Genomic DNA, 69,176 nt, shown 5'->3' on the forward strand with positions numbered 1-69,176 from the left:
GAGATGAACCAATGTAAGTGGGACGGTGTGACGAATACTAACACTAATTTAGACGATATTTTTTACTTTGAGATGACGAATTCATGAACGCATCCGAGTTTTACGTCAGACTGATAATCCAGAGATCGAGTTCTCAGAAAAGATCCAAAAGAGGAGTCATTCATGAGCAGACATGGGCAGTTTGCTGGTTTTGTTTCCTCTGCTATTGCCGATGGATGAGGATTTGCCTTGTTCTTTGTCGACTAAAATAACCCATGATTGTCTCATTATCCATGAAATCATCAAATGATACAGAAGTGAAACGAACATAAGTTTGATTTGTCTTAATCATTGACAACTCTTTTTCTTGGCCATGCTTGCCTCATCTCTAATTATCAATCAAAGCAGTTTTTAAATAATTATCAATCTTATTCTCACTTTAAGCTGGATTTGGGAGGTATATTAATGCATTTAGAATAGCTTTCTCAGTTAGGGAAATTATTTTTAATTCCTATTAACATTACAAAAGTAATATAAGTGTCCAAGAACTAAAGAATTGGGCACTAGAAGACCTTTAAATGTTATTGTTATTCAATAGGAATAGGTTGATGATATACTTAATCATGTAACACAAAAATTAAAAATAATTTTATGTTATATAATATAACATGCACAAAAGCGTGTTTTGGTGACACTCACGCACGGTTTTTGGCCGTTGAGTTTGGGGGAGGTATGACTTGCCCCTTCTGTTTTTTAAGGCCCTGTTAGATCCCCTGGTTGGAAATTTATATCCCTAGGATATACATTTCCAAGAAAGGTTCAATAAAAAATCCTATTAGTGCCTTACTAGCAAATTATAAGAAATTTACTTTAATATGGATAGAGAATATGAATTTTAGTAGAAAAGTCATTTTGTGTATTCATTTCACTCACCCTGTAGTATTTTCTCTCTCTGAAAAAATATTAATTTTCGCATTCGGTACCATCCATATAGTTTCTAAATATTTCGATATTATTATTGAACCTACCAAGAGAGAAAATAGAGAGGTAGAGGAGATGGAGGAGAAGGGGGAAGGGAGGAGAGAGAGAAAGCACTATTACCTGTATTGAGGATGGGAAGAAACAACATTGAGAGGAAGAGATAGCCTCATGATAAAACAACATCTTAGCGTTTGAAGAGGAAGACCAATGTCACAACATTGATGGGAGAACCCATATGGATAGGAAGACTAACGTGACGGAAAACTTTGAATGGAAAATGATTCAATTTTCCTTGTAATAATTTCCATGCATAAATATGTTTCCAGGAAATATGGTGCACTAATGATCTCATGAAACACATTTCTACTTGGAAACGTTTTTCTAACATTTCTTGGAAAAGGCACTAACATGGCCTTAAGAGTCGTCCCCTCTGAAACTTGTCTCAGGCTTTGTTTTCAAACTCGAAAGATTAAGTTAACAAGCGTAATTTTACTATTTATTCCAATAAATTTTTTTAAAAAAAAGGTCAGATATCAATTATCTGCATTTTTTTATGGCAAGTCAAAAAGAAAAAAAGGTCCAAAAGGTTTTCATCATAAATTCTGATAATTAAAGGAAATGTTAAAATGTAATTGGTTTAGGAAAATAATGGAAAATGTTAGTCATGAGGATATTGGAAGAAATCTAAAAAATAATGCAGCCTTTCTATAAAGAAATATGGGTCATGACTGTCTGACTCTAATGTTTTTCTTTTTCGATTTTGAACTTGCAAGGAAAAACTTCTGCTGTAATATGTACATGAATGGTTGCTCCACCGGCCTGAGGCTAATTACGAAGCTACAGTTTCATTGGAATTAGTGTTCAGACCGCCGGACGAAGAATTTCTTCTGCCTTCCTTCCTCATAACAAAGAACATAAGATTTATTAGAAGCAGAACTGATTTCAGGCCTCCACTTTTGATCACTTTTCAGACCTTTCGCAGCAGCTCGAGTCTTCAAATTCAGGAGCAGCGGATCCGTCAATAGGAAAGACGGGATGGGTCGGATCTACCAACGGTTTTTCACGTTCTACGCTGACGACTCGAGTCAATCTCAGATAAGTTTTTTAGCTCTCAGAGTCGGTTTCTGACCAGATTCATTTCTCATACAGAATTCCCATGGCTTACGACAACACAGAAACTGAGGCAGGAAGTGCCCTGGACTGACTGCATGCTGTGAATTTTCCCACCCCCTTTGTAGTTCGTCTTGCCTTGGACTTTCAGGCAGACTTCCGCTAAGCTTATAATGGAGGCTGCCTCGCTTCTCTACTGGGTTTCGAAAAGACAAGTTTCCTTTTACTTATAAAATATAGGAGAAAATCAATTCAGTTGTAGTGGGTTTTATCTAATCAATCTAAGGTGACTTGTTCGCCGAATTCTTATGGAAAAATGGCAACCCAGTATCATGATTAGGATTCGTATTCAAAAGCGTCATGAATCGTAACAGATAACAGCAAATCTTTTCCCGTGGAAGATGACGAAAGGAGATAAATTAAGCTCAGCCTCCTAGTCAAGAAACATGGAACTTCGGCGGCATTTTTCTTTTTTCTTGTTCCATACTTGGACTCTGAAGATAAGTTGTTGAAATTCAGAAGGGGCAATGATAACAGATCTGATCAGGAATACTCTTGAGATAGACGACAGTTTCGAGTCAAGAACGTTATAAACTGGGGCATCAAACAGATTGGGATGCTTTCACACTGTTGACCCTTCAGTTCCGATGATGAGTGGAAGTAGGGGGCGAGCGCACTAAGTGAAGGCTGATCAATTCTGCACATGTAGAAGACGAGATGCATGGAATTTGTTTACTGCTACCTCGTATGAATCAAGATTTAGTAATTAAAAAAGAATTAGAACTAGTGAATCCTTTCCAAAACTATTCTTTGAACCTTAGCTTAAGGTTTTAACAATTTAATTGAGCAACTACTGCAACAAACCAGAACTTAAGAGATATTCAAGAGGACTTTAAGCATTCCTAAAGAGGAATTTTTTGCATAAAAATTAGATCAAACTAAGGAATGAAGGAAACTCGTGCACTTAACAGAAAAAGTGATTTCGGCCATTCAATATGAAGAAAAAAAACGAATTTTGAGGGGGTAATTAGGCTCAAGTAAAAACAACTTTGTGACTATCAAAAACTTGAATTTAATCCCTCACATTGTGAAACATAAGATGAAACTTATCTTATTTAAGGAGAGAATTTGCTGAATTGACTTTAACCTTTTGCTCATTTTCAAAACTAGACAAACCCTTTGTTGCTTGAAGGCTGAATTGAGTTTATTTTCTACTAAAATTTCATCATTTAATCAACTTTACTTTAAATTCTAGAATTCTAGCTCTAATACCATGTTGAATAAAGATAAGATGAAAAGGAAAACGTAAGAGCACAAGTTGATGAAAGAAACTTTAGGAGTTAAGAGAGCACGAGTTTGAGCTCCTCCTCTCTTTCTTATTTATGTAGGTGGGGCATGTATGCCCTAATATATATGAATAAAAACTAACACTTAAACTAAATACTAATTATATCTTATGCCACTCACTCTCATAATTACATAGAATACCACTCAAACTACTTCAACATCTTGTTAGAAAACCGTAATCTTAAATTCTAATCCAAAATTTACATCATGCTAGAATATTTGGATTCTGGATAAATACCTAGATCTATTCCAAATGATCACCTATTGTTGCGGAATTCTGCGGCAATCAATACAAACGGATAATTGGTTTGGTGATCTTCCTCAACTAAATCTGCTTAGTTCCTCAATGGGACTATTGTCTCTCTTCCAGACGGGAGAAGGAAAATTGTGTGTGATTTAATCTCTTGGAGACCATAACCATAATGTGTCTCCTTATCTAGGGTTCCCATAATTCCCAACAGTATCTACTCAATTGACCCATATTCATGGCCCATATTTCTTAATGGACTTAACAAAATTAGACCACTTAATTTCGGCCCAAACGTGAGTTTCCTAACAATCTCCCACTTGGGATACATATCATTCTTAAAACAATTATATCACAAATTCTTTAGGCACGCATTTGTATATTATTAATAATAGAACCATCTTATATATTAATAATGGAACCACCACGACTTTCATCACAATACAATTGTGACTAAACCACGATGATCACCATACTAATACACTCAATGACATAGATCAAATATGGATGAGTAGTATGGAAATTACATGCAATGTGAGCTCAGACATGCCTATTTCCAACTGGTCCTTCTTTAGTCTTTAGTGAGATCATTCCAATGTCCTTAATGCAATGCGAACATTACACATAGAAAAACACAAACAAATTCAGAAATAGAATAATAAGTAATAAATTTTGTTACGTAAAAAATCGAATAACTCAATGTCTAAAGCAAACATATAGTACAAAAATAACTCCCACTAAACCATGGTATACTCAGAAATAACGTACATATGAGCAATGTGCTCATGAAAGACCGTAGGCATTAAGCTCTTGGTTAATGGGTCTACTAGCATAGAGTCTGTCCATATATGTTCTATAGAAATCTGCCTATCCTGAACTCTCTCCTTAACAACTAGAATCTTGATGTCGATAAACTTTGACTTCATCGAGCTCTTGTTGTTGTTGGAATAAAGTACCACCGAGTTATTGTCATAGTAAATCTTTAATGGCATGTCAATGCCATCTACCACTTGCAACCCAGTGACAAAGTTTCGCAACCATACTCTGTGGTAGGACGCCTCAAAACAAGCAATAAACTCTGTAGCCATAGTAGAAGAAGCTATAGAGTCTGTTTAGCAAACTTCCATGAGATAGCTCCTTCACCCAACATAAAGATGTAGCCTGAAGTGGAGCGTCTACTATCTTGGCATCCAACGAAGTCGGAGTCAAAGAACTCAATGATCTCTGATAAGTGAGCATGTAGTCTTTTGTTCTTCTTAAATAACGTATCACGCATTTGGTTGCCTTCTAATGTTGCATACCCGGATCACTCAAATATCTGCCCAAAATTCCTATTATAAATGCTATGTCGGGACAAGTACAAATTTGGCGTACATTAGACTCCCTACTACTGATGCATAGGGAATTTTCTGCATCTCTTTTCTTTCAAGATCATTATTAGGGCACTGTTTAAAACTAAACTTGTCTCCTTTAGCGACGGGTGTGTTTCTTGGTTTACTATCTTTTATGCCAAATCTGCTCAAAACCTTATCGATATAGCTCTATTTTAATAACCTAAGGATACATCGAGAACATTCTCTAAGTATCTGAATACCTAATACAAAAGATGCATAACCAAGATCTTTCATCTCGAATTTTTTCATCAAAACATTTATTCTTTTTGTGCAGTAAGCCTATATCGCTACTAGCGAGCAGAATGTTATCGACATATAATATCAAGAAGATGTATTTACTCCCACTGAACTAATGATATACACAGTCATCAACAATATTCGCCTCAAAACTGTACGAGGTGATGACTTGATGGAACTTGTATTACCATTGACGGGAAGCCTGTTTTAGACCATATATGGATTTTTTCAATTTACAGACCATAGACTTTGAATCACCAGATACAAAGTTTTCTGGTTGTACCATATAAATCATCTCGTCAATGTCTCCATTGAAAAATGCAGTTTTGACATCCATATGATGTAGCTCTAGATCTAAGTGAGCCACTAGTGTCATTATTGTTCTAAAAGAGTCTTTCGAAGATACCAGAGAGAAAATCTCTTTATTGTTTATTCCTTCCCTTTGAGTAAAACCTTTAGCGACTAGACAGTCCTTATATCTCTCGACATTACCCTTTCAATCCATCTTGGTTTTAAATATCCTTTTACAACCAATGGACTTCATACCTGTAGGCAGCTCAATGTGATCCCAAACATCATTGTCATTCATAGAGTTCATCTCACCCTTCATGGCATCAATCCACTTTTGAGAGTTAGATCTGCGCAAGGCTTGACAGAAGTTCATTGGGTCATCTTCTGTCAATCCAACGTCATTCTCATATTCTTGGAGAAATATGATATAATCATCTGTCGCCTCTCCCTAGTGGATCTCCTTAATGACACTTTTTGAGGTTGTTGAGTTTGTTCTAAATGTGGTGCAAGAGGAAGAATCTCATTGTTGTCTTGATCTGGAACAATGTAGGAATAGGAGCCTGAACTATGTCTTGAACAACACTAGGTATGGAGACCTGATCACTGTCAATAACAAATTTTTCTTCAAAGACAACATTCTTTATGTTTTCTTCCCCTCCAAACTCAATATCCTCAAAGAATCTCGCATTTCCCGTTTCAAAGAAGGATCTTGATGTGGGATTGGAAAAATTATAGCCCCGAGAACATTCATTGTAACCAACGAAATAACGACTAACTGTCCTTGAGTCCAATTTTCTTTCATGTGGCCTACAAGGTCGTGCCTCAGCTGGACAGCCCCAAATGTGCAAGTGCCTAATGCTAGGCTTCTTGCCTGTTCAAAGCTTATATGGAGTTTTGGCAACTGCTTTGCTCGGTACCCTATTATGGATGTACACTACGATCTTTAAAGCTTCTCCCCAAAGTAATTCTGACAAAGAGGAATCACTGATCATACTCCTTATCATATCCTTAAGAGTTCAGTTTTGTCACTTTGCAACACCGTTCATGTTGGGTTTGCCCGACATAGTATATTGCGGAACAATTCCTCACTCTTTGAGGAAAATCGCGAAGGGTCCTGGACATTGTTCTCTTGATCCATCATACCTTCCAGTATTCATCACCACAGTCGGATTTGACAGCCTTTATTTTCTTTCAAATTTAAAGTTCAAATTCAGCTTTGAAAAACTTGAAGATGTTCAAGGATTGTGACTTCTCATGTATTAAAAATAGGTAATCGAATCTAGAGTAATCGTCTATGAATGTAATGAAGTACTGTTGTCCATTCCATGAAGTTGTAGGGAATGGACCACAGATACCTGTATGTATAAGTTGTAAGACATCTGTAGCTCTTTTGGCACCTAATTTTCTAACATTTGTTTGTTTCCCCTTCATGCACTCAACACAAACTTAGAAGTTTGTAGTATCTAGGGGTTCAAGAATTTCGTCTGACACAAGCCTTTGAATTCTCTATTTAGAGATATGTCCCACACATTTGTGTCATAATGTGGCGGAATGCTCACTTAATTTTTGCTTCCTACCATGTGAACTTATTTGTAGTATTTCTCTATAGGAACTAACAACATCAAGCATATACAAATTATCAATTAAGGGACCGGAACCAACAAAATTTGAATTTTGGTAGAGACTAACGTTATTATTTCCAAAAGAATAAGGAAAACACGATTTGTCCAAAATGGAAATAGAAATTAAAGTCCGCCTAAAAGACGGTGCAACAAATATCTCAAATAAATCCAAATAAAATCCAGTGTTTAATTGTAATATGAAAGTTCGTAAAGCCTCTACCACAACTTTATTATTGTCGCCCACAAAGATGAACTTTTCAGCATCACTTGGTGGTCGGCTCCACAGGCATTCCTACAAATACATACTTATGTGAATGGTAGCACCAGAATCCACCCACCAAGTATGTTTAGGTACAAAAGATAAATTAATTTCAGAACAAACTAAAGTTAGAGGCATACCCTTATTTACACATCAAGCCATGTACTTGGGACAATCCTTCTTCATATGTCCCCGCTTCTTGTAGAAGTAGCAGGTAAACTCCTTAGCCTGCTTCTTTTGTTTCTTATTCTGAGAAGATCCTTCCGTAGCATCCTTACCTCTCTTCTTTTTCTTGTTCTGAGAGGTTGAGGCCAGGTGAGCACTTTCAGTCTTATCCCGTTGTTGCCTCTCTTTCTCTTGCACACAGTGAAATATAAGCTTATTTAGGAACTATTTGTCCTTCTGAGTGTTAAGTGAGTTACCCAAAGTGTGTAGGAAGAGATATCAAAACCAAGTGCACGAGAAAGTCCTCAGACAGCTCCATCTTAAACGATTTGAGTTTTGATGCGAGATGAGACATCTTCATGATGCACTCCCTTATGTTCCTTTTGCCCTTATACTTCATCGAAACGAGTTTAGCTAAAAGGCTACTCTCCTCCGACTTTTCAATCTTGGCAAAATATTGCTCAATTTTCTCAAAGAACTTCTTGGCGCTCTTGCTCTCAGTAATAGAGCCCCGAAACGCCTCTGGAATGGAGCGTTTCATGATCATTAAGCACATTCGGTTAGAGCGCTCCCACTTCTCAATTTTAACCACATTGAGGTTTTTTGGAGTAGAAGTGGGTTGCTCCAACCGAAGTGCAAGATCCAAATCCATACAACCGAGGATAATTTCGACGGTATCTTTCCATGCCTTAAAGTTCGTCCCACTCAGCATTGGGATATTACTTATTTGGGCAGAAACATTCGTAACAGTAGCAACAGAAACTGTATATAGAACAAAATAAACAAGTATACTTGCATTAACTAACATGTCATATAAAGAAAAACAAGACATATACAAATAATCCAAATTGGGGACCCATCTCAAGATACCTAGTACAACATTAATTTCTAGTCTTTGGATAGAGAAATTAATTGTAAGTGGTACTGTCAGTGCAATGATCAAATACTGATAATCATTTCTGGTAAACAATAACCTTTCTTTGGACCGACTATTGTTCACATGAAAAGTTTTTATAATTGTCACACATTTATCATCACAGGCAAGTTGTTGATTTGGCCAAACTATGTCTTTCTTTCAGTCGAGCACATTTTGCATAAATAGTTCCGCACAAACATCTATTTTTAGTCAAATTAATCTACACTACAGAGGTTACTTTGGCAACATGTAGCTTCAATCAATTTTATTAAAATACTAGACCAATTGCATAAAAACAATAAAAATTTTCACAATTGAAAAATCAACTTAAATATGCACATTATACAACTATATGTGCATGCATAAATATTCATATTACTGAAATTTGCACAAAAAATAGATTTTATAATTTTTGCAATTTAATATATATAAACTTTTTTATCCAAAGAGAACACACGAAGTCAAACTAGCATACTAGTTATTTGCTCTAAACTGGTAAAATTTCATGCAGGTTCAAACCCTCACGGGCACAAAATTTGGATTTTGAGAACCAAGTCGGCTAGGTCTTCTCTAGCTGGCTTAGCCCGTCTGAGAAGACCCGAACCGCCCGATTCGACCCTTAACATCCGAGTCGTGCCAACCTGTCCGACTCATCTCATCCCCCACAAATCATCCCAACCGGTCTGAGTCGACTCGTTATTTAAATCAAACGGAACCTAAGTTTCAATAAAAAAAATCTTTATTCATCGACGTTGCAGTAAATGGGCACTGTAGTGCACCCAACGGGAGCTATGCAGTGAACGAGCACTGTAGCGCACCCTGCTGCAGTGAATGGGCACTACAGCGCACCCAATAGGTGCCGTAGTGAACGACTGACAGTGTATCCAACGGTCGTTGTAGCGTTCTTCCTCTGTCCCCCCCCTTCCCGTCGGACATCGCTGTAGCGTTTTCCAACGGATGCTACAGCGTGGCCTCCACCATCGGACGTCAGTCTTCGTCTTCAGACGGCGACACCGGCCGACGCACAACCCCGAGACAAGTTTCGTGGAAAAAGTCGATTGTTCTGCACAGTATCGGCGCTCTGTGCGTCGCTCCCCATGGAATTAGTCTAGAAATCCTAATAAACTAACAGTAATGTACTACTCTCATACCACTTGGTAGAAAACCGTAATCTTAAATTCTAATCCAAAATTTACATAATGCCAGAATATTAGGATTCGAGATAAATACTTGGATCCGTTTCAAATGATCGCCTACTATTGCGAAATTCCGCGGCAATCGATACGAACGGATGATTGGTTTTGTGATCTTCTTCAACTAAATCTCCTTAGTTCTTCAATGGGACCGTCGTCTCTTCCGAATGGTTGTGTGTGATTTAGTCTCTTGGGGACCATAACCATAATATGTCTCCTTATATAGGGTTCCTATAATTCCCTATGGTATATATTCAATTGACCCATATTCCTTAATAGGCTTAACAAAATTAAACTACTTAATTTCGGATCATTCCATTAAATAGTAAATATAATTGAATAATAGATATGTTGCCCAGATTAGAATAAGAAAAGTAAGTTTCCCAACACATCTACCTCTCTTTGTGCAACCTTAAAAATGTGTAAGAGGGAGGTCTTCTCCTACTCTTACACTTGTATGTAAAGCAAAACAAAAGGGAGAGGTCCATCGCTCACCTTGATTGCTTAATCATGTCCAAGCGAGATCCTGGTGAGGATATGTAGTGAGATCCAAGGCCTACTCCTTTCTCCCTACCATTCTCCTTTCATCCATAGGCAGGTTTAATAGGAAACTCGTCCTATTGAAACCCAGCCTAGTTGAGACGGGAATAGGTTTCCCCTAAAAAACCTACACAAGGTTGGGTACATAACAAAGTCAACACTAAAAGTTATACACAATTTGGAGTGTATTTTAATATAAAATTCACTTTAGAAAGGCACCATTTATTTTACTTCAAATGACAATATAAAAAGTTTTAAGAGTATATATTTTACACGATTTTATCAATCTTGTTTGTTTTCTAATTAAAATTGAATGGAGACCGCTTGTGAGGAGCATTGATTGGATGTGGTGTACGAATAGGTTGAGATAGAGCTGTTGTCCTTTCCCTTTTCCTTTTCTTCCAACCACTATTAGAAGTTTATTGAATGAAAACATTTCTTGCTGTAGACCTAAATCAAAACCTCTTTTAGAGTACTTAACTAAAGCCTGCGGATATATATGTGTCTAGTTTCAGATCTCAAATACTTTTTCACATGGTAATTTAAAGAAATGACACAAGAAAGGTCAACTCTCAGTTTTCCTGCTTCAAAGGCAAATCGGCCGATTATTGATGACTCTCTCCAACTTCTAATGAACCAGGAGATTTCTACTCATACAAGGGAGCACCATTCAAGATGAGAGGCAGGAGTAAGCCAAAGCCTTCTCCTCACTAAGTTCAGCTGCAGTTGCATCTAGTTTCTGCCTCGAGAATTCATCTATTGAGAGCCCTGCTTCATTTAAACAGATACCAAGGAAACCATTTGTTGGTTAGAGATGACATTTCCCTAATAGAAAACAGCACACAGGAAATTTACTGCAACATGACTTTAATATATTGTCAATGAACAGATGGTTTTATTCAGATAAAGCAAATTATAATCTCTGGTAATCCAAATAATGCATATAAAGCTGTTAAAACAGTACACTCGAAAAATAGATGCATAGTATGTGGGATAGATACTTCTGGAGATCATTTTTGGAGAAAATATGTTTATTGTAATCTATCTAGTACTTCTTGTAGAGACAGTACCAGTTCAAACACCAGCGACATCAACAATACACGGTGAAATGGTCCATTCAGTTTCATAGGAGGGTTCAGATACTAGCAACATAAACCATCCCTGATGAATGGGTCGGACACCAGTGATATCAACTGTTCGGTATGCCACTCTAAGCCAATATTTGGTGGTTTAAGGAACCATTTCCATCAGAGGTTTTTTGACAAGTAGATGAGTTTTTCCTCAACTATTATTGTCACCTTGAAGAACCAGCGCAACTCAATTCACATCAATTCAAACTTATGTAGACAACTTTCTGTCTATGACACAACCACTTATTTTTTTGAAATGACACAGCCATTTCTTACAAACACAGTTCAAATATAACCTACATAGAACTCTCAGGTATACATAGTCAACATTGTTAAATTACGTATGCAGGTGTATTTTGGTCATTTTGACATATCTGATATGGTATGTGCCTATGATTCAATTTGTATGAAAATCTAAGTTGCATAGAGAGAGATATGGAATGTTGTATATGAGGGGCATTTTAGTCCTTTCATCATATTTTCACTTTAAAAAGATTATAAAGAGGATTAGTCTCACCGTGCAGCCTCCACAGCTGCTTCTCTCTATTCTCATTCCCCCTTTACTTCTTCTCCTCTTCTACCTCAGAATTCCTCTAATTTCTTGTTTTTCATCAAACATCATCAATGAAAACAACAACATTATCATTGCTTTAATCCAACAGTATAGAGTTCATCTGCGTGGCCTCCTCTACTCTGCATCAACCTTACCAAATTCTCACTAAGTTTAACCATTTCCCAAGTTTCTTTCTCATCACTTCCATTCCATTCCATATCATTTAGGAAGTCTCAACTTGTACTACTATTCTTTTTCTCCTTCCACAAGAAGGGCTATTCAATTCTTAAAACCTGAACAGCGCATTGACCCAATAATTTGTTCACTTTAAATTTGTTCAATGAAGTTAAACTACCAGGTCAACAGAAAGTAATGAGCTATACGTCCAAGACATTATTCTCTTCAAAGGTCCAAGATTGAAAGACAATTTATTAAGCTGAGTGCATATTAGCAGTCAGGACCAACTGACTTTGCCAGGTTTCTTGGGGTTAATAAACATTTCATGTGAAGTTTCCAAATGCGATTCAACATGGTTCAATTGCATGGTAAAACAGAGCCCACAACACTGATTTCTCTTTCCAATTTCTACAAATATAATATATATTCACAACTCAACTAGAAATATGAACAATGGATTTTTGACAAGTGAACATCCATCAGAAATTGTTTTAACACACAATTATGATTTTGTATCTACAGGATAGAATAGAACCATAATTACCATACCAGTTTTTTTTTTTTTAAACTAATAGCCCACCAGATTAAATTGACAGATGTAAACTAAGCACCAAGAAGACAATACCTTGCACAATTTTCCATTCTCCAGTTGCACAAGTAACTGGGAAAGAGTATACAAGCCCAGCAGGTACATTGTATGATCCATCAGAGTAAACTCCCATGGAAACCCAAGTGCCCTACAGAGGGAACTAAAGAATTTTAACACAATGATGCATTTTAAATTACTTTAAAAAATGCAAAAGCAGATTCACAAGAGATCATATAATAACAGTAACCTCAGGGGTTCCAAGCACCCAGTCACGTATATGATCACATGCAGCACTGGCAGCAGATAATGCACTTGACAGCTTTCGGGCTTTAATGATTGCTGCACCACGTTGTTGGACAGCAGTGATGAATTCACTATTCAACCTGTTTAGTCAAATTTCTCTAATTTAAGTCAGACAAAAATATGTATGTATACATCCATGCATATATATAGATATATATATATATATATATATATATATATATATATATATATATATATATATAAATAAATATAGATAAGTTGACCTCGCTTTTGCTCTTACCAGGCATCATCAGCAACCAGCTCCCTAACTGGCTTCTCTCCAGCTGATGTTTTAACAGTCGCATGGTTGATATCAGGGTATTGAGTGGAAGAATGGTTTCCCCATATAATAACATTCTTAACATCACTAACTTGGACATTCAACCTCTCTGAAATCTGACCTAAAGCCCTGTTGTGATCAAGCCTTGTCAAGCAAGTAATGTTCTTCTCAGGAATGGATGGAGCAAACTCCTTCAGGATCAAGGCATTGGTATTTGCTGGGTTAGCCACAACCAGGACCTGAAGAAATTACACAAAGATCAACTGGCTTAGTTTTGCACAACACAGATACTGAAGATTGCATGCCAGACTTGAAGAACTACATGGCATGCAATTCAGTAGTAAAGATTGCTTTCATTTTTTAATATAGGCAACCAATTCGATACACTAAAATAAATAGAAGATAAATGTGAAATTACCTTGCAGTTTGGAGCTGCATGTTTTTCTAATGCAGAAGCTTGAGCCTTGTAGATTGAGACATTTTTTGACATAACGTCTTTCCTCTCCATGCCCTCTTTCCTGGGGAATCCACCAACCATAACAGCTACACTGACACCAGTGCAAGCCTCAACAACATCGGTTGTGGCAACAACACCTGAAATATGAGTACTCAACAACAGGTTCATCATTTATTTAAAGATTACAAATGGTACATTTAGCACATTGAATGTATGTGCACTTTATTGCTCTTGGCTAAACAAGTATGTACAACTTCTATTGAGATGTGCATGATATCTGGGAGCTCCCCAACCAACTCAAACTCAAAATACAGTGGCCATGCCCAACAAAATGAAAGCTCCGCTGAGTTGGATTGACTACATTACCAACTGAATGATGTAAGAAGAGTTTCATGTACCCATAAGCTTGAACTTTTCCAAATTGAAAAGAAATGGGAGAAAGTACCCTTCAAAAGCGGAAATGCAGCATCAAGCAATTCCATCTTCACCCCATTCAGAGCCTCTGCAGCTGGTGGGATGTCAAGCATGTGCAAAATTACTGGTTGGTCAGGTCCCAACATCACTCCTCTAGCAATCATTGGAACAAGAGCATAACCAATTTGGCCTGCAAACAGAAAAAAAAGAAGCTTTTGTTAAAATTTGATGGGAAAAAGGGTGGAAGATATGAGGTGAAACATTTCTGAGATCCAGAGACAAATTGGAGAGAAAATCTATCCCAAAATATCTCCACAATAAAACTGATTTCGTGTAGATCGTATAAAATTAAACAATATAGAAGAAAAATCCCCTTCAACATGATCCAACGCATTCATATCACTCACAATTCATATAAAGATGTCCAGGCCTTAGCTCCAGTATATAACCCCCGGTACTTAGATCAATACAACAAGAAAACAGACTGAAACCTTAAAGACTTATTTAGTCCTCTTAATGGTAAGAGAGAGAAAAACGGAATAAAAGCATGTGATACAACCAGAGCACAAAGCAGAAAAAAAAGAAACATAATGCTTGGCATACTTATTATAAAATACTTGACATAAATCTAATCACGTCGTCGAGCTTTGTCACAAGAAACGATCTAACGGTTTAGGTCAGCCTGTTATACACATAATACCAATCAAGCAGTTTGGCTTCAGCTTCTTGTTATATAAGCAAAATGGATAATCTAAAATGACAGGAAACATACATGAAAGAGTGAACAAAAGACTGAAACTGATGGCAAAGAAGATAACCAGCATTCTCACCCTACTTTTAAAATTTTTAAAAAGATAACCAGCAGATTTGAACGATGGATACTAAATAACCAATGCCTTAAGGCGCTTGAAAAGTAACACCTCAGAAGAGAAAAGGCCCTTATTAATTTTCTCTGTGGCCTTAACGAAAAATAGAAAACTAACAGCAAGCAAAGGAAACAAAATAATGTCAATCCAATTCCTTGCAGGTTAACTTGAGAACAAAACAAGAAAAATAAAAGTGACATAGGCAACGACAATAAAAAATGAACTAAAATTCGCACCCCAATCAAGCATAAAACGGAGATAAAGCCTTGGTAAGACAATTTTAAAAAAAATGCCTTGGTAAGAAAATAACTTCATTGATCAATAAAACAGTATGATCATTGCAATTTTGAATCTTCTAACATTCAGGCCAGATTGAAAATTCAACCCCGTATCGTATGTACAACATCAAACAATGGGCATCTAGGAAACTGTATAGATACATAGAGCTATCAACTACTTCCTTGAAGTTATAAGAAGCAGCAGATCAGTATAAATCAGCTCATGCTCTATTCATTATTGAAGAGTTTAACTATTGGGGAAAATTCCTCAAAGAAAAAATGACGGAAGAACTTCCAGCCCAAATACCATCAAAACCACAGGGCAAGTACTTCAGTTACATTGTTATATTGGATACTACATCCGCGTTCAGATAAAAAGTGTAATCCAAAGAGAGCCAAAAAACTGAAAAGCATCTACTATAAAAATATGGAGTAGCACACTTAGCAGATCAACCAAAAGCCAAGGTCAATTTGATTTGAATAAGATCTGGATAAAAACAGTCCAGACATTCACAAGTCATCATAAAGTAAATTCTTGATAGCAACACAACCTCTAGCATTGAAGGACAGACAGTAAGATACTGTAATGTAGTCATGGATCACGACATAACTCCACATAAAGTAACAACAATGAAGCATCTATTTTTCCAGGCAGTAAAGAGCAAAAAGTGAGGAAGCTGCTCCCATAAAAAAAAAAAAAAAAAACGCAAAATCCGTCGCCTGTAATCGGAAAACAACCAATCAAAACCACTTCATTGATCTGAAACCTTTTGAAACGGCGAGATTTAAAACGCTTGTGCTCCAAAAGATCCTCTCATAGGCATCAAAATCAGATTTTGAATACACAAAGAAGACATAGATAAGAAAACTAGCGAACAGAAAAATAACAAAGATCTCGTTTTCTCTCTATTATCCATCCGAGAAACCATTTCCAACAAAGTTAATCGGAAAAAAAGAGACTTGTAAGACAAGTAAAAGGAGCTTCCTCACAGACCTGCAGCACCGGTGACGAGGACTCTAATAGGATCCTTTGCCATTGTTAGAACAGAAAGGGAAAGCGAAAGACAATGGTCGACCAAGGGAGGAAAAGGATGGTGGAGGAAACAGACGACAAGCCGATGAAAACGAAGCACATAATAAAGAGCGACGAGAGAGAGGTCAGTGCTCTAAGGTACGCCGAAGTGCGTGATACGCTATACGCATGATATGCTTCGATGCTTCCACGTCAGCATTAAAATGTAAGCCAGAAAAAATAATTAAAAATAAATAAATACATCATTTTTCGACGAGTCCGGCCCTGCGATAAATGAGGGGCCGTCTCACGTGGCAGCTGACGTGACCCCGAAAATATCAGAGATTTGATAAATAAAAGGATCCGGCTTATTCACCGTTAACGGAGGGTTGATCTTCGTTATTTACCATTAGTTTTACTTAATTTTTTCACCCACGAAATATATCATTATTTTTGTCTCTTTTTTATTTTCCAAAAAAATAGTTTTGTTCTCCTTATTATTATAATTAAATTTAATTCAAAAAAAAAAAATCAATGGTGCCTGTTGACTCAAACCCAAACAACCTAAATTATTAGAAAAGGTCGAAAACCTTATGGTTCTGTTTGGAACCCCATGTAAAAGAAAAGAAAATAAAAAGTCGACCATTATTATTCACAAAAATAGTTAGTAAAAAAGACTCAAACACCTTATACTAAGTCATTTTTTTGTGACATTGGTTGCAACAATAGAATTTCATTTCAAAGGTCTCTGGACAATATCACATTAGGTTTCCATGTCTTAGTTGTTTAGATCTAGGTTGGTGAATTGTAACAAGTGTTACAAGTCATTGGAGTTTGACCACAAGCTTACCTAGATGATATTTTAAAAAATAAAATACAAAAGCTCAATATGTAACCAGTAGAAAGGAGGTGGATGTGTTGCATGCTGGCGTGAATACAAGGGCCCTTCCCTAGTGGCACATGAGGATTTTCTCCTTGTGCACATTATCTACTTGTACCTAGTTTGATCATCTGAATTTTGACCTTACCCTGAGTATGTGACCAAACAAGGGACTCTTAGGTCCCATAAATTACAAACCTAGAAAAGGAGTGAATATGTTTGTAATCTTTTGATGTCAATTTTAAATTTCTATTTAATTGAGCAAAGTGTTCTCTCATTTTTTAGTATTTTTTTTGTAATCTTAATTTTAAACTAAACATCAATACAATTGTAATTAATACTAAAATGAATACACAAGATTTATAGTGGTTCACAACCCAAATTAAAGTCACAACGTCAACTCTCAAGTGTTTGCACCTTGGAGTTGAATCTATTAGGCAAAAAGGTTAAACAAAACTTCATTAAAAAAAAAAAAAAACTCCAAGGCAAATATAACTTTGCCCACAAAAGAAAATGTTGCAATAACTAAACTATATAATCTTGCTTAGACCCTTTAAGGATTTACAATCGTAAAATAGGTTCAGACCTAGACCAACAACTAGGATTTTTGTTAGCCAACTAGACTTAAAAGTCAATACCCACACATGAAAATTTTAGTACCTCAACTACAATTGCAGAGGTTTATATAAGAAATTGAATTGAAGATTCGTGTTACCTTTACAAGGTTTGACCAATTAGAATGCAAAGGTTCTTTGCTTACATTTATGTTCAATATAATGTCTCTCAAATAGTCTAATTTCACAATGTAGCCACAAATAAACATATGTCCCTCATAAGCATCTTTCCAATTTTGACAACTACCCAATTAAATTCCCAAACAAAATGATTTCAAAATAAGGAACACTATTAGGAAAACTCAAAATAAATTTGAAAATGAAGCTCTTGTCAAATACACAAATTGAAAGTGAATGATAATTTTAATCCTCGTTCCAATTTGTTGAACCAAGTTAATTTCAAAGTAGGTGCAAAAGTGATCAACAAGGGTTAGGCATGTACACCAAATATTTTAAAGGGAATGACTTAGTGTGCTTAACTAATGCAAAGTTCAATTTAATGTGGAAGCAAATCAAATAATCTCTATGCATAATATGTTACTAAACAAACCAGATTTCAAAGTAATTTGCACAAATTCAAATACTAAGTAAAAAATCATATTTAAAAGTATAAAATAATATGCTAGCCAACATTTAAAATTTTAATGATTAAGTTCTTTCTCATCCAAAGCTACCCTAAAGATGACTTCAAAGTTTTGAATGATATGGATAGCTTTGTGGTCATTGTGGCATTCTCTCTCACTCATTTGAGACAAAAAATCGACTTATAGAACGAATTCATCATGTTCTAATATATATTTGGTAGGTTTTGAAATAGATTTTTTATCCTTATATAAATTTGGCCAAATCATTGATGAATAATGTAAATAAATACTTAAAATTATCGGTTTGAACTATTGATGATAATGATAGGTCACCTAAAGATTCTAGTGACCTCACATATGAGCTTCAAATGTTTTTCTCCCGTCGCTTTCTTGGTTGCCCATTTAAACAAAGGGTAGTATTCAAATTCTACAGCAACATTAGTTTGCTCTTGGATTTGTTTTAGCGTTCAACTGTTGATGGGCATGGGCATACTGTATTTTCCACTATACGTTTATGTTGTCTTTTGGTATCCAAATAGAAGAAGTGAGGATTCCAATTATGTTGTTGCTCCTATTTGTTGGCAATTGTGCCCAGGTATTTGAATATATATGTGAGTATTCAAATGTTGAGATTTGTTTTTCAACACTATTTTTGACATGTGATGTAAATTAATGAGTATCCGAATGTTGAACATTTTTCTTCATATGGGTAGCTTTCCAACTTTTTGTTTCTCTAACGTTAGGATAGTACCTTAGGACGAGTTAGATGTTGTTCTAAACCAAGTGGTTGGGCATTCAATGTATTTGAGTATTCAAACACTTTTTAGTATTCAAATGCATTTTAGTATTTGAATGGATTTGTATTGTTGCTTCATCCTTTTTCTTTTTGAAAGCCTTCACTATTCAAATTCTTTTTGTGATTTGAACTCTAGTGTTTCTTTGAGCAGTGAATTGTCTTAAAAAATGTCTTACTTTCATTTAATTTTCAAGGTTAGTTCTAACTATTTGTTATCATAAAACAATGAAATGAAGATCTCGATACACGCTTCTTCCAATAGGGACTAGGTTTAAGTGAACTCGATTTATGCAACCCAATTTATACCTACAATCTTTTTCTTCTTAGCCCTTGCTTTGCAAAGCTTCTCTAAGTTATGACTTTTTTTTTGTTATAAAAATATATATATTTCTTAGAAATTTTTGGAGTTTTGACATTCACGACAAATTAGCGCCACCTCATTAAAGTCACTACATATTTACCTTGAGTACTCTTGTTTCCAACCATTGTCAAAAAAGTTGCATAAGTGTTATTCAAAAAGGGCAATGCAACGCCATGGGCAAATAGGAAGTGCAAAATTGTGACAATGTGTTGCTACTCCAATCTATGGTAGCACCAACTTTCGTTTAAGGACAATTTTTACAACGTAAAATTTATATTACTATTATTTGGCAAGTAAATTTGGTCTTTGTTCATGTAATATTTATTGCAAGTTTATTTAGACTATTAAAATTATGTTAATTTGCAATTTGTTTAAAGGAAGAAATGCTCTAAAGGAAAATTCATTTCCCAACTCAATACAAAACATAAAAATGCTTGTTTACAAACAAATCAATTTGCTTGTGTCATGCAACTCTAACAATGCAATTATTTATAATAAAAAATTGTATGGTGATCAGTGGATAGATGAGTATATATTGGTTGCTATAATTGTTGACCAAGAGTCGACTCTCATCCATATTTTGATGATAATAAAATTTAATAGTGTTAATAATTATAAATTTTCTATTTTAGGTGCAATTCCTTTAAGAGATACAAAAATCAAGGTTTTACAAATAAATCGACAAATGCATCTCAAGACCTAAAGGCAAATCATGTGCCAAGTCATCTTGAAGAAACTCTCACAAGCAAACAAATGAAGACTTCAAGATTAGAGTTTAAGTGATATAGAAAAGTGTCAAGAACTCATCATATAAGGGGACGACACTAAAAACTCCAAATTTGAGGTACATAAGAGTACTTGGAACCTTATGACATATTTCCATCAAATCATGTTTTTTCGATACATAGCCATATTTTAAACTTGTTATAAGTCCTTAGGATCATTTTATGATGCTTAATAAGCCTAGTTTAGAAAACTAGCAATGACGTGATGATCATTATCTGGTATTGTTCGATCATACCCATACAAGAGTACTTGGAACCTTATCACATATTTCCATCAAATCATGTTTTTTCGATACATAGCCATATTTTAAACTTGTTATAAGTCCTTAGGATCATTTTATGATGCTTAATAAGCCTAGTTTAGAAAACTAGCAATGACATGACGATCATTATCTGGTATTGTTCGATCATACCCTATGCAAACTAGCAAAGTAGTATAAAGCATGATCGATCAACCAAGTAGATTGATCGATTCGACAGAACTATGCCAAAATGAGCTATAAATCATGATCGATAATCTTCAACGGGTTTATCGACCATACTTGTCTTGGCATTAAAAAATATATGGCATGATCCATCATACCTATGTATTGATTGATAAGATAAAACTATTATCAATATGGGACATACAACATGATCAATCATACCTACAATATTGATAGATCATACGTAGTTTTGCATACTTAAATGCATTATCATCATAGTTTAAAATCCAAAAATATTTTGTATTGTGCATCAAAGGTTAGAGTCTTGGATATCTTAAAAGGAGAAATGGTGTAAGCTTTTATTTCTTCGTGTTTTCCTTTTCTTATTGCATACGATGTTCTAGAACCTTTAATCTAGATAAAAGTGTTTGCTAGAGCTAGAATCTAACCACTTAATCTCTAGGGAGATTTGCATACGTATTCCTTAAAAGAGCACCAAAGTTGCTTTTATGTAATTTTCAACAACTGGAGTTTAATAGTGGAATTTCCTATACAAAGGTTTTTAGGCGATGAATGCCAATAAGGGGATCATCGATAACAAAATATCTTTGGGTTCAAATTTTTAGCGTGTGTATTTCACTTTATACTTGCTTTAATCACCCCCCCCCCCCTTTTGAGAAACCACCTCGGCCAACGATAGTTGTATATTGTGACTTTTTGGTGTTTGTAAACCAATTTAATTTTTTCAAACAAGTGGATGAGCAAAGCCTCTAGCAAACTAAAAGCTTTCTCTAGAACAATAAATCCAAGTTGAGACACTTCATGTAAATATTTGTGGCAAGTTCATTACAATTACTAAAATTATCCTAACTAGCAATTTGTTTAAGGGGAAAATTTTATAAAGGAAAATCCATATTCCAATTTCAGGGTAACTTTGTGCCAATCAATTTTTTTTCCCATTATTAGGGATATTTTTTTGCCTCATTCTTCTTGATTCCTTTTGCCTTAAAAAAAATCGAAATATATAGAAAAATGAGTTTCTTATTGCTCCAATAAGAATCTATGGGAAAAATAAACCAAAAAAAATACTAATATAGTTCTCCATCACTTACTTCTTACTTCTTACTTCAATCTTATTACGATTATTTATAAAAATATTTTATTTCTTACACAAGTACAATCACTATAACTAATTTTCCTATTATTTTTTGTGATAATACAAACGCAAGAAAAACCGATCAAGGGATTTTTTTTCCATTAGAAAAAAATTCAATTAGAAAATTGGACAAATGCAAAATGATTTTTACATCATTGTGTTTTCTTATTATGACACAAATGGTCCTTTAGGTTTGAACACAAAAAAACTAAGTTGATTGTTTGATTAATAAAGTCATGTTTCTCTTTTTTGGAGGTTAGTCGATTCTTTTTGTCAAACCCACCTTCAAGAGAAAAGAGTTAGAATATTTCTCAAATTTTTATCCTTGCATCATCATAATTTAAAGTCCAAAAATATTTTCTATTGTGCATCAAAGGTTGGAGTCTTGGATATCTCAAAGGAGAAATGGTGTAAGCTTTTATTTCTTTGTGTTTTCCTTTTCTTATTCCGTTGGTTGATCTAGAACCTATAATCTAGATAATTATTTTTACTAGAGTTAGAATCTAACCATAATCTCAAGGGAGATTTGCATACGCAATCCTTAAAAGAGAGCCGAAATCTCTTTTATGTAATTTTCAAAAAATATAGTTTAATAGTGGAATTTCTTATACAAATGTTCTTACCCGGTGAATACCAATAAGGGGAGCATCGATAATAAAATATCTTTGGGTTCATATTTGTACTCTGACACTATACTTGCTTTAATTTTTATTTTGAACATTAAGATTTTAATTTGAAATATCTCAATTGGTCCCCCTTTTGAGAAACCACCTCGGCCAACAATAGTAACACTCTATTTTTTCTCTTTTATTTTGTTGGTTTCAGATAGTGGTTTGGGGTAGTGAGGCCAGTACCGGTTATGTATATTGTGACTTCTTAGTGTTTGTAAACCAAATTAATTTTTTTAAACTATTGGATGAACAAAGCCTAGAAGCCAATTCTTCATTGATGGAAAACAAATTCTTGACTTAGTATTTTATTGCATATGAGCTAGTTGATTTACAGAGGAAACAAAGAAAGCAATGTGTGGTGTTAGTAATTTTATAAAGGTATTGACATTGGATTGGGACTTCTTGAACTTCATACTTGTTTAGCAACAGTATACAGCTAAATCAAAAGGTGTTTTTTTTTATAAAAGCAACGTTAAACCCCTATTTTGAAAATCCAATAGTTGCACTAAGCCTGCCCTGCCAACCTCCACCACAGTGGTATGATAAGTGTGAAATTAAACCAAAGAAATTTTGTATAGAAGCAAGAAGTAGAAATGTAAAACAAAGCTAACAAAATGAGAGAATATTAGCAATTACCAAATTCTTAAGAGCCATGGTTTAAAAATTATGACTTCTATTTCTCTTTTTTATATTGTCATTGAAGAGATCTGGTGATACTTATTTTACGAACCTCCAAGAATGGGAGTTTGTCTTTGATGTAACTTTTTTCCATTACGTTTAACTTAATAATTTTGGCTTCTTGCACTTCATTCTCGAAGCTTTTATTTGGTTTCCATATGGATATGGAAGCTGGTGATTTTTAGCATTGCATTTTATTACAACAATCATATAATTTAAGCTTTGTCTGGTCAATGTTAATCATCTGGGATTTCCTATACATTATTCTTAATAGCTGATTTATGTCTGATAGGATGTTGCAAAAAAAATTATGTCATTCATACTACAAGGAAAGCGTGCATTTTGTATTCAACCTCTAATGTATCTGTATATTGCATTAACCATCTTTTAGTGCCATCTATGAACTACACATTTCTGTCTATTTTCAAACATGGTTATTGTTGGGGTGATTGCAGGAATAAGAAGGCACACACAAGATTGCTGAAAGAGATACAAACTTGTAAATACCAAGAGTGATCAACTATAACTCCAACTAATCGTCCGAAACTGGTTAACCATCGAGTTGTGATGGCCACAAAATTGAGAGTTGGCATTAGTTACATTCTTGGATAAAGAAAAGAAAACTCATACAATTAGGAAAACAAGTTCCATTAAATTAGAAACTTGCAACTGGTTTATCAAAAAGACCAAGTTTGCGTCAAACCTATTAAAATTCATCTGAATTTGATTTAAAGCTAACATCTTGGCTTTAATAGCATCAAATTCAGTACCCAAACCATGCAATTTTTTTTGCAACAAGCAACTAATTTTGCTGTTTTCTCAACTCATTCTCATCCATAGTAAACGGATGATATGCATAGAAATACACTATAATACTCTGTAACAGTTTGATTTCCTCTTTTCAACCAAAAAAAGTCAATATATAGCTCATAAACATGAGAGGGATTACTCTCTTGTGCATATAAAGGTTCTATAGATAGCCATATAGTCCTTGTCATCTAATTCATCACATGATTTCGAAGAGTAGAATCAATACTATTGACAATCCAGGTCATTACTTGAATGTCCTCTGCCTCCCAATCATCATTTGGAGGCACTAGGGGATCTTTTCGAATAAACTTCAACTTCTTTCTACCCTTAAAGATATATTTTGACAGACTTAGCCCGATTAAAATAATTAAACCCTGTCAACTTTTTTGAAGTAATCATGATAATATCCTTTCCATCAAACCTAGAATCCTCTAGCCGAGGTATAAATTTCTCCTGTCTCAGCCATAGTACTGATATATGATCACACAATAACCAATTTAATCTTCCAGACAATTTTCAAATTTATCACTAAGGTGGGTCTCATTCATAAAATTAGGGTTAGTACAAAGAAATAAGATATGCACACTTTAACAATCCAATAATCAATGATTCACAAGTATTTCAACCAATATCATGCAAAAGTAGTAACAATTAGGGCTGAAATCATTAATTGGGTGATGATGCAGACATCCAACACTGGGTTAGGTGATGTAGATCTCAAAAAATCCAATTAGGAACCCAATTAGGGCAATCAAAGTGTACAAAATCCTTCAATAATTCATAAAGACCAATAACCCTAAGGTTATGGTAGAGAAAAAGAGAACAAAACTTAACTTTGATGAACCAAGATAAAAAACCTGTAGTTTTTCTCCTTCTAGCAGGTTCTCCTTTTAAAAAATGGCAAGAATCTGCAGTAGAATGCTCCCAACAACGATCTACTACTTTGATACCATGTAAAAATCAAAAGTTGGGAGAAGGAAGAGGAGAAAATTGACAGAGAAAAGGACAAAAGAGAATAAGAGATTTTTGAACAGTCTAAGTGGTGTCCTTGGGAACTATAGAAGAATTCCAAGACTCCTTAAATAAGTGTTTTGAGCGGCAAATTATAAAAATGCCCCTATGCACTTAATAAATCTTAATTTCCTTATATCTCCCTAACTACACATCCTATATATATGAAAATTTAACCATTGATATAATTTAATACGCAAAACAAGTTTACATAAAAAAAAAAAAACCATTGAAGTGGTAAAATGACCAAAATACGACTGGAGGGTAAAATGACTAAAATATCTTAGAGGAAAAAATAAGCAAAATACCCCTAAATGCCTTTTTCTAACAATCCAATTACAGGTTTGAAAATCTAAATGAATCTAATCAATGTGCACTAGTCATTTATGTAAAAACCTTTTAATGTGCTTGCCCACTGACTTTGAGATGCCTAGAGCCATTATTTTCTTTTGAAAATTTAAATGGAGTGAGTCTTACATATCACTGATCTATGAAGAGCACAACTTTTTTTTTTTTTTTTTTTTGGACTACCTTGATGGAACATCACACTCAATCACCTAATTTTTCTTTAAACGGAATTATAATGCAAACTCTATTACTTAGTTATTTTTTTTGTTTATTTTCTAATTACTCAATGATTATGATGATATTAAGAACACATTGTTGTGCATTGGATGTAAGTATATTCAAGTTTTCCGATCTTAGATTAATAGAAAATTCTTGAGTGCAGATTATGTATGTACAACGAAGGTGATGGATACATGTTCACAATCTTTCCCTTTTGGTAACTTTTTTATTCACAAAGCAAGACAAAGTTACCCAATGTCAAATCCATTAGAGATGTAGTTATTCTCAAACATGTGGTGGTTCAAGATAATTGTCTTTTTGTTTCCATTTGAGGCCTCATGATTTGCTCTTATTTTGTACCTTTTGGTAATTAATACTAAGAACAAAGTGTAATTTTTTTTTTTTTTTTTTGAACGGTGAAATACTTCTAGTTTAAAAGAATAAGCATAAAGCAGCGGGGTGACTATGGGTCGGGTTAGGGTCGTGTTTATGAAAACTTGAACCTGAACACCATCCTGGATCCCAAAATCGGGTTAGGGTCGTGTTTATAAAAAACATGAAACAGGGATTTTTGGGTCGCGTCGGATTCGGATCCGTAGAACTTGACCTGACAAAGATTTACAAGACTTACCAAAAATAAAACCGGGTCCCCTAATGAAGCATAACAAGAATAAAGGGGATGGAATCCCAACCTCACGATGGAAAAGATTTTCACGCTACACGAAGGGCCAAAAAAGTTACAAGGGATGGAATCCCAACCTCACGATGAAAAAAAACTGGCATCAGCATAGGCAGACGCGTCGAACCACACCATCGAAATTATTTTTTTTCTGTTTCTCTGGCACTCGTCGCTCTCTCGGTCTCCCTCTTCTCTCGTCTCTTCTTCTGAGATTTTTTTCTCCCTCTAGGTCTCTATCTCCCTTCTCCCTCTCGCTGCGAACATCTTCTCGGCCTCCCTCTCTCTCTCGCACTCGCTCTCTCTCTCGGCCTCCCGCTCGCTTTTCCCTGTCGCTGCTCTCTTTTCCCCTAAAAGATCTCTCGATTTCCTGCGATTTCCTTCGAATTCCCCCTTTCGATTTCGATTTTCGACATTTCGGTGTCGATTTCTTTGATTCTACTTCGATTTTCCCCAAATTTCCGAAGGTAAGCCTAAACCCTACTTTTTTTCAATTAATTTGGTGTTGTATTTTATTTAAATTTAATTTATGTATGCGTAATTTGTATTGATTGTTGCATAATTGTGGGATTTAGGGTTCAATTTCGTCTTGATAGGGTTTAAGTTCGGGTTTATATTAGGGTTTAGTGTATTTAGGGTATGGTTCATGGTATTTAAGGGTTTAAGGTTTAGGATTTTATAAAAAAATTTTAGGGTTCTGTGTTTTTCGGATGATAGGGTTTAGGGCTTGTAGTGTTTTTAAGGTCTAGGATAAAGGGTTTAGGTTCTGGAATTATGGTTTATGGTTCTTTTTAATTTTTTTAGGGTTCTCGGTTAGGGTTTAGAGTATGGGGTGATAGGGTTTAGGGTTTAGTCTAGTTCAAACAAGGCTGAGTCGCCTATACGGGCGTCCATTAGCCAACGAAACCCAACCCCCATCACTGATGAGGTACAGTTCATAGTGACTGTGAAGTCATATGGGGCTCTACCAGGGGTTTTCGGTGAATTTGGACTTGATGTGTGTGTTTTTGTATTGTTTAGTGCATCTGCAATGGAATTAGTTTAATTAATTTTGAAATGTTTTAGAATGTTGTTGAATATCATTGCCTTGCACGGATTTCTAGTTGGGTTCCTTGTCCTTTTTTATATATGTCAGTTTTTTCTGTTTCTGCTATCAATCTCTTTATCTTGGACTTATTTTCTTAACAGGCAAATCTCACACTTGCTGACTTGTATCTCTTTGGATTGTGGTATACGATTGGCATCTAATAATGGCGACAGCTTCGAGTAAGTCATTTGGCATTGGTGTTTACATTACATTTCAGGTTTATAGTGCTTCATTCCTTGACCTAGATTCTTATTTTTTATCATTTGGAAACTTTAGGGAAATGAGTTAATGATATCTCAGTGAATGTTATGGCAAATGTGATGATGCTCATATTAATGGGCCTAGTGGTGATGTGGTTGAGTAGAAATATCAGGACAGATATGATTGTCTGTTTTCACTATTTTGTGTCTTTATTTTTTTATTTTTTTCTAACTCACTATTCCTGTATAATTTACTAAGTTTCTTAATGAAAATATTTAGATGTAAGTCCTATTTTCTGCCTTATTTCAATAAACTAATTATCTTGGCAATGATTTTTTAAAACAGTTGTTTGTCCACTCTCTTGTGCTGAATTATGGATACATTCTTACTTTTCGTTTTTCTGAAATTTGTATGCCTGACCTTATTCTTTTTTACATGAAAACTGGCAGTAGCTTCTAGAAACAATTCTGACAGGAAATTATGCTAGAAACAGTATTTAGAAAGATATAAAATTGACCTTTTGTTTTTCTATTATTTTTTATGCATCTTGTCTTTGGTTCACTGAGCATGGGTATTGCAGTGGCATTTAAATCACGAGAGGACCATCGCAAGCAATTGGAATTGGAAGAAGCACGTAAAGCTGGTCTTGCACCAGCTGAAGTTGACGAAGATGGAAAAGAGATTAATCCTCATATCCCTCAGTATATGTCTTCTGCCCCTTGGTATCTCAATGCGGAGAGGCCGGTAACTGCTGTTGCTTCATATCTCTTTGTGCATTTGACTGCAAACTTCAAGGGTTCATGTGCTGATCATTGTATTTTCTCTGTTTTTTCTCTTAAAGAGTTTGAAACATCAAAGAAAATGGAAATCAGATCCAAATTACACAAAGGCATGGTATGATCGTGGTGCAAAAATTTATCAGGCTGACAAATACAGGAAGGGTGCTTGCGAAAAGTGAGTATTTATAAGATTATTTTTAAAAAATAAGGATTATGGATTCAAGTTTGAGAAAGTTTGGTGTATCTTTTTTCTAATTTAGAATAGCTTTTTGATCTATTGTCTGAGAGTCTATTGCTTTACCTACTTAGATTTTATCTATTGCCTTCTTAGACTTATATGAGGTGAACAAGGAACTTTAAAACCCTTGCCTACAGTCACAGTTGATTCTAACGAGCTCTGATACTTCCATGCACATATTTGTGTCTTTCACGGCCACAAAGTTTTACAAGTTGTTGCATCCCTTCGGTTATTGATAAACTCTGATAGATTCACTTTCTGTGGTCTTCATTTCAAATCATAACCTGGAATGTCTTGTATCTTGGGCCTTTGCATGACTAACCACATGGAGGAGTTAACTAGTGTTAGGTCTTGGGTTAAAGCCTCAATTGGGAAGGGGTGGAGTTGTGTATGTGCGTAATGAACATTTATAAAAAAATCTGGGATATAAAGAGTATTGAGTTTGGTGACTGTGGGCATATTGCCCTGTAGCTAGAAGAAAGGGAATGCTTTCTTTGAGTGGCTGTTAGTGAATTTCTTGTTTCATTTTTTTGTGGCCGATACCTCTTTACAAACCTAACTTGTTTGAAAACTGTCCCTATTGTGGTTTCTGCGAATTGTATTGGAAAAGTCTTTTCTGATGCATTGCATCTCCTTTTGTTCTTGCCCATTCTTTTATCTTTTGGAATAAATTTGTTATCCTTAGTTTTACTTTGTTATCATTTTTGTCTTAACAAGTGTTGTTTCCATGCCACAGCTGTGGGGCAATGACGCATGATACTAAGTCATGCATGGAAAGGCCGCGTAAGATAGGAGCCAAGTGGACCAATAAGCACATTGCACCCGATGAAAAGATAGAAACCTTTGAGTTGGATTATGATGGCAAACGTGATCGCTGGAATGGTTATGATGCAGCTGCATATGCTCGTGTAATTGAGAGATATGAAGTAAGAGATGAGGCCAGAAGGAAGTACTTGAAAGAACAACAACTGAAAAAATTGGAGGAAAAAAACAACAATCAAGATGGGGAAGGTGAAGTTAGTGATGTAGAGGATGATGAGGATGCATTGAAGGTAGATGAAGCTAAGGTTGATGAGAGTAAACAAATGGACTTTGCAAAAGTGGAAAAACGTGTGCGCACCACTGGTGGTGGAAGCACAGGAACAGTCAGGTATTTTTCTAGAATTTCATTCTCATGAATCTTTTCTTCTAAATCCCTTTCATCTTTCGTAAACTAACTTTTTTTATTTGCTTTAGTAAGATAACGTTTGCTTCTCAGATTAAGTTGTGGTACTGTTAGTGATTGAAACATGTTGTAATTTTCTCCAGAAACTTGCGAATTCGAGAAGATACAGCAAAATATTTGCTGAATCTTGATGTGAATTCTGCGCATTATGATCCAAAGACCCGGTCTATGCGTGAAGATCCTCTTCCAGATATGGATCCAAATGAGAAATTCTATGAAGTAAGTTCCTTGCAGGACTTTTATATTCTTTCTTTTGATAAATGGCCTTTTGTTGTTAATATGATGATTTTACTTCATTTTGATTTTCCATGTTTATTATTTATTATCTTTCAAAAAATACTTTTTATTTTAGTTATTTAAAATCGATTTTAACTGTTTATTGCCTCCTTATCAGAACTTTTTTCACTTCAGTTTTTATTGTCCATTAAAACGTGTTGATTTTCTTTTTGTTGACTTATCACTTCTTTTTCTCAGGGTGATAACCAGTACAGAGTTAGTGGGCAAGCACTGGAATTTAAACAACTCAATATCCATTCTTGGGAAGCATTTGAGAAGGGGCAAGACATTCACATGCAAGCAGCTCCTTCTCAAGCTGAACTTCTGTACAAGAATTATAAAGTTATCAAGGAAAAATTGAAGTCCAAAATGAAAGATACAATTATGGAGAAGTACGGGAATGCAGCTTCTGATGAACAACTTCCTAGAGAACTTCTCCTGGGGCAAAGTGAGAAAGAAGTCGAATATGATCGTGCTGGTAGAATCATTAAGGGACAGGTACTGTCTACAATCACTGGTCATTCTTTCTTTGCTTTCACTGGCTTTACTGTTTTATATGGAATTATTATTATTGTTGTTGTTGAGATGGTTGACTGATTGAGAATATGTGGAACAATTCTCAAGAATAATCTGAATATGAATGCCTGAGAAGAATCTGGATATGTCTTCACAGATAGCTCTCACTTGTAATTTACATATTGAGAGGAAATAGGGTCAGGAATCTGCATGTGAATGACACTGCAAAAAAAGGCACATAAGATCCAAATGAACACTTCTGTGGAGCCCTAAAGTAGATAAAGAGTTTGATAAATCCCTACTGGAAAGCACATTTTACTTTCTAGGGTGCAAAGTAGGTAAAATACTTTTAACTATGCTTTCTGCTAGAAAAAAATGGTAGGTTTTGTATTCTCACTGCTCTTTTCTTCCTACAGAATATAATATTCTTTATAATAATTTTATCAAATTCTTTATTTACCTTAGCATCACTGAACACATTCAGTCAATGACCACTCCCTTGTCTACATCTTTTCCAGTGTCCTTGCTCGACTTAGAAGTGTAAATTGTTTTTTCACTTTAAAAGTTTAAGCAACAATTCATACATGTTTTTGTTTTGATAGCCTCTGGGTTTTTCATTTTCCCCTCTTGTGTGCTATATGCCCCACTTGGAGAGTTCTATATTATTTACTCTTCTTAGTGGACTTACTTTACCAGTTTAGAAAAAAAGAAAAAAACGGAGAAATTGTTAGGTTTATTCAGGAGACAGGTGGATCCCCGACCTTCCTTGCTATCTTTGTGATGGAGAGGAGGGGATAGGAGGTGGATTCCCACCTTCCCAGTTCACTCTGCTCTGTTCCTCTCAATGCAGTGAGAGAGTGTTTGGCTAGGACTGGGAGTAACTGCCAACACCTTATTAATGGTTGTAGTCTCCAGCTTCCTTGTTTGTCTTTTCTTAGTGTTAATATGTAGCTCTTGTAGTTTTTGTTGACTTTAATGTCTGTAATTTCTATGTGCTACACTTATAAGTTTTTTTTTTTTTTAATGTGCTCTTCCTTTGGAAACTTCTCTTTAATAAGATCTCTTTCTCATTGTTACTAACAGAAATGGTAAATTCATTTCTCTAAAAGCAAAACAGATTATTACACTTGAATATTTTATAATTTGCAGATGTACAAAAATATCTTTGGTATTGTATACCCAAATCTTTATTTATTCAGTATTTCACTCATTTTACATTTTCAGGAGACTGCTCTTCCAAGGAGCAAGTTTGAAGAAGACGTTTATATAAATAATCATACAAGTGTTTGGGGGTCATGGTGGAAGGATCACCAATGGGGATATAAGTGCTGCAGACAAATGATTCGTAACAGCTACTGTACTGGTTCTGCTGGTATTGAGGCTGCTGAAGCGGCCACAGATTTGATGAAATCGAATTTAGCTCGCAAAGAAGCCATAGAAGGTAATGCAACATTATTTATCAGTTTATTGGATTATTTGCTCAGAAAAGAACTGTTTGACCTCACCTTGAATTATTTCTATGCCGATTGCTCTTATATTACTATTATTTGGGTACTGTTTAATTATTTGTTTAAAAATTCATCTAAATGGGCTCTAATGTAATTCATAGTACTATTAAGAAAAATCCTCTGGTTATTTATTTATTTATTTGTTTATGTCCATTAACACATATTCCATACAGAGACTTCTGCTCCCTTGGAAGATAAAAGGCCTGCAACTTGGGGAACAGATGTGCCTGAAGACTTGGTTCTGGACGAGAATTTACTTGCAGAGGCACTGAAGAAGGTAAAATAATTTCTTCTGTGTAATTCCCTCAAGAAGATGCTTGCAAAGCCTGGTTTTCAATACCCAACTGAGGAGTGCAATGATCTTTTTAGTGCTGGTTCTTTTCTTTGTTGGATTGAATTTTGAGATGTGAATTCCTATTGAATTTTCAGGAGGATGAGAGAAAGAGGGAAGAGAGAGATGAAAGAAAGAGGAAGTACAACGTGAAATGGAATGTTGAGGTACAGTTCTTAACATAGATAGTTGAGAAAGTGGTATTCTTTACTGCTGCTTGTGCCGCTTGTTTGAAATTTGATGACTGGTTGATTTGTGATATAATAATGTTTTTTCTGTGTGTAGGTGACTGCTGAGGATATGGAGGCCTACAGAATGAAGAGAGTCCATCACGATGACCCAATGAAAGAGTTTCTTCACTGAGCACTCACTGCCTGTGTGGCTGAGATCGGAACTCTCGATGTTTACTGTACATACCATGCCTTTGTCCACGCTAATCACTTGATAAGAGTTCGCCAAGAACTAGTGTTTTTGTACTGGAAATCAATTGTTAATGTTGTTGATTTCTTTGCTATGTTTGATTAGTAATATTTTTATAAGCAATAGCTGATTGAACTGGCTAGAGAGCGAATGCGCTAGATGATAGAAGTTGTGAGCAATGGGAGATAGAAATGGTCCAGTTGGAAGTGCAGGATCAGGCTCATAAATAATTCTGGTGCCGGTCCCATACGCCTCTATTGTATATGCACCATTGTTGCTCATAATAATCATAATTGTAACGCGAATTTGGTCTGCCACACTGAACAAAAGCACTTAATTGGGTGGAAAATGAGACTTATTTGTTAAGGAATACCTTTTGAAACTCTCTCAAGTAAATAGATAACTTGTTCTAAAATTTATACAAAATTTGAACCCCTTACTATGGGCTAAAGAGGTGGCAAGGCAAGAGTTAGATATCCTAAAACTCAATCCAACTCGAACTCAATTTGTTGTCATCACATTTTGCTTCGATCCAATAGCACTTGGTCTTCCTCCGGTCTCTATTCTTCTTCTGGATTGTACGGCTTGATTTAACATAATGAAACAAAAAATTATGATCAAATATAATAAAAAATATAATTAACCTTTACACACCATTACAATGTAAATAGATGCATCATACATCCAATCCAATCCAATCCAATCCCCACAGCAAAATATACTGTTTTGAAGTTTGAACGCAAAGAACCCAAAAAACTAAAAAAGGGAGACGAATTTGAAAGAGACTAGGCGCTGCGGGCGATCATCTCCTGGTACTCGTCCAAAGATCTTTCTCTCTGGAGGATCATTTCCTTGCGGAAATCAGAAATAAACTTCTCACCTCGTTCGTCCACATCCCACAGCATGGGATCTTGTTTTTTTTGCTCCTCCTGTCCTCCTCCGCGTCCCCCCTTGGCGGCGGATGTCTCCATTACTTGGTCTGACACCGCGACAGTACTGGCAAATATCTGGTCGACGTACACGGGCTTGAAGCTACGATGGAAGAGAAGATGGCACTGAGTTCCTGGAACAGTGCACCATCCACTCAGTCTCCGCAGTTTCTTCCTTCTCAGGTGAGGCATGGATTTTGTCGAACGCCGGACAATGGTGTCGAGTCGTTTCTTGGCGTGTTTGATGGTTTTGGAGTGTGAGAGTTTGCAAAGATTGGTTTGGAGAGAGGAGACGAAGCCCTTCCACGCCTTTCCAGCGGGTGAAAGCTTCTTTCCCACGCTCAAGCAAGACATCAACAGATCTAGCAACTATTGGCGACAGAGAGAGGGAGAGAGACCCGTTTTGCGTTCGCAGAGGAGGACCGAGTAGCTCTTAAATTCTGCGCAGCTACTGTTTACTGCTTTACCAGTTTCAGAAGCGAGTTTACTGTATTATTTTTTGTCTTGTGGGACCAATCACTAGTCCATAACAAAGGCTTTCCAGTTCTCAGCATCAACAATTACGATTAAAAAAAAAGGAAGAAATTTAGACCGTTAATATCATGAACAAATCAGGCATCAAATCTAAAAAATGGTGGCTTAAATGACCAGCAAATAATTTGAATATTAAAAGTATATACAAGAAAAGTGGAGATAATGAGATAGTGAGGATGACATGGGTGTTTTCGTTCATGAAGCTTCTTTTTCCCTTCGCCTTTCGGCTGGAGACGACCCACGCTGTGTGGTTTTTTTACCAAAGGCAGCTTAGCGCCCAAGTTACCAAGTAGGGCCGGTAGTGCTTCCTGCTGTACTTTCTCTTTCGTCTTGCTTTTGCTCTATGTGGACCGCAGTGGCTTTTCTTTTCCAGCAAGCTGTGAATGGAGATTCCAGGATAGCTTGAAAGGCAGGAGACCCAGATGTAGTGTTTAACATCTTTGTCTGGGCGTCTCACTTTCCAGTCTAGCCAAGTATTTCCTTTGTTAAAGGGGTCCTTGGTATACGATTTTCAGAATCCGAGCTCATGGATAACAAAACAAATACTAAACACAACAAATTCAGGTTTGAATTTTGAATAGTTTTCAGCCATCAAGTTAATATACTTGTCTACAGAGCTTTCTTTCCTTAAATCCATTTATTATAATCTGATTAAGAACTCGAGTAGTTTTACTCCTCCTTTCAACGGTGACTTTAGGGGTGTCACCAAGCCAAACCGATTTACAAACCAAACTGTTTGAACTCGGCTTAGTTCAGTTTTTACTTGAGCTCGGCTCGAACTCAAACTTGAAATAAGACTCGACAGCTTAGACGTTTTTTTTTTTTTTTGAAAATACCATTTACTCTAATTGCTATAGTCAATTCCTTTTTTATTTGGTTGATAATTGCTCTTATTTACCTAAAACCTCAAAGATGATTGATCGTTTAGCCCTTAGGGTCCCTCAACATCTAATTTTGTTGTTTGCCAATTGAGTACACACTATTGATGGAGGTGTTTCCTTTTTATTTAAGGTTTATTAAATTGGTTATTATACATTAGTATGATCCATTGAAAAGTCTTCGACTCCTATGTGATAGCTTGCAGTTCAATGGTATTAATTTCATCATGATATTTTATTTATTTATTTTGTTAGTTTTCAATGTAAGTTTGGAACTCAAACTCAAACTGGGTTAAATTTTTTAGGCTCGAGGCTGAACTTGAAGTATTCAAATCAAGTCAAGCTTGAACATATGTAGCTCCGAGCTTGGCTTAGCTCAATGCCACCCTTGGAGATCGAGCTTGACCTCAAGCTCGAAAGCTGGGTAGACCTGGTGGAAGTTGTCGAGCCGCTCCCATTTTGAGTAGTTGTGGCCGATTACTGCCCAGTAATGGCATGCAGGGAGATGTCCGGTGGTTCTTCCTCAATCATATCCTCTGTCACCTCGATATCCTCATCTTCAACCTTATCGATAAAAAACAATCTTTTGCACTGATGCCCAACCCAATATGGTTCATCACAGTTGTAACATAGATTCTTAGCCCACCGTTCCGCCATCTCAGCACTTGTCAATTTTTTTATATAAGGAGTTGTAGGATGACTAGATCTCGGATTCCCTATCAAAGAAATACCCGAGTTGTTTCTCGGAGGAATGCGCTCCCCTGACCATGGAGGTCATTTGTGCTGTGCCTGCTGTCACAGTTCTAAAGCACGAGCTATATTCATAGCACTGGATAAGTCAACAGGTGCATAGAGCTCCACCTTAAGCTTCAAGGCCTCCGTCAGTCCTGCTGTAAATAGCACAACTTGTTGATCCACTTGTACCATACTGCTGGTTCGTGCTAATTTTTCCTGGAACAATTTTTGATATTGCTCCACGGCCCCAATTTGGCATAGTAAAACCAAATCTCCCAAAGGGTTACTGTAAGCCGGAGGACCAAAACGGAGAGAACACAGTCGCTTAAATTCATCCCAATCTACCACCTCGCTATCAACCTCAACTAGCTGGTACCAAAGTTGTGCTTCCCCTAGTAAGTGGAAAACAGCTACGTTGACTCAGTCATAGGTTGGGACTCACTGATGGCTAAAATTTTTTTCGCATCGATACAACCATGTCAAAGGGTCTTCTGACCCATTATAAGTAGGGAATTCCATTTTAGTCTACCTCGAAACAGTCCTTCCCCTGGTAGAAGTGCCCCCCCGGAATGAGGGGTCTTTGCTGTCCCGAGAAACTCGTGCGCCTTGGAAATTCATTTTCCCCTCTGTTATACGAATTGTCCCCTCCTCTCTGATCTGGAATGAGGGGTACAGTGCCTCCCCCCTGGTTGAGGTGTCCCCCCTGAATGAAGGGTCCTTGCTGACCCGAGAAACTCGTGTGTCTAGTAAACTCATCTCCCCCTCTGATCTGCGAATGGTTTCCCAGAATTGGGTTTTTGCTAGTGCTCAGACCAGTCTCCACGTTATCCATCCTTCCTTTTAAGGTTTCCAAACTGAGAGTGAACTTTTCCTCCAATGCAACAAATTTCTTGCCAGTAGTTAGACCATTCTCTATGCTATCCATCCTTCCCTTCAAGGTCTCCATATCGATATCAATTTTTGAGAACCTCTCTAGGACAGTATCAAATTTTCTTTCAAACAATTCAAAGTATTCATTGGTGCTTCTCTCTGCCAGGTTACCCTACTCTGATACCAAGTTGTTATGGTCCCTAGCTATGGATCTAGTAACTCGGTGAGTTGAATATGAATCCAGCACTGTTTGAGGGTTTCTTATCACGTTTTGTGAAAAGAACTCTCTTATACTTCTCCTTTCACGTTAGGATTGAAAAGGATTTTCCTTTTTTCAATTATAGATGCAACCAGCAAGTTAAAGGACTGTTTCAGCACTCAGATATGAAACTCCTCTTTTATGATTCACGTCAAGAGGGTTTTACTTGCTGTAATGACTCAAGAACAACCCTTTTCCCTTTACTGAATTCATTTCCCTTGAAAAAGAGTTTCCTTTTCTTAATTATGAACAAACCCAGCTAGTCAAGGAAGCTCCTTGAGGCCCCAACGTGGAACCCCCTTTCTTATGGCTCACGTCAAGGTAGGGTTTCCAATTTCATGCAACACTGGTTCCTTACGTAAAAGAGAAACATAAATCTAATCTCAATGCTTGGAATAAGATTAGCAAATACCTCTTGACGTCAACACCAATCCAGCCACCAGAATTTGTCCTCCTTCCTGGTTTGCTCACGCCAACCCTTCTCCCTTTCTGGAATTTTCATGAAAGAGATGATCTTCTCTTGTAGCTTGGAAGAGAAAGGTAATTCCTCTTCCTTTTCTTTCCAAGATCTCCTCAAAGACTCCCCAATGGATGCAGCAAACCCCCAAGAGAGTTCACCCCAAGAACCCTAGAAGAGGGAGCCTAGAAGGAACCTAAATTACCATAGTTTATACTAATTCCGAACTTGCTTTATTTGTCCATCCTTACCCCTTAAATAGGGTAATTAACATCAACATAGGTTAGGGTTATTAAAACCCAATTCTACCCCTACCTTTAAGTCTTATTACAAATAAATAAAATTCAAAATTAAAATCAACATAAATAATAAAAGTAAAGTAGATGACTTAGTCTTATTGAGTCCATAACAGACTCCCCCATCCTGATTTTCAACTTGTGAACAAGGACATTGAGGGAATGCTCTTCTTAGGTCCATTGGTTGCTAAGGTCTCACAAACGTAGGGAATTTCTGAGTTAGAGGAATGGGAGATGAGAAAGAAAAGATAACTTGGCCACTTCTCTATATCTCTTATGTCATGCAAATAAACAAAATATTTCTTATGTTCGAGTTTGGCTCAGCTCGATGCACCCTTAGGTGACTTCCCCATCCTGATTTTTTGACTTGTGTACAAGGACATGGAGGGAATGCTCTTCTTAGGTCCATTGGTTGCTAAGGACTCACAAACGCAGGGAATTTCTGAGTTGAGGAACGAGAGATGAGAAAGAAAAGATAACTCAGCCACTTCTCTACATCTCTTATGTCATGCGAATAAAATAAAATATTTCTTATGTTCGAGCTTGGCTCAACTCAATGCCACCCTTAGGTGACTTCCCCATCTTGATTTTTCGACTTGTGTACAAGGACAATGAGGAAATGCTCTTCTTAGGTCCAGTGGTTGCAAAGGTCTCACAAACGCAGGGAATTTTTGAGTTGAGGAATGGGAGATGAGAAGAAAACATAACTCGACCACTTCTCTACTTCTCTTATGTCATGCGAATAAAACAAAAGATTTTGGAATTGGGTAGTCTGTCTACCGTACGCCAGACCCTTGATTCCTAACCTTTGTTTCTTCAACAAATTATAGATTTGCCCCTTTATTACAATTAAGTCCCCAAATTATATCATTGAAGCAATGAAAGAAGCCTCCTTACATAATAAATTTCTACTAGAAAAATAACCACTTAATGACATAAATGAGTGCAAAAATAAAATTAAACATGTCAATGCATCCTTCATGAGAGAACCTTGTCCTCAAGGTTCAACAAAATCTAAGAAGTATGGCAGAATGAGTTTTTGTCCTCCCAAGTGGTACCATCCACTAGAAAGTGTTTCCAACGGATCAAGACTTTAGTCATCAGGCATCTAGCCATTCGGACCCTGGGCTTCTATAGAATTTGATCTAATTCACACACTAATTGTCCACCTGAAACGCATTGGGGAAGAGTTGGTGAAGCTTCTGTCATGGTGCCTTTCTTTAACTTAAGTTGAGAAACATGAAAAATTGGGTGAACCGTAAAAGATGCAGGAAAATTGAGCTAGGTTTACTAAGATTTATTACAATTCAACAAAACTCATACAAACACATCTACTATACCAAAACTTATTACTCACAATCACTATTTCAAATTTCTATTCCACTCCTAAGGAACTCTTATCTTAGAATTAAAAGATCCACTATGAAAAGCCAAAAGTTATATTCATCTTAGAACCTCTAAGGTTCATTTATAGCACCTACCCAAACACTTTGGGACTTACAATCAACAACTCTAGGCATAGACACCTAGACCCAAAAAGGATTTATAAATTATAGCAAGTCAACCTACTCTTAACTACTTAAAAACAATTTTTTACAATGTGCTCACTAAGTGCCTCTTTAACAGGCATATATAAAATTTAAAACAATAACAAAGTTACACCAGAATTTCTAGGTCAAACTATCAATTAGATTAACAACACTTTTAGTAGATATAGAAACAAAACCAACCGATGCTAATCAAAATAGAAGTTTAGATTTGAAAACTAACAACAAATAGATAATAATCAAAACATCAAACACTTTGAGAAAATATCTAAGAGATGTAAAAATAAATTCACAAATACTTTATTCAAAATTTTAAGTTGATGCTTCAATATTAGATTTCAAACTTAAGCCCATTGAAGCCACTTGAATATGACGGAGAGACTTCAGAAATTTCATGGATGAAGTTGATTTAAAGGATAGAAAGCACATGGGTATTTATAGGATAAAATCCAAGTTAAAAAAAAAACTACCCATCATAGAAAATTAGGCTCGTTCCTATCTCTTGTAAAAAATCAATAAAACATATAAACAAAGATTTAATAAATTTTATTAGTGTTGCTTGTCTTTTTGATAAGTCACTTACATAAATTGAAGACCTATAGCTAATGTTATTGCCTTTGGAATATCTTGAATTTCCATTTTTGTAGATTGGGGGTCAGATCCTTTGATTTGGGGTTGAATCCTCTGTTTGATTTGAACCCCATATGTTTTGTTTCCTACAGGGGTTGACTCCTTTTTGTAATGATCGAGTCTTTCTTGGTTAACAATTTTAGTTTGGATTGAATCCATTTGATGTAGTCGACTCCTTCATTAATTCAATACTTACAATAACTCGGATTTGACACCTTGTTCCCTATAGATGATTGTATTGGATCGACTCCTTGTGATTCTATAGAAGCTTGATTTAAAAATTAGTTTTTTTGAGCTTGGTTTATTGCTTGTGTGCTTGATTCCATGTGCATGTGTTCGACTACATATTGGTGTGCTCGATGTTGTGAAACAGTAGTAGTAAATTCTAATCCAGAATTTACAACATGCTAGAATATTAGGATCAAACACATACCTGAATCCATTCTAGAAATTTCGACTTTCTATTGCGGAATCTCTCTGATGAATGATATGAACGGATGATTGGTATTATGATCTTTCTCAACTAAATCTCCTTATTCCTCAATGGGACCTTCGTCTCTCTTCCGGATGGGGAGAAGTGGAACTGTGTGTGATTTAGTATATTGGGGATCATAACCATATTAGTGTGTAAATGCCCACCTCTCACGAATTACTGCTAATCTAATGTATTCACTGACCCCCAATTATGAGGAGCGCCAATGTCGATAGTGAGTAAATTAGTTAGCAATTTTGGCTTAGATGCTGATGAGGTCAAATTGTGACTGCAATGGTTATTTGTGAAGAAATTGTAAAATGAAGGCGGGGTTCGGGGCGTCAGCCCCGACGGGGTCCAAGGGGGCTGGCCCCCTTGGCGGCGGGGTCCGGGAGACCCAAGCATGAACGGCCCACGGTATGCCCTTAGTCACGAATGGGAGACCCAAGCATGAACGAAAAATTAAAAGGACTCAAGTGGAAACGGGAATTAATGGAAGTAGCAAAAAACAGAGGTGCACTCTGTACTGACCGTCGCAGTGGATAGAGGCATCCATCGGCGTCAGAAGAGAAAAGAAGCTTCCTTTCTCTTATTTCAGTAGCTGTCTCCCAGTTGTCTTCCTCGATTCAGTGCTGCAAATCACCTATAAATAGAGGTGTTCTTCAGCAACAAATCGCATCCAGAGTAATACCTATTTCCCTGTTCATTTTATTTTAGTTTCTTCTTCTGTAACTCCAAAAGCCATTGAAGCTCTTCTAAGAGCGTGTGGTGGGATGAAATCAACTTTATACTGAAATAAAGTTCAGCGTTGGCTTTCTTCTTGATTGCTGTTAAGATGTTCCTGGGTTGAGCTTACTCTGTTTTACAAACCATAATATGTCTGCTTATATAGGGTTCCCATAATTCCCTATGGTATCTATTCAATTGGCCCATATTCATGGCCCATTCTTTAATGGGCTTAACAAAATTAGATCATTTAATTTCAGCCCATTTTATTAAAAATAGAAAATATAATTGCATAATAAATATGTTACCCAAATTAGAATAGGAAATGTGAATTTCCTAACAATCTTCTACTTGGGTTACATATTATTCCGGAAACAATTATATCACAAATTCTTGAGGCGCGCATCTATATACTATTAATAATGGAACATCATATATATTAATAATGGAACCACCGCATCTTTCATCACACCGTTGTGGCCTCCCCTTGTTTTTTTTTTCCACCGGATGTCGCTGCAGTGTCGGACGCTGCGACTTCTTCCGTTGCCTTCTCTTCTCGCTGGACGTTGTTGCAGCGTTTCCCAACGGATGCTGCAACCATGTGCGGAGAGGGGGGGGGGGGGGGGGGGGGGGGGTCGCTGCAGCATTTCCCAGCGGATGCTGTAGCGCGAGCCTCAAACGTCAGACGTCGGCCTCCGTCTTTCCACTACGACGCCGACCGACGCACAACCCCGAGACGAATTGGAGAAATTAAACTTTTCTTCTCCGTATCGCTCTCCACGGAATTAATCCAGAAATCCTAATAATCTAACAGAATCTGGCTCTGATACCACTTGTTGTGAAACATTAGTAGTAAATTCTAATCCAAAATTTACAACATGCCAGAATATTAGGATCGAACACATACCAGAATCCATTCCAGAAATTTTGTCTTTCTGTTGCGGAATCTCTTTGACGAATGATATGAACGAATGATTGGTGTTGTGGTCTTCCTCAACTAAATCTCCTTATTCCTCAATGGGAACTTCATCTCTCTTCCGGATGGGGAGAAGGGAAACTGTGTGTGATTTAGTATATTGGGGACCATAACCATAATATGTCTCCTTATTTAGGGTTCCCATAATTCCCTATGGTATCTACTCAATTGGCCCATATTCATGGCTCATTTCTTAACGGGCTTAGCAAAATTAGATCACTTAATTTCAACCCATTCCATTAAAAATAGAAAATATAATTGCATAATAAATATGTTACCCAAATTAGAGTAGGAAATGTGAATTTTCTAACACTCGACTCCATATGTGTATATGCTCGACTCCACTTCTTTTCAATCATTGCTTATAATGACTTTTAAATTAATTTTTTTGCCTTTTTTTGTCTCTGAGCAGCTATAGGAGCATGTGGTCGATTCTACACACCTTGGGCTTGTCTCCTATTTCTTGAAGTACTAGAAATTGAATTTTTGAATGCAGTAAGCTTCCTTTTGCATATGTTTTTTATTCCTATAATTAGAGTCAACTCTTTTATTACCTTTTCAACTCAGCCAATTTGTTCACTCTTGAGAATGGGCTTACTCTATCTAGTAAAACCACTTGTAATATTGTAATATTGTATTAAAAAATGCAATAAGGCATCTCCATCTAGTAAAACCAGCTCCAAATCATTTAGGGGAGTTGTGCGACGTAAATATGAGTTCAGGAACGGAGGTTTTTGCCATAAAAGATAGCCTTGGAAGGAGTCATGCCCGTTGTGGAGTGACGGTACGTTTACAAGACCACTTTACCCAAGCTAGGAACTCACTCTACATGGATATTTGAAACCCACAAAACGTCATAAATACTTCTTCACAGAAAATTACTTGTTAGGGTGATATATATATATATATATATATATATATATATATATATATCAATAATACATCCAAGAAAAATAGAACAAATCACCTCAAATTTGGTAAGAGGCCAAAATTCATCAAACTCTAGGAGGTGGAGCAAATATTGGTTAAAACCAAAAGGCAAGACTAAAAATTCATAGTGTCCATCGTGTGTTTGGAAGGTTGTCTTCTAAATATTAGTAGGGGCCATGTGGATTGGTGACAACTAGAGCGGAGATCAAGTTTATAAAAAAATAGTAGCACCTCACAATTCATCTTGGAGTTCTTTAATAATTGGGATTAAAAACTTGTCTTTACTTGTGATCAATTGAGTGCTCTATAGTCCGCTTGGAATCTCCACATGCGATCCTTGTTTTGTACAAGCAACACTAGAGATGAATAGGAACTGTGGCTCAAAAGACTAATGTTGGCTTCTAATATTTTTTTAACTAGTGGTTCAATCTCTATTTTTGAAATATGTGGGTATCTATAGAGACGCACATTGACATAGTCTCTATTTTTTGAATAATGTTGGATCTCTATTTATAATAGAGGAAATACATGTAATCTCAGTTAAATTTAACTATCCATATCCCCGTTACAATCAAAGTGAAACTCTTAAAAGATAAATCCTAGAATAATTAAACAACTCTAATATAAATGGTCTAATTGTCAAATGCCTAGCCAATACAACCCAAAAGACCGGTCTGTTAAGTGCAGAAAGCCAAGTACCTAACCCATCAGTGGTGGATAGAACCACCTAGCTCTGACACCCACCGTTCCCGTTCCCTATCGTTTCACCTGGGATTCGAACGCGAAACTTGGTGCCCAACTCTGATACCATGTCAAACGCCTAGCCAATACAACCCAAAAGACTAGTTTGTTAAGTGCAGAAAGCCCAGTACCTAACCCATTAGTGGTGGACGAAACCACCTAGCTCTGACACTATTAATACTAAAAGTCCTCCTTAGTTAAAACTTCTTCCCATAAGGCTCCTTCCATGAGAGTCACGTAAGACTATTCCATATTTGTTTTTCGACATACCCTTTGTGGTTTTATTTAATACTTGAAAATATAACTCCCTCACTTTAATACTATAATCAAATTAATTTTAGCATTTAAATTGGCTGCTCTTGCTCTTAGTCCTCCTCACATAAAACCTTCATTTTCATTTTGGTTTTACTATTTTTCCTCCTTTTGCCATCATCAAAATAAAAAAATGTAGCAAGGATGGCATGAGATCTTGAGAAAAAAGGATAACCTGGAATCCAACATGTGTGTATTAGGCGTTATAAAACCAAATCGGACCTGCCAATAGAATTGGGTTCAGTATGACCTTGTGCCTTGTCCGAGTCATATAGGTCGAAGACCAGGATTTGGGTTTGTTAAATTCTAGGGTTCAATCACTTGAATGTCTAGGTTTAAGGAGGAGAAGAGGAAAATGGAGAGAGAGAGGGGGGGGGGGGGGGGATGAGTGTGATAGAACTAGGGTTTCAAGAGGGGAATCATGAGAGCACAATTTTGAACTCTCCCCTTCATCCCTCATTTATAGTTTGTGAGGGTAAAAACCCAAATACATGAGTAAAGAAAAGGAAATTAAGTTATTACATAATTACATCATATGCCACTCATTCACTTAATTAAAAATAATGCTACTATCTTTTTTAACAGTCCCCCTCAAGTTGGTGATTAAACATCATAGATTCCAAGTTTTGAACATGTCGGTGATAGGGATTTTTCAACAATGACCTTTGTAAAGATGTCTACAAGTTAATTCTTGGATGGGATGTACTACAAAGATATCACACCGGCTTTCAACTATTCACTAACAAAGTAACTGTTGAAAATCATAAATATGCTTAGATGGCACAAAAACACTTAAAAAGAGGTAAGTCTTTTGATCTCTCTTTTAATAGGAACAACCATGTAGCTCGGGAGAAGTCATCCACAAAGGTAATGAAATACTTAGATCGAGAAACATTATAAATGTTCATAGGGCCCCATATATTAGTATGAACTCAAGAAAATGGGGCAACAGTCTTGGTTTCACAACGAGGAGAATAAGTACTCCGTTGGTGTTTACTCACTTTACAATCTTCACAATTAAGACTGGAAATGAACTGTAATATTGGAATAATACATTTGAGAGGCTGAAGGGAAGGATGTCCTAAACTATTATGATATTGAAGGGTCGTATGTTGAGCACTAGTAGTGGCTGTTAGTGCTGGTGAATCAAGATAGTAGAACCCTCCTCTTTCACGGCCTCCACCAATAACCTACTTTGTCTTTAGATCCTGAAGTACACACGAAGTGGGATAAAAGGTGATGGAGCAGTTAAATTTTTTGGTGAGTTAACTCATTGACAAGAGGTTTAGAGGAAACTCAGAGTAAAATAGGACATCTTTTAAATGAAGAGTAGGGGTAGCAAATGTGGACCCCACCCCATGTACCTTGGTTTGGGATCCATTTGCTATAGAAACAATTTTTTTAGGTAAACAAGGAGCTATAGGATTGAGGAGGGCACCATTACCTGTCAAGTGCTTAGAGGCCCTAGAGTCAATAACCTAGGATAAAGAAACAGCTGAACCCATACATGTTATAGAAGTAGCAGTAATAGGAATGACCTAGTTGTTTGTATAAGTCCTCAAACGGTTAATCTTTTGAAGTAGAATAAATTCAGTAGTAGAGACAGACTTTGTCTACCTTGTTCAACAATACCTTAAAGATTATTGACTCCAATAATGCCAAGAAATATCTATCTCTTGACTTCCAAACCTTTTTCTATGACAAAGGCATCATTCATCAAACCTCTTGTGTATACACACCACTAGTAAATAGTGTGGCTGAAAGGAAAAATAAACACCTTCTTGATGTTGCCCGTGGTCTACTCCATCATATGTATGTGCCTCATTTCTAATGGCCCCATGCTCTTCTCACCGCCTTTAATCTTATAAACAAGTTACCTTTTTCAATACTTGGTCAACAAACACCATATTCTTGTCTTTTTTCTTGTGATAAATTATTCTCTTTTCCTTTGAGAGTTTTTGGGTGTACCTATTTTGTTCATAAGACTTCCACACATACTAGTAAATTTGACCCCAAGGCACTTAAATTTATTTTTTGGGGTACTCTCGTACTCAAAAAGGATATGTCTGTTACTATCCGTCTCTTCAAAAATTGTTTATTTCTAGTAATGTCACATTTTTTTGAGGATCAACCCTTTTATTCATCCATTGGTGCTCCACTTAGTTTTTCTGTCGTCAATAATATTGTGACAGTTGATGAGCTCACACCTCATGACCGTATTGATATACCCTGAAGCATTGGTCGTCACTACACATGTGGAGTCTCTAGATTCCTCTAAGGTAAGTTCTCCTTTCTCGCCCCCTATTTTTGGTCTTTTATTTGATACCCAACTTATTGTTCTTCGAAAAGAACCTAGGGCATGCACCTGACCTTCTACCTCTCATCCCATTGCTCATTTTTCTATCTACCCATTGGTTATCACCATCTTGTTGTCAATTTCTTGCCTCCATTTCTTCTGTTGCTATTCCTCAATTTTATCAAGAGGCCCTTCAGAATGTAGGATGGAATGCAACCTCAAATGAAGAAATGGTAGTTCTTTACGAGAATCAAACCTGACGCCTTGTTTCCTTACCCTCTGGAAAAAAAGCAAGTAGGCTGTTAGTGGGTCTTCATTGTTAAAAAAAATCCAGATGGCATGATGGCCCGCCTTAAACCTGACTTGAGGGTAAAGGCTACCCCCAATGTTAAGAGATTAATGATGAGGAAACATTTTCCCCAGTCGCCAAGCTCAACTCTATGCGTCTCTTTTAATCTTTGGCTATTAATGCTTGATGGTCTGTCTTTCAGCTAGCTGTAAAAAATGTCTTCCTTAATGGTGATATTAAGGAGGAAATTTTATGCAGCAATCACCTGGATATGTGGTTGAGGAAGAGTTGGTGTGTCGTTTTACAAAATCATTACATGGTCTGAAACAATCTCCACAGGCCTGGTTTGACAAATTTAGTCAAGCGATGATTCGATTTGGGTTTACAAGGTGCTTTGTGGACCATTCTGTATTTGTCAAGCATATTGAATAAGGAGTTGTACTACATGTTGTATATGTGGATGATATAATTTTGACGGGTAGTGATTCTAACAACATCAGAAGTAAAAAATAAGATTTGCAATAAATTGAAGACGAAAGACTTGAGACTTCTTAAGTATTTTCTCACTATTGAGATGCTTCAGTCCAAACATGGTATTATTTGATCATAGATGAAATATGTTCTTGACTTACAAGAAGAAATTGGAATTATGGGATGTCGCCCTACTGATACCCCCATGGAAGCAAATACAAAACTATGTGCTAGTTAGGGAGAAGAAGTGAATGTTGGGAAGTACCAGAGGCTAACGAGCAAAGTTATCTATCTCACTATGACTAGACCAGATATTTTCTTTGTAGTCAGTGTTGTCAATCAGTATATACACAAACCTCAAATGTTTCATTGGCAGGCATTGGAGATGATTCTCAAGTACTTGAAAAGGCACTAGGATAAGGTCTCTTATATGAGTGTCATGGTCATCTCTATATTGATTTTTTTCCCGATGCAGATTGGGTTGGATCGCCAGATGATAGAAAATCTACTTTAGGATATTGTACTCTAGTTGAAGGCAACTTTGTTACATGGAGAAGTAAGAAACAAAATTGCCTCCAACCTAATATTTCATGAGAGAATAAAACACATCGAGGTGGACAGTCATTTTGTGAGAGAATATTTCAAGCAGGGATCATAAGACTTAAATATGTCTCAACTCATAGATAACTTGCTGATATGTTCATGAAATCAGTTGGGGGTTATATGATATTTTTTCACCACCGGCTTGAGGGGGGAGTGTTGAAAGTCAGAAACAAGCTTAGGTGGCACTATTGTAAATATCTTATGCTCTTTTTCTTTTCTTCACTCTCTATAGGGTGAAGGGTGTACTTGTAATTGATGTACTCTTGACATCTATAAATAAAAGTTAAGGGGGAGGGTGTGTAGTATTGAACACAACCCTCATTTTCTAGCCTCTTTCTCCTCCAAATTTGTCACTTTTGTTCTTCTCATCCTAAACCTTCTCTCCACAAATCTTCTCCTTCTTCTCACCCCTTAATTCTCTTCCTAAGTCGTAATAGTAACAATCTATCTCAATATGCTTAGTTCTTTCATTAAACACTGGATTAGTTTAAATGTGAATAGCAACTTGATTATGACAATGAAACTGCATGGGTTTAGCTATAAAGAAACCCAACTTAGTCATGAAGGATTTGAGCCACAATAGCTCACTTACTGCATGTGCCATATAGACCTTTACTTAGCCTCTGCACTTGACCTTGCCACCAGGTTTTGTTTCTTGCTTCTCCATGTGACTAAATTTCCTCCAACTCTTGCACAATAGCCAGAGATGGGGTTTCTATTACCTACAAAACCAACCCAATATGCATTTCTAAAAATTCTCAATATTCGTATGTCCCTGGCATTTAAATAATATCGCTCGTCCTGGATTATTATTTAATGTACCAGAGAATCCTTTCCAATGCTATCCAATGAAATTGCTGAAGTCGATGCATGAATTGACTAATAACACTCACTGAATAGGATATATCTAGTTTTTGCAACCAGAAGATAAATAAGTTTTCCAACTAATCGCTAAAATTGTCCAACCTCAACATCACTGCCACCTTTTGCACAAAGTTTACATTTGGCTCTATAGGTGTGTCAACCAGATTACTCCCAACCATTCTGTTTTCTTATAAAAAAATTAAGAACATATTTTCATTGTGACAACACTATGCTGTGACTGGATTGAAGGACTTCTGTGCCCAAGTAGTATTTGAGGAATCCTGAGTTTTTTGTTTGAAACTCCCTTTTCTAGGTCCCCTTTGACTTGTTGAGTACCACTACAGCCACTATTCATAATAATAATGTAATCAACATACACAACCATGAGGATCTTCCCTCAAGTGGTGTTTTTGATGAATATAGAGTAATCACTTTCACACCATTGGAACCCAAGTAAAGTAACAAACTTGGTAAACTTATCAAACCAGGCTTGTAGAGATTGTTTGAGCTCGTAGATGACCTTTTTTCAATCTACAAACCTTCTCTCCCGCAACCACATAACCAGGAGTTTGAATCATATATACCTCTTTTGAAAGGATACCATATAGAAAATTATTTTTTACATCCAACTGATATAACGCCCATTTAAAAATAGTCACAAGTGATATAAGTACCTGAATAGATTTCGTCTTGGCAACCACAGTGAATGTCTCACATTAATCAATACCATAAGATTGCATATAGCCCTAGTGACTAACCTTGTTTTATACTGGGCAACAGTCCCATCGAGATTGATAATAGGCTATATTTTACACAGGTTTTCAAATTTTGCAAGATCTCATATGATTTTCAGATATTTTACGATACTAAGTGTTAGTCATATGCTAATGAGGAGTAAATTTTGTTCAGTTTTTCCTTTTTATATTATTGATTTATATGAATTTTGTGGGTAAATTCCATGCAAACCCTCACAAGACATAACTCGTCCACTACTGCAGAGTAGGGGTTTAACGGCTTGTTGCATGCGCCAAATGCAATCGTGCTCCCTACGAAAGTGGCATTTTGTTTTCCTAGGCTTAATTTTGGTTCGATTGTTGTTTTGCTAGGGACTAGCAAAGATTTAGGTTTGGGGGTGTGATAGATGCTATATTCTGACATGAGAACTAAGTTAATTATAATAGAATAACCTTTATAATTGTGTTATAGGTGGTTATTTATCGGTTTTCAAATGAAATGAGCATTTATTGAATTTGGCATTAATCACTGTCGATATTGCATATTTTTCTCTCCTGAATTATATTTCATTATTTTTAAGGTTTATTTATTCCTGAAATGCTTTTTATAGATTTAATTATGGAATTTCAGGAGAATTATGGTGGAGAACGAGATATTTACCAAAATGCCCTTAGTGAAATGGAGAAGTTTTTTAGGTCAAATCGTTTTAAAATAAATAAGATGGTATTTAAAGCAAAAGGGGGGCGTCGAAAGAGGGGGTCAAAAGGGGGCCCGAGAGGACAGACTCGGGAGGGAAAACCCGAGAGGGGGAAGCGTGAAGAGAAAACAGAGTACTTTGACCGGAAACAGGGGAGGACCCGAGAGGAGTTCCCCACCGTCGTTCGCCGGGCCAATACCTTCCGCCGCGCCACCGTCGTCCACCGCCGTCCACTGCCGTCCAGCAACCGAGAACAAACCCGAGGAGAGCTCGAGAGAGTCTCCGTCGAGGTGAGTTCGACAGTCGTCGCTCACCAGGCCGAGAAGTGATCCGAGAGAGCTTCTCCGGTGCCAATCCCGCTTTACGACCATCCTCCGGCGTCTATCACATATTCCGACCAGTCCCGGAGCCATTCCGACTCCAACCGAGACTCGAGAGAGCCGGTTAGAGAACGTCAGCTTTGTTTTGCTCTTCGCCGGACGTTAACTCCGTCCGTCGGCTTCTAACCGTCGTCGCCGGCGTCGTCTCTACCTCCGGCCACTCACTCTTGCCAACCCGAAGCCATTGATTTCGGGAAATTGCAGCACCCGTGAGAACGAGTTGCTGCCCGAGCGAGAGGAGGAAGAAGGGGAGTAATTCATCATTATTGAATTTAGTTTTTATATGGTTTGAACTTAGGTTTTGAATGTTAATTGAATCTGATTTGATAATTAATATTTATTTAAGATTTGCTTTCTGGATATTTGATTAAATTAGCTAATTAGGGTAGGATTATAATTGAGGTTGGATTTTGGTATTTTAATCCGATTTCTGTCTTTCACTCTATGCACCCGAGAGGGGCTAGACGCAAGGATTGAGAATCCGGATTCGTGGTTACGTGGCGCTCGAGAGGCACGAATCACGGTAAAATCTAGAGTTGATAATTTTAGCATCATCACAATAGGAAATTGATTCTCTGCATTCTATTGTAATCCGCTCTTTGTCATTAACTCTAGGCGCCCGAGAGGGGCTAGATGCAAGGATTGAGAATCCGGATTCGTGGTTACGTGGCTCTCGAGAGAGGCACGAATCACGATAAAATCCAGAGTTGACGTTTCTTGTTGTGCAAGTAGTTAATTAGATTATTGCTTGATAATTTAGGATATAATTAGTGTTTAGTTCAGATTAATTCATCATATTTGGTTAGGCTAGTTGACTGAAGAATACACAGAATTCAATCCTCCCTGTGGATATGACCCTCGCTTACTGCTAGATTACATGAACGATTCGTACGCTTGCGAGGTATTAAAGCCGATGTAACTAAATTCTACATCATGTTTTGGCGCCGTTGCCGGGGAGGCACGTATTAAGTGTATTTCTTTGTTCTCCATGGTCTTAGGTTAGATTTATTTTTATATTATTTTATATTATTATTATTATTTTTTATTTATTATTTTTTATTTTTTTGCTTTCATAATTTTAGCTTGGTATTTTTTTTATGGAATTATTTTTATTTATTCTAGTTAGTTCATATTTTTAGTAGTGAGTTTGTTAGCTTAATTTGATAGTTCGTTTTGTTTCTTTTTGTGTTTTTATGCACGGGCGCCGCTCCCTAGGTGGACCATTAGCTCCCTTTGTTGAAGAAGTAGAACAAATTTGTAGTAAAACACCCGAAGTCAAAGTAAGAGCTACCATGGCCAATCACGGTGAACCATTACAGTTACCTGCAACAGGGAAGCTAAGATCCAGGTGGTCCGGTCCATTTGAGGTCACACAGATGTTTCCTCATGGCGCTATTGAGATCCGCAATCACGGAGACGGGTCAGTCTTCAAAGTTAACGGTCAGAGGCTCAAACCGTATCTTGAGAATTCATCTTGAATGCGTCAAAGTCTTGCTTACGACTATAAACTTAGCACATTGTGGGCAATCCCCACGTTTCTATCCCTTTGCACATTACAGTTTTATTTTTATTTTATTTTATTTTTTTATTTTTTTATTTTTTTATTTTTTTATTTTTGTTTGGTTTATTCATTCTTATTTGCCGGCTGAGAGCATAAATGGTTTCGGTAGTCGATGACCAGACTTTTGGTCCCTAGTTTGAGAGGTCTGTACTCAAACAACCGTTATGGGATTGACCAGTTCGATCTTGAAGTATTGAATGAAAACCTTATGGTGAGTAACTTAAGGACTTGTGTTCAGCGCGTGATTCCTGCTGCCTTCAGTGGCCAGTCACACGGAGATTTCTTCAAAGTGTGATGTGGGATAGCGGTTTCATCTACGGATGATTACCTACGGGTACGATTGATACGAGTAAACCTTCTTCGAGGGAGACTATGTATCATTCCTGGGGGCCTTTATAGACTTTTCGGTATTATTGTTGATGACCAAACACATATGGTCCCACCTATGGATTTAGGAGCCCTAAGGGAGCTTAACCCTTTCTTTTTGTAGTCGTTCTAGTGTTTTAACTTTTTCCCATTGAGGACAATGTCAGGTTTAGGTTTGGGGGGAAGAAACAACTCTTTTATATCTTAACAATGATTTTCTTTTGATTTTTTTTTCGTGGTTTTCAAATTACTCCTCTTAGTATGTGGTTAACGTTAGTAGAGTTAAAATAAGTTGCTCAAATGTGTTTCAAAACTTTTCGTAAAACTGTGTAGAATATGCCTATTAGAAATCTGATATCATTTGTTGTGATTCATGAGAATTCAATGGGATAACTTACTATTGCATTAGACTTGGAATTTAGTTGCAAAAGAGAACATGTAAATCTAGTGTTGATCTATGTTAGTCTGAATAGTCTTGTATGCCTGTTTGAACTTATTCCGTTTTATACCTCAGTGAAATTCCTTGTTGTAACGTATGAATGCAAATGGAAATGCTCTTGCTTGCAAAAGACAGATAACTTCAGAAACAGCCTGGGCAAACCCAGGGACATGCACCGGAACAGTCAGTTACTTAAAAATAAGTGCATGTGCAGTGAAGACGAATACAAAATGGTGGTAATACCAAAAGTATTCAGTGAAAAAAAAATTACGCTGGTAATAGCAAAAGTGCGCTGGTAATAGCGTAAAATGGTTTTAAATCTGGAAGCAATGAGTTTCCTTAACTTTGATGATGAATTGTAATTTGAAAGAAGTTGCAAGTCAAAATTGAAATTGGTATATTTCTTTTGGTGAGATTGTCAGACAACAGGTTTACTCTACTATTTTCTCTTAATTGTGATGTGACCAGGATTTTATTGTTATTTGTTGCCTCTTTGTTCTATTGAAGTAATAGCTTATGGGTCACATTGGTTGAGGTGGAGTAACAATGAGTGTATTTGGATTGATAATAGGCTATATTTTACACAGATTTTCAAATTTTGCAAGATCTCATATGATTTTCAGATATTTTACGATACTAAGTGTTAGTCATATGCTAATGAGGAGTAAATTTTGTTCAGTTTTTCCTTTTTATATTATTGATTTATATGAATTTTGTCGGTAAATTCCATGCAAAACCTCACGAGACATAACTCGTCCACTACTGCAGAGTAGGGGTTTAACGGCTTGTTGCATGCGCCAAATGCAATCGTGCTCCCTACGAAAGTGGCATTTTGTTTTCCTAGGCTTAATTTTGGTTCGATTGTTGTTTTGCTAGGGATTAGCAAAGATTTAGGTTTGGGGGTGTGATAGATGTTATATTCTGACATGAGAACTAAGTTAATTATAATAGAATAACCTTTATAATTGTGTTATAGGAGGTTATTTATCGATTTTCAAATGAAATGATCATTTATTGAATTTGGCATTAATCACTGTCGATATTGCATATTTTTCTCTCCTGAATTATATTTCATTATTTTTAAGGTTTATTTATTCCTGAAATGCTTTTTATAGCTTTAATTATGGAATTTCAGGAGAATTATGGTGGAGAAGGAGATATTTACCAAAATGCCCTTAGTGAAATGGAGATGATTTTTAGGTCAAATCGTTTTAAAATAAATAAGATGGTATTTAAAGCAAAAGGGGGGCGTCGAAAGAGGGGGTCGAAAGGGGGCCCGAGAGGAGAGACCCGGGAGGGAAAACCCGAGAGGAGAAAATAGAGTACTTTGACCGGAAACAGGGGAGGACCCGAGAGGAGTTCCCCACCGTCGTTCGCCGGGCCAATACCTTCCGCCGCGCCACCGTCGTCCACCGCCGTCCACTGCCGTCCAGCAACCGAGAACAAACCCGAGGAGAGCTCGAGAGAGTCTCCGTCGAGGTGAGTTCGACAGTCGTCACTCGCCAGGCCGAGAAGTGATCCGAGAGGGCTTCTCCGGTGCCCATCCCGCTTTTTGACCATCCTCCGGCATCTATCACATATTCCGACCAGTCCCGGAGCCATTCCGACTCCAACCGAGACTCGAGAGAGCCGGTTAGAGAACATCAGCTTTGTTTCGCTCTTCGCCGGACGTTACCTCCATCCGTCGGCTTCTAACCGGCGTCGTCTCTACCTCCGGCCACTCACTCTTGCCAACCCGAAGCCATTGATTTCGGGAAATTGCAGCACCCGTGAGAACGAGTTGCTGCCCAAGCGAGAGGAGGAAGAAGGGGAGTAATTCGTCATTATTGAATTTAGTTTTTATATGGTTTGAACTTAGGTTTTGAATGTTAATTGAATCTGATTTGATAATTAATATTTATTTAAGATTTGCTTTCTGGATATTTGATTAAATTAGCTAATTAGGATAGGATTATAATTGAGGTTGGATTTTGGTATTTTAATCCGATTTCTGTCTTTCACTCTATGCGCCCGAGAGGGGCTAAACGCAAGGATTGAGAATCCGGATTCGTGGTTACGTGGCGCTCGAGAGAGGCACGAATCACGGTAAAATCTAGAGTTGATAATTTTAGCATCATCACAATAGGAAATTGATTCTCTGCATTCTATTGTAATCCGCTCTTTGTCATTAACTCTAGGCGCCCGAGAGGGGCTAGACGCAAGGATTGAGAATCCGGATTCGTGGTTACGTGGCGCTCGAGAGAGGCACAAATCACGATAAAATCCAGAGTTGACGTTTCCTGTTGTGCAAGTAGTTAATTAGATTATTGCTTGATAATTTAGGATATAATTAGTGTTTAGTTCAGATTAATTCATCATATTTGGTTAGGCTAGTTGACTGAAGAATACACAGAATTCAATCCTCCCTGTGGATATGACCCTCGCTTACTGCTAGATTACATGAACGATTCGTACGCTTGCGAGGTATTAAAGCCGATGTAACTAAATTCTACATCAAGTTTTGGCGCCGTTGCCGGGGAGGCACGTATTAAGTGTATTTCTTTGTTCTCCATGGTCTTAGGTTAGATTTATTTTTATATTATTTTATATTATTATTATTATTTTTTATTTTTTATTTTTATTTTATTTTTTTATTTTTTATTTTTTTGCTTTCATAATTTTAGCTTGGTATTTTTTTTATGGAATTATTTTTATTTATTCTAGTTAGTTCATATTTTTAGTAGTGAGTTTGTTAGCTTAATTTGATAGTTCGTTTTGTTTCTTTTTGTGTTTTTATGCACGGGCGCCGCTCCCTAGGTGGACCATTAGCTCCCTTTGTTGAAGAGGTAGAACAAATTTGTAGTAAAACACCCGAAGTCAAAGTAAGAGCTACCATGGCCAATCAGGGTGAACCATTACAGTTACCTGCAACAGGGAAGCTAAGATCCAGGTGGTCCGGTCCATTTGAGGTCACACAGATGTTTCCTCATGGCGCTATTGAGATCCGCAATCACGGAGACGGGTCAGTCTTCAAAGTTAACGGTCAGAGGCTCAAACCGTATCTTGAGAATTCATCTTGAATGCGTCAAAGTCTTGCTTACGACTATAAACTTAGCACATTGTGGGCAATCCCCACGTTTCTATCCCTTTGCACATTACAGTTTTATTTTTATTTTATTTTATTTTTTTATTTTTTTATTTTTTTATTTTTTTATTTTTGTTTGGTTTATTCATTCTTATTTGCCGGCTGAGAGCATAAATGGTTTCGGTAGTCGATGACCAGACTTTTGGTCCCTAGTTTGAGAGGTCTGTACTCAAACAACCGTTATGGGATTGACCAGTTCGATCTTGAAGTATTGAATGAAAACCTTATGGTGAGTAACTTAAGGACTTGTGTTCAGCGCGTGATTCCTGCTGCCTTCAGTGGCCAGTCACACGGAGATTTCTTCAAAGTGTGATGTGGGATAGCGGTTTCATCTACGGATGATTACCTACGGGTACGATTGATACGAGTAAACCTTCTTCGAGGGAGACTATGTATCATTCCTGGGGGCCTTTATAGACTTTTCGGTATTATTGTTGATGACCAAACACATATGGTCCCACCTATGGATTTAGGAGCCCTAAGGGAGCTTAACCCTTTCTTTTTGTAGTCGTTCTAGTGTTTTAACTTTTTCCCATTGAGGACAATGTCAGGTTTAGGTTTGGGGGGAAGAAACAACTCTTTTATATCTTAACAATGATTTTCTTTTGATTTTTTTTTCGTGGTTTTCAAATTACTCCTCTTAGTATGTGGTTAACGTTAGTAGAGTTAAAATAAGTTGCTCAAATGTGTTTCAAAACTTTTCGTAAAACTGTGTAGAATATGCCTATTAGAAATCTGATATCATTTGTTGTGATTCATGAGAATTCAATGGGATAACTTACTATTGCATTAGACTTGGAATTTAGTTGCAAAAGAGAACATGTAAATCTAGTGTTGATCTATGTTAGTCTGAATAGTCTTGTATGCCTGTTTGAACTTATTCCGTTTTATACCTCAGTGAAATTCCTTGTTGTAACGTATGAATGCAAATGGAAATGCTCTTGCTTGCAAAAGACAGATAACTTCAGAAACAGCCTGGGCAAACCCAGGGACATGCACCGGAACAGTCAGTTACTTAAAAATAAGTGCATGTGCAGTGAAGACGAATACAAAATGGTGGTAATACCAAAAGTATTCAGTGAAAAAAAAATTACGCTGGTAATAGCAAAAGTGCGCTGGTAATAGCGTAAAATGGTTTTAAATCTGGAAGCAATGAGTTTCCTTAACTTTGATGATGAATTGTAATTTGAAAGAAGTTGCAAGTCAAAATTGAAATTGGTATATTTCTTTTGGTGAGATTGTCAGACAACAGGTTTACTCTACTATTTTCTCTTAATTGTGATGTGACCAGGATTTTATTGTTATTTGTTGCCTCTTTGTTCTATTGAAGTAATAGCTTATGGGTCACATTGGTTGAGGTGGAGTAACAATGAGTGTATTTGGATTGATAATAGGCTATATTTTACACAGATTTTCAAATTTTGCAAGATCTCATATGATTTTCAGATATTTTACGATACTAAGTGTTAGTCATATGCTAATGAGGAGTAAATTTTGTTCAGTTTTTCCTTTTTATATTATTGATTTATATGAATTTTGTCGGTAAATTCCATGCAAAACCTCATGAGACATAACTCGTCCACTACTGCAGAGTAGGGGTTTAACGGCTTGTTGCATGCGCCAAATGCAATCGTGCTCCCTACGAAAGTGGCATTTTGTTTTCCTAGGCTTAATTTTGGTTCGATTGTTGTTTTGCTAGGGATTAGCAAAGATTTAGGTTTGGGGGTGTGATAGATGTTATATTCTGACATGAGAACTAAGTTAATTATAATAGAATAACCTTTATAATTGTGTTATAGGAGGTTATTTATCGATTTTCAAATGAAATGATCATTTATTGAATTTGGCATTAATCACTGTCGATATTGCATATTTTTCTCTCCTGAATTATATTTCATTATTTTTAAGGTTTATTTATTCCTGAAATGCTTTTTATAGCTTTAATTATGGAATTTCAGGAGAATTATGGTGGAGAAGGAGATATTTACCAAAATGCCCTTAGTGAAATGGAGATGATTTTTAGGTCAAATCGTTTTAAAATAAATAAGATGGTATTTAAAGCAAAAGGGGGGCGTCGAAAGAGGGGGTCGAAAGGGGGCCCGAGAGGAGAGACCCGGGAGGGAAAACCCGAGAGGAGAAAATAGAGTACTTTGACCGGAAACAGGGGAGGACCCGAGAGGAGTTCCCCACCGTCGTTCGCCGGGCCAATACCTTCCGCCGCGCCACCGTCGTCCACCGCCGTCCACTGCCGTCCAGCAACCGAGAACAAACCCGAGGAGAGCTCGAGAGAGTCTCCGTCGAGGTGAGTTCGACAGTCGTCACTCGCCAGGCCGAGAAGTGATCCGAGAGGGCTTCTCCGGTGCCCATCCCGCTTTTTGACCATCCTCCGGCATCTATCACATATTCCGACCAGTCCCGGAGCCATTCCGACTCCAACCGAGACTCGAGAGAGCCGGTTAGAGAACATCAGCTTTGTTTCGCTCTTCGCCGGACGTTACCTCCATCCGTCGGCTTCTAACCGGCGTCGTCTCTACCTCCGGCCACTCACTCTTGCCAACCCGAAGCCATTGATTTCGGGAAATTGCAGCACCCGTGAGAACGAGTTGCTGCCCAAGCGAGAGGAGGAAGAAGGGGAGTAATTCGTCATTATTGAATTTAGTTTTTATATGGTTTGAACTTAGGTTTTGAATGTTAATTGAATCTGATTTGATAATTAATATTTATTTAAGATTTGCTTTCTGGATATTTGATTAAATTAGCTAATTAGGATAGGATTATAATTGAGGTTGGATTTTGGTATTTTAATCCGATTTCTGTCTTTCACTCTATGCGCCCGAGAGGGGCTAAACGCAAGGATTGAGAATCCGGATTCGTGGTTACGTGGCGCTCGAGAGAGGCACGAATCACGGTAAAATCTAGAGTTGATAATTTTAGCATCATCACAATAGGAAATTGATTCTCTGCATTCTATTGTAATCCGCTCTTTGTCATTAACTCTAGGCGCCCGAGAGGGGCTAGACGCAAGGATTGAGAATCCGGATTCGTGGTTACGTGGCGCTCGAGAGAGGCACAAATCACGATAAAATCCAGAGTTGACGTTTCCTGTTGTGCAAGTAGTTAATTAGATTATTGCTTGATAATTTAGGATATAATTAGTGTTTAGTTCAGATTAATTCATCATATTTGGTTAGGCTAGTTGACTGAAGAATACACAGAATTCAATCCTCCCTGTGGATATGACCCTCGCTTACTGCTAGATTACATGAACGATTCGTACGCTTGCGAGGTATTAAAGCCGATGTAACTAAATTCTACATCAAGTTTTGGCGCCGTTGCCGGGGAGGCACGTATTAAGTGTATTTCTTTGTTCTCCATGGTCTTAGGTTAGATTTATTTTTATATTATTTTATATTATTATTATTATTTTTTATTTTTTATTTTTATTTTATTTTTTTATTTTTTATTTTTTTGCTTTCATAATTTTAGCTTGGTATTTTTTTTATGGAATTATTTTTATTTATTCTAGTTAGTTCATATTTTTAGTAGTGAGTTTGTTAGCTTAATTTGATAGTTCGTTTTGTTTCTTTTTGTGTTTTTATGCACGGGCGCCGCTCCCTAGGTGGACCATTAGCTCCCTTTGTTGAAGAGGTAGAACAAATTTGTAGTAAAACACCCGAAGTCAAAGTAAGAGCTACCATGGCCAATCAGGGTGAACCATTACAGTTACCTGCAACAGGGAAGCTAAGATCCAGGTGGTCCGGTCCATTTGAGGTCACACAGATGTTTCCTCATGGCGCTATTGAGATCCGCAATCACGGAGACGGGTCAGTCTTCAAAGTTAACGGTCAGAGGCTCAAACCGTATCTTGAGAATTCATCTTGAATGCGTCAAAGTCTTGCTTACGACTATAAACTTAGCACATTGTGGGCAATCCCCACGTTTCTATCCCTTTGCACATTACAGTTTTATTTTTATTTTATTTTATTTTTTTATTTTTTTATTTTTTTATTTTTTTATTTTTGTTTGGTTTATTCATTCTTATTTGCCGGCTGAGAGCATAAATGGTTTCGGTAGTCGATGACCAGACTTTTGGTCCCTAGTTTGAGAGGTCTGTACTCAAACAACCGTTATGGGATTGACCAGTTCGATCTTGAAGTATTGAATGAAAACCTTATGGTGAGTAACTTAAGGACTTGTGTTCAGCGCGTGATTCCTGCTGCCTTCAGTGGCCAGTCACACGGAGATTTCTTCAAAGTGTGATGTGGGATAGCGGTTTCATCTACGGATGATTACCTACGGGTACGATTGATACGAGTAAACCTTCTTCGAGGGAGACTATGTATCATTCCTGGGGGCCTTTATAGACTTTTCGGTATTATTGTTGATGACCAAACACATATGGTCCCACCTATGGATTTAGGAGCCCTAAGGGAGCTTAACCCTTTCTTTTTGTAGTCGTTCTAGTGTTTTAACTTTTTCCCATTGAGGACAATGTCAGGTTTAGGTTTGGGGGGAAGAAACAACTCTTTTATATCTTAACAATGATTTTCTTTTGATTTTTTTTTCGTGGTTTTCAAATTACTCCTCTTAGTATGTGGTTAACGTTAGTAGAGTTAAAATAAGTTGCTCAAATGTGTTTCAAAACTTTTCGTAAAACTGTGTAGAATATGCCTATTAGAAATCTGATATCATTTGTTGTGATTCATGAGAATTCAATGGGATAACTTACTATTGCATTAGACTTGGAATTTAGTTGCAAAAGAGAACATGTAAATCTAGTGTTGATCTATGTTAGTCTGAATAGTCTTGTATGCCTGTTTGAACTTATTCCGTTTTATACCTCAGTGAAATTCCTTGTTGTAACGTATGAATGCAAATGGAAATGCTCTTGCTTGCAAAAGACAGATAACTTCAGAAACAGCCTGGGCAAACCCAGGGACATGCACCGGAACAGTCAGTTACTTAAAAATAAGTGCATGTGCAGTGAAGACGAATACAAAATGGTGGTAATACCAAAAGTATTCAGTGAAAAAAAAATTACGCTGGTAATAGCAAAAGTGCGCTGGTAATAGCGTAAAATGGTTTTAAATCTGGAAGCAATGAGTTTCCTTAACTTTGATGATGAATTGTAATTTGAAAGAAGTTGCAAGTCAAAATTGAAATTGGTATATTTCTTTTGGTGAGATTGTCAGACAACAGGTTTACTCTACTATTTTCTCTTAATTGTGATGTGACCAGGATTTTATTGTTATTTGTTGCCTCTTTGTTCTATTGAAGTAATAGCTTATGGGTCACATTGGTTGAGGTGGAGTAACAATGAGTGTATTTGGATTGATAATAGGCTATATTTTACACAGATTTTCAAATTTTGCAAGATCTCATATGATTTTCAGATATTTTACGATACTAAGTGTTAGTCATATGCTAATGAGGAGTAAATTTTGTTCAGTTTTTCCTTTTTATATTATTGATTTATATGAATTTTGTCGGTAAATTCCATGCAAAACCTCACGAGACATAACTCGTCCACTACTGCAGAGTAGGGGTTTAACGGCTTGTTGCATGCGCCAAATGCAATCGTGCTCCCTACGAAAGTGGCATTTTGTTTTCCTAGGCTTAATTTTGGTTCGATTGTTGTTTTGCTAGGGATTAGCAAAGATTTAGGTTTGGGGGTGTGATAGATGTTATATTCTGACATGAGAACTAAGTTAATTATAATAGAATAACCTTTATAATTGTGTTATAGGAGGTTATTTATCGATTTTCAAATGAAATGATCATTTATTGAATTTGGCATTAATCACTGTCGATATTGCATATTTTTCTCTCCTGAATTATATTTCATTATTTTTAAGGTTTATTTATTCCTGAAATGCTTTTTATAGCTTTAATTATGGAATTTCAGGAGAATTATGGTGGAGAAGGAGATATTTACCAAAATGCCCTTAGTGAAATGGAGATGATTTTTAGGTCAAATCGTTTTAAAATAAATAAGATGGTATTTAAAGCAAAAGGGGGGCGTCGAAAGAGGGGGTCGAAAGGGGGCCCGAGAGGAGAGACCCGGGAGGGAAAACCCGAGAGGAGAAAATAGAGTACTTTGACCGGAAACAGGGGAGGACCCGAGAGGAGTTCCCCACCGTCGTTCGCCGGGCCAATACCTTCCGCCGCGCCACCGTCGTCCACCGCCGTCCACTGCCGTCCAGCAACCGAGAACAAACCCGAGGAGAGCTCGAGAGAGTCTCCGTCGAGGTGAGTTCGACAGTCGTCACTCGCCAGGCCGAGAAGTGATCCGAGAGGGCTTCTCCGGTGCCCATCCCGCTTTTTGACCATCCTCCGGCATCTATCACATATTCCGACCAGTCCCGGAGCCATTCCGACTCCAACCGAGACTCGAGAGAGCCGGTTAGAGAACATCAGCTTTGTTTCGCTCTTCGCCGGACGTTACCTCCATCCGTCGGCTTCTAACCGGCGTCGTCTCTACCTCCGGCCACTCACTCTTGCCAACCCGAAGCCATTGATTTCGGGAAATTGCAGCACCCGTGAGAACGAGTTGCTGCCCAAGCGAGAGGAGGAAGAAGGGGAGTAATTCGTCATTATTGAATTTAGTTTTTATATGGTTTGAACTTAGGTTTTGAATGTTAATTGAATCTGATTTGATAATTAATATTTATTTAAGATTTGCTTTCTGGATATTTGATTAAATTAGCTAATTAGGATAGGATTATAATTGAGGTTGGATTTTGGTATTTTAATCCGATTTCTGTCTTTCACTCTATGCGCCCGAGAGGGGCTAAACGCAAGGATTGAGAATCCGGATTCGTGGTTACGTGGCGCTCGAGAGAGGCACGAATCACGGTAAAATCTAGAGTTGATAATTTTAGCATCATCACAATAGGAAATTGATTCTCTGCATTCTATTGTAATCCGCTCTTTGTCATTAACTCTAGGCGCCCGAGAGGGGCTAGACGCAAGGATTGAGAATCCGGATTCGTGGTTACGTGGCGCTCGAGAGAGGCACAAATCACGATAAAATCCAGAGTTGACGTTTCCTGTTGTGCAAGTAGTTAATTAGATTATTGCTTGATAATTTAGGATATAATTAGTGTTTAGTTCAGATTAATTCATCATATTTGGTTAGGCTAGTTGACTGAAGAATACACAGAATTCAATCCTCCCTGTGGATATGACCCTCGCTTACTGCTAGATTACATGAACGATTCGTACGCTTGCGAGGTATTAAAGCCGATGTAACTAAATTCAACATCAGAAAGTAATTACCTTGATGCCACTTTGAGATGTCTTCCAACACTCCCCCTCAAGTTAGGGGAGAGAAAACATTGTAGATACCCAACTTGTCGAGTATAGTGGTTAAAATCTTGAATGTGTCTGATTCCATAAGAATGCCTACCACATGCCCTTGTGGTAAAAAAAGTTTGGAAGATAAGATACCAGCCTGGAATTTCTCCCGTATAAAGTCATAATCTACCTCAATGTGTTTTGTCCTCTCTCGGAAAACATGATTTGAGGTGATATGAAGAGCTGTCTAGCTATCACAATATAATTCCATAGAAGCTTCTTTATGGAATCTCAATTCAGTAAGAAGGGATCTGATCCATAGAAGTTCACTAATTGTGTGGGTCATAGCTCTATAGTCTACTTCTGAACTAGACCTTGCAACAACACTCAGTTTTTTGCTTCTTCATGTAACCTGGTTACCTCAAACTAAGGTACAATTCACTGAAGTGGACTTTCTGTCATCATGTGATCCAACCCACTCTGCATCTGAAAGACCTTCTATGTTGAAGTGGTCATGATTCTTATAGAGAAACCCTTTCCTCGAAGCTCCTTTTAAATATCTTAGTATCTTCTCCAAGGCTTGCCAATGGGTAAGTTGTGGTTTGTGCATATATTGACTCACCACACTTATTGCATATGATATATCGAGTCTGGTTACATTGAGGTAAATGAGTTTTCCCACAAGCCTTTGATATTTACCTATATCAACATTTTTTCCAGAGCTTACACATAGTTTTGTGTTGGCATCCATAAGGGTGTCCGTTGGTCGATACTCCATGATCCATGTGTCCCTCTAGTAGATCTAAAACATACTTTCTTTGAGATAATATATTCCCATGCACTGACTGGAATACCTCAATACCTAAAAAATATTTTAAAAGTCCAAGATCTTTCGTTTTAAATTCTTTGCATGTCTTCTCTTTGACTTCTTTTATGTTGTCCGTATCACTGCCAGTTAAGACGACATCATCCACATAAACTGCTTGTAATACTTATCCATTAAAGGTTTTTTTACAAAGACAAAATGATCTATCTAGCACCGACTAAATCCCAACCGCAACATTGTTTAGCTAAATTTGTCAAACCAAGTCCGAGGAGACTATTTAAGCCCATATAAAGACTTCCTCAATTTGCATACCAACTCCCCCTCAACCACAAACCCAAGTGATTGATGCATATATATATATATATATATATATATCTTCTTTAATGTCCCCATTCAAGAAGACATTTTTTACATCCAATTGATATACCAGCCAAGAGGAATTAACGACTAGAGATAATCAGATGCGTACCAATTTTAATTTAGCCACTGGGAAGAATGTTTCCTCATAATTTTACTCTATAACACTAAGTGTATCCATTGGCAACGAGTCAGACTTTGAGGCGAGAAACAAAAACATCTGGATTGTGCTTGATAGTGATAACCCATTTACAACCCACATGTTTCTTACTAGGAGGAAGAGGAACTATGGCCCAAGCCTAATTCCCATATAAAGCATGCATTTCTTCTTCTATGGCAGATTTCCATCCTGGATGTCTCAGAGTCTCTCGATATGACTGTGAGAAATAGATGCAAGAAATTAACAACATAAAGAAGACAATCGATGGTGATAAAAAAGTTGGATATAGGATGAGAAGTAGAGAGCCTAGTGCAAGTCCAAGGCTCCTTTCGTAGAGCTATGAGCCAAGTATCAAATTGTGGGCCAAATACAACAACGGAAGACTAGTTTATCTCAGAGGGATCTGTAAACTGCATAGGTGTGGTGTTGGCCGAGTCTTCAGGGGGTTGAAGTAGACCCGTATCAAGTGGTACAACAGGCTTCAGAGCTGCTTGCATTGATGAAAGACCTTAAGGTACATCTTTTGAGGAATAAAAAGATGTGTCATAAAAAAAGGTGACATCCCTAGATACAATTACCTTTCGAAGAGAAGGATATAACATACATAACCTTTTTGGGGACTTAGTCTCAAACTTACTCTTTGGCGGGGATGTGACATGAACAATGCATGTGCAACCAAAGGCTTTCAAAGGAAGGGAGAAGGGGTCTTCATCTGAAAATAATAATGAGTATGAGGGTTTATGGCCAAGTACTAAAGATGATAGCCTATTAATAAGGAAGCAGGTTGTAAGAATGACATGAGGCCAGTAAAGTAGGACACCTTTATAGAGAGAGTAGGCCACGAGCTACCTCGAGTAGACGTTAGTTTTTTTCTTTCAGCTACACCATTTTGTTGAGGGGTGTAATTACAAAATGTTTGATGGATAATACAATTATTTTGACAAAATGATTGAAATTCAGTAGATAGGTACTCTTAGGCACTATCTAACCGAAACACTTGTATTTGTTTTCCAAACTGAGTATACACCATGGCATGAAAAGACTTAAATATGGAAAAATCTTAGACCGTTCTTTGAATAGAAATAGCCATGCGACTCGAGTGAAGTCATCAACAAAAGTAACAAAGTACTTAACTTGGGATATGTTTGATGGATAATGCAATTATTCTGACAAAATGATTGAAATTCAGTAGATAGGTACTCTTAGGCATTATCTGACCGAAACACTTGTATTTGTTTTCCAAACTGAGTATACACCATGGTATGAAAAGACTTAAATATGGAAAAAATCTTAGACCGTTATTTGAATAGAAATAGCCATGCGACTCGAGTGAAGTCATCAACAAAAGTAACAAAGTACTTAACTTGGGATATGTTTGGGACACTTAAGAGTCCCCATATATTTGAATGAATTAATGAAAAGGGAGCAACAACTTTAAGTTCAGTTCGAGGAGAATATGTTTTCCTCTAGTGTTGGCTCAATTGACAAACTTCACAATTTAAGTTTGATAAAGTTTCCAAAGATTGAGATAAGTGTTAAAGCGATGCTCCTGATGGAACAGTGAAGTTTAAAATAGAAGAGTGTTCAAGAAGAAGGTGGAAGAAAAAGAAGACAGACTTTGACGAAAAACGAGAGTGCGAGGGAGGGAGAAAGAGAAAGGAATGGAAGGAAGAGAATTAGGTGAAGTTGGGTATTTTTCAAAATAAGTTGATAACATCGTTGTTTTTCAAAATATGTTTTTTCAAATGGTTATTTTGGTAAAAAAAACCCTAAAATAAATGATGAGTATGGGTAAGTGGGTGGAGCTGCGGTTTGTTTGTGTAAGCTAAGTGAATTCATTATTGTTTATCTGATACCTCTTCAAATACCTCACTCGTACATTCTCTTATTTATACGTATTTATTTGTAGAACATGAGCGGAAGAGGCAACTAAACCTATCTAGCCTCTACATGCTGCTTGTACGTACATAAAGAGTCGTTGCCGTAACAAAACTTCGATTCCATTCAGGAGGTGGACTTTGAAGTCCCGGGAACGAGGTAGGAGTGCCTCTCTCTGTTGAACTTGACGTCCTGAGCCTGTCTGTAAGAGATCTGGTACGAATTGGTGAGAACCTGAATAGGCATTCCCTTGAGAGCAGACCGAGCACCGACCAGAGGGCTCTTCATCGGCAAGGCGGAGGTCTTGAAGGAGATCCATTCAAATCCAGTCTCTAATGCTTTTGTCATCACGGCATAGTACTGTGGCACCACCACGATTTGGCCTTCCTTCACCTCCTCGTCCAACACCGTGTTGCCGTTGCTGCCCACCACTTGAACCCGCCCGCCGCCTCTTGTCACGTACACTATCGAGTGCGAATTCATCGACCAGTGAGGCACGTACAAGGCGTTCTGCAACGGATCGGCAAATTTAAATCCGGTAGCGAAGAACAACTATATATTTTGCTGCAGGTTAAATCAATCGGCTTTAAAAAACTCTCAGGTGGATGAAGAAAGAAATAAAATAATACCCCATATAGGTATCCTTTCTCTGCGCTCATTTCCAAGTAAGAAAGAATTGGGAGCTTGTGCATGTTGACGGAGTTGATTCGACCGGCCTGCCTTGAGTAGACATCAGCTTCTCTAGGGTTATCGATGTTTTGGTTGATCTTCATATTGCAGTAAGCCTCTTCCAGTCCATTATCCCTCTTTCCCGGATACCTCTCTTCGTATTCTTCCTCTTCTTCAGGCCTGATCATGCTCATCTCTTCTTGCTTCGCTTTAACAATGAAACCCCTTTCATCTTGCTTCTGCATTTTCCTCGCCGTGTCCACCGAGACACCGAGAGCATTGGCGAACAAGTTGGCGTCGAATGCTCGAATGATGTTCTCAGCATTGAACTCTTCCGTCCTCGATTCTTTGGATTTTCCACCCGCCAAATAGAAGGACTGCATAAAAAAATTTAATATTATTTGACCACAAAGTAAATACAGTTGATTCATTGAAGAAGAAGAAGAAGCTTTAGCACCTGATCAAAGAATTTGATGCATGCAGGAAATTTAAAAAGAGTACTGGATTTGGTTACCCTTGGCCTCTGGTCTAGCTGGTTGGCAGCGTTGTTGACATCGGTGACGGACACTGCTACCAGATCTTCATTCCCATCGTTGTAGCACCAGTGGGCGACGCCGGCGGGTAGGGCAACGATCTGACCCTGTACGATTCGGTGCACCTTTTGGTGTTGGTCTTGCAGGCTCTGCCCGGTCTGTTGCTGCTCCTCGCCTTTGGTGCCCTTGGGCTGTCGTCCACCGGAGTGATAGGACTCTTGGCACCCTGGATAGGATATGCCCAGCAATCCTCTACCTGCAAACAATACCATTAGAGAGAGAGCGAGCGAGCGAGAGAGAGAGAGAGAGAGAGAGAGAGAGAGAGAGAGAGAGAGACCTCGCTGAATGTAAACCAGTCGAGGGGATGGAGAAAAATTGGGCAAGGAAAGGGAGTAGGGCTGAATGGTGTTCTTCATTGCGGCGACGCCGGCGCATTGAAACTGAGCCTCATTCTCATCCCACAGCTCGGTCACACCACCTTCAGACTGGATCCTTCGAGAGGGCCGGCTCGCCGATAGGCGTTCGATGCGGCATTGTTGTGGGTCGCCTGGGCGGCGCTTGGACTGGCCCGTCTCGTCCGCGGCGTGGGCGGAGAGAATGAAAAGACAGACGGCAACCGTGAGAAGCAGAAATACAGATGTCGCCATTAAAAAAAACCGCTGGACTCGAAACGGGAAGGAGTGGAGAGAGTACGAAACTCGCTGCCGCGGGTGATGAAATACAAAGGCAATTTCTGGTAGCTTTTATAGAGGGGGAAAGGTTTCAGAGTGCTAGCATGTGTCACTGCTCCTTTTCGTTTTTACGTGCATGGCTTTGTCCCGACTTCACCAAACGTTTGCCACCTGCTGGTTGCAGTCCTCGATCTGTACACTTGATCACTGACGAGCTCACCCCTCTTTCAGTTTCGACACACGTTTTATCTGATACTGATTACAACTCAAATAATGATTTACGTACCTTTAATTATTTCAATATAAAATTCATTGATCTTATTACTCTTAATCTTATTAATCTAATCGGTAAGTCAGCATGCTGTGGTTATTTCTTGTCGCATTTGCTTTCGATCTGTTACCGAGGAGCTCTTCTGTGATAACTGTTTGAGTTCTTATTTAATTTTTTGTGATAATTTTGTCAGAGAGGGATGTGTTACTAACCATTGCGCCAAAAGACCGGTCTTTTAGCGAAGGCGCAACATTCATATTAAAGAGAAACATTTCCAACACTCCCCCGCACGGGGAACACCCGTGTACAAATACAAATACAATCCCACCTATACGGGGACGGCCAAAGACAAAGTCCCACCTATGCGGGGACGAAACAAACGGGGGGAGCGAGACTCGAACTCGAGACCACCTGCTCTGATACCATGTTACTAACCATTGCGCCAAAAGACCGGTCTTTTAGC

General features: G+C 37.3%; 3 protein-coding genes across 3 annotated transcripts; 1 reads left to right on the forward strand and 2 right to left on the reverse strand.

Moving 5' to 3' along the window:
- Window positions 1-10,726: 10,726 nt before the first annotated feature.
- On the reverse strand, window positions 10,727-16,446 carry LOC137950684 (malate dehydrogenase). Its single transcript, XM_068797278.1, has 7 exons — window positions 16,323-16,446; window positions 14,216-14,374; window positions 13,732-13,907; window positions 13,275-13,552; window positions 12,978-13,113; window positions 12,767-12,878; window positions 10,727-11,049 (listed from the first exon to the last, which is right to left on the reverse strand). Exons 1-7 carry the CDS (start codon window positions 16,363-16,365, stop codon window positions 10,952-10,954), a joined length of 1,002 nt encoding a protein of 333 aa, XP_068653379.1. The 5' UTR covers window positions 16,366-16,446; the 3' UTR covers window positions 10,727-10,951.
- A 9,986-nt stretch (window positions 16,447-26,432) lies between these two features.
- Window positions 26,433-33,077, forward strand: LOC137950691 (pre-mRNA-splicing factor SLU7-like). Its single transcript, XM_068797290.1, has 11 exons — window positions 26,433-26,821; window positions 27,543-27,620; window positions 28,223-28,386; window positions 28,484-28,596; window positions 29,396-29,809; window positions 29,968-30,103; window positions 30,359-30,658; window positions 31,901-32,117; window positions 32,358-32,461; window positions 32,614-32,682; window positions 32,801-33,077. The coding sequence occupies exons 2-11, from the start codon at window positions 27,605-27,607 to the stop codon at window positions 32,876-32,878; spliced, it is 1,611 nt and encodes a 536-aa protein (XP_068653391.1). The 5' UTR covers window positions 26,433-26,821; window positions 27,543-27,604; the 3' UTR covers window positions 32,879-33,077.
- A 33,618-nt stretch (window positions 33,078-66,695) lies between these two features.
- LOC137948630 (11S globulin seed storage protein 2-like) lies at window positions 66,696-68,418 on the reverse strand. Its single transcript, XM_068794742.1, has 4 exons — window positions 68,109-68,418; window positions 67,753-68,027; window positions 67,199-67,615; window positions 66,696-67,079 (listed from the first exon to the last, which is right to left on the reverse strand). The coding sequence occupies exons 1-4, from the start codon at window positions 68,416-68,418 to the stop codon at window positions 66,696-66,698; spliced, it is 1,386 nt and encodes a 461-aa protein (XP_068650843.1).
- Between the last annotated feature and the right edge of the window lie 758 nt (window positions 68,419-69,176).

Source organism: Aristolochia californica, unplaced genomic scaffold, assembly GCF_029961685.1.
Source record: "Aristolochia californica isolate CCGP_79_NKW_82.1479 unplaced genomic scaffold, dmAriCali1.0.hap1 SCAF_1, whole genome shotgun sequence".
NCBI lineage: Eukaryota > Viridiplantae > Streptophyta > Magnoliopsida > Piperales > Aristolochiaceae > Aristolochia > Aristolochia californica.

Coding starts and splice junctions, on each gene's coding strand:
- LOC137950684 (XM_068797278.1), bottom strand. CDS start 16,365: ATGGCAAAGGATCCTATTAGAGTCCTCGTCACCGGTGCTGCAG. Junction 14,375..16,322: donor CCTCGTCACCGGTGCTGCAG/GTCTGTGAGGAA, acceptor TTCTGTTTGCAG/GCCAAATTGGTTATGCTCTT. Junction 13,553..13,731: donor ATGCAGCTCCAAACTGCAAG/GTAATTTCACAT, acceptor TAATTTCTTCAG/GTCCTGGTTGTGGCTAACCC.
- LOC137950691 (XM_068797290.1), top strand. Junction 28,597..29,395: donor AGGAAGGGTGCTTGCGAAAA/GTGAGTATTTAT, acceptor TCCATGCCACAG/CTGTGGGGCAATGACGCATG. Junction 32,462..32,613: donor TTGCAGAGGCACTGAAGAAG/GTAAAATAATTT, acceptor TTGAATTTTCAG/GAGGATGAGAGAAAGAGGGA.
- LOC137948630 (XM_068794742.1), bottom strand. CDS start 68,418: ATGGCGACATCTGTATTTCTGCTTCTCACGGTTGCCGTCTGTCTTTTC. Junction 68,028..68,108: donor ACTGGTTTACATTCAGCGAG/GTCTCTCTCTCT, acceptor TATTGTTTGCAG/GTAGAGGATTGCTGGGCATA. Junction 67,616..67,752: donor AGCTAGACCAGAGGCCAAGG/GTAACCAAATCC, acceptor TTTTTTATGCAG/TCCTTCTATTTGGCGGGTGG.